The sequence below is a fragment of the Vigna radiata genome, chromosome 7, assembly GCF_000741045.1.
Source record: "Vigna radiata var. radiata cultivar VC1973A chromosome 7, Vradiata_ver6, whole genome shotgun sequence".
NCBI classification, from domain to species: Eukaryota; Viridiplantae; Streptophyta; class Magnoliopsida; order Fabales; family Fabaceae; genus Vigna; species Vigna radiata.
In genome coordinates, this window is record NC_028357.1 from 41,496,438 (window position 1) to 41,551,630 (window position 55,193).

The window sequence follows — 55,193 nt, forward strand, 5'->3', positions numbered from 1 at the left end:
GAATGAAATAAAAAATGAAAGAAAAAGAGAAGAAAGAAAATTTGGATAATGGTGACGTGGAAGGGTGGTGTCGGGGGAGAAGGGAGCAAGTTTGTTAGGATCTTGGGAAGAAAGAAAAAAGTTAAGAAAAAAAAAGAAAAAAAAAAGAAAAGGAAAACGGTTGACGGGGTTTTGAAAGGGAGGGGAGACTGGGCAAAGGGGAGATCATCAGAGGAACACATAGAGAGGGTCATCGGAAGGAACCAATCGACAGCAGAGGTAAACTCATTTTATTCAATATTCATATGATGCATGATAGATAGAGTTGTGGTATTTGGCAATGTATATTATGCTTGCTATTAATCTGTATTATTATGTGAGACTCTGTTGCATTGTTCATTTTTCCAATCCTTATTATCGCCGGTCCACATGATCAAACTCCATCATCCTGTTCCTTCACCTTTTATTCATCCTCTCTCAACCATGATCATCACTATATCTTGAAATAGATATATCTCACTAGAAGATCAACCCAGATTATTCCATAACTAAATCATCCTTCCCTCCCCAAATTCGAAATCTCAATTCCCGTAATGGTGGCTCTCGGTACCCTCGACAACAGTAGTGAGGACACGAGTCGCGGAAGGGGAGCGTTTCCCTCTTGCGTGGGAAGTTGGGTTTGAAAAACGGACTTCGCTATGGCTGGCTTTGGTTCATACGACCGTTTGTGATTTTGGCGATGTTTCTTGCCACCGGCGGTGAGATGATTATTGACGTTGAGTTGAAATCAAAACACAGGGAAAAGTGGAGTGGTGAGGAGGCGATGTTGCCGTCTTTGCCGACGATGGAAAGGGATCTAGTGCAGTGATGCCGATGGTGTTTCTGGTTGCCGACGATGCTAGGCGGAGAATGGTGGCGCTGTGGTCGATCCCAGTTGAGGCAGTGGCACACTCCTGGAAAGTGATGCATCTGCTGTTTGCTCTGCTCAGAGGAAACTCTAGGTTTCCAAGGGTTTAGTGTAGGAATGATGAGAAGGTGGGTAACCCCTAAAGGGTTTCGGGCTGAAGGGAAAAGGGTTTGGGCTTGATCCGTTTTTATTTTATTGTATTTACTTTTCTTTTCTTTTTTTGTTGCTTCTTTTAGTTAATTTTGGTTGGTCCTTCTGCACCCCATTTTTTTTACATTTGTCCACAATTTCAGTAGTAATTTTGATCCGTTTTGGGCCAAGCATTTTTTTCTCTGGTGCAGCCCCTGTTTTTCCCTTTCGCCACCCCTTTGTCATTTGGGCTTAGGCCCACTCTAGTTTTAAAAATAAAATTTATTTAGATACTTTATAGTTTTGTTATTATTATACTTTTTAAATATATTTACCCATTTTAAAATATTTTAATAATACAAAAAAAATAATAATAATAATAAATTGTATAATTAAAATTTAAAAAAAAATTATTCTTTTTAAAGGGTTCTAGCACATGTGTGATCGCTCGCATCGTCCTTGTGTTAGAAAAACCCTTTCCTTTTATTTTATCAAAAAATTCAAAAACAAATAAAAATATTTTGAAAAGGTTTAAGCACACGTGCGACCGTTCGCGTAGGTCTTGGTGTTGAAAATCTTTTCCTTTTATTTTATCAAAAATTCAAAAAACAAATAAAAATATTTTGAAAAGATTTAAGCACACGTTCGACCGTTCGCGTAGGCCTTGTGCTAAAAATCTTTTCCTTTTCTTTTACAAAAATTAAAAATCAATAAAAGAATATTTTGAAAAGATTTAAGCACACGTGCGACCGTTCACGTAGGCCTTGTGCTAAAAATCTTTTCATTTTCTTTTAAAAAAATTAAAAATCAATAAAAAATATTTTGAAAAGATTTAAGCACACGTGCAACCGTTCGCGTAGGCCTTGTGCTAAAAATCTTTTCATTTTCTTTTACAAAAATTAAAAATCAATAAAAAAATATTTTGAAAAGATTTAAGCACACGTGCGACCGTTCGCGTAGGTCTTGGTGCTGAAAATCTTTTCCTTTTATTTTATCAAAAATTCAAAAAACAAATAAAAATATTTTGAAAAGATTTAAACACACGTTTGACCGTTCGCGTAGGCCTTGTGCTAAAAATCTTTTCCTTTTCTTTTACAAAAATTAAAAATCAATAAAAAAATATTTTGAAAAGATTTAAGCACGTGCGACCGTTCACGTAGGTCTTGTGCTAAAAATCTTTTCATTTTCTTTTAAAAAAATTAAATATCAATAAAAAATATTTTGAAAAGATTTAAGCACACGTGCGACCGTTCGCATAGGCCTTGTGCTAAAAATCTTTTCATTTTCTTTTACAAAAATTAAAAATCAATAAAAAAATATTTTGAAATGACCGTTCACGTAGGCCTTGTGCNCATTTTCTTTTACAAAAATTAAAAATCAATAAAAAAATATTTTGAAATGACCGTTCACGTAGGCCTTGTGCTAAAAATCTTTTCATTTTCTTTTAAAAAAATTAAAAATCAATAAAAAATATATTGAAAAGATTTAAGCACACGTGCGACCGTTCGCGTAGGCCTTGTGCTAAAAATCTTTTCATTTTCTTTTACAAAAATTAAAAATCAATAAAAAAATATTTTGAAAAGATTTAAGGACACGTGCGACCGTTCGCGTGGGCCTTATGCTAAAAATCTTTTCCTTTTCTTTTACAAAAATTAAAAATCAATAAAAAAATATTTTGAAAAGATTTAAGCACACGTACGACCGTTCGCGTAGGCCTTGGGCTAAAAATCTTTTCCTTTTCTTTTACAAAAATTAAAAATCGAATAAAAATATTTTGAAAAGGTTTAAGCACACGTGTGACCGCTCGCGTAGGCCTTGTGCTAAAATCCTTTTCTCTTTTATATAAAAATACCAAAAAGATATAAAATCTTCAAAAACTAAAAACATCTTCAAACAACAATCTTTCTAAAAGAACTACGTAACCCTGATTGACTGAGAATACGTAGGAGCAAGGTCAATCCTGGCTCAAAAAAACTAAAAAATATTTTTGTTTCTTTATTTTGTTGTTCTTGGGATAGTTAAATATTTCGCTAACCATATCTTTATTCGCGCATTTAATTAAAGGTACTACCTTCGGGCAGACGTTGTAGGGTGCTAACACCTTCCCTACGCGTAACCGACTCCCGAACCCAATCTTTGGTTTTCGTGACACGGTTATAATAAGAAGTATTAATTGTGCCCGTATTAGCTTAAACCTAAGGAAAAAAATAATAATAAATTAAGAAACCCCTTTCTAGAAGTCAGACACCCATAAAATGCACAAACCACCACAACATTTTCTTTTTGCTGAAATAATATGCAAATATTATTATTTATCTATTACTTCATGCATTTTTTTTTCACGTTTCAAATAAAAATAGTAAAATTAATTTCTATTCACCTTCTTAACACTTTCTTCAAATCAATACACACCATCATTAATTATTTCATACCATAGAATATAATAATAAAGAAAATAAAAGATATTATCGTTTCATACCGGTCTTTCAGGAGGTTTTCTTGTTGGGCGAGCCAATCTCTAATTACACAAGTTTGTATTTCCTACTCTGAGTCATTCAAAAAAAATTTGGATTCTTATTTTGTTAACTGTTGGATTAAGTTAAAATTTTGACAGCTAATCCTAGACATATGAATTGTATGAATGAAAAGGGAAGAACTCATCCTAAATTCTACTAGATTTACAAACTCACACAGAGTATTATAATCGATGTGGTGAGAGATGAAAGGGATTCTTATGACGGGATTTATGGCGGGATCCCCTTTTTGGTCCATAAGTTAAACTTACTCGGGTTATGCGAGGTTAAGACATATAGTTTGGTATGATCGGTCTTGATACTTTGTTTCATTATTTCATGACATGTGCACGATTTCTAGTGTCCAAGTGAATGCGTAAATCCAAAATTGGGTCTAGAAGTAGTATATTGTAAATCCTGGTATATGGTATATAATCAAGAATATCTGAATGAATATCTTATTAAAGATATTGATAAACAGAAGATAAAATAATAAAAGGATAATCAAGAGTATCTATTTAAAGATATTTAGCAACTAATCAGATTTTTAGGTAAGTCTGTTTATCTTATATTCTACTTATATTTATTGGGCTTATGTCAGTTTAAGGTCCATGAGACAACTTATAAATAAAAAGCCAGGACCAAAAGCCAGGTACGTTCTATTCACGTTGAACTCACGTTCTACTCACATTCGACTCACACTCTCAAATACTCAAATAGTGATAACAATTCACTAAATATTCAATCAAGAGTTGAGGCTCTTCAATACACGCCTAACTTAGGCGTCAAAGTGTCTTTTGCAGGTACCTCCCCCTCTCCACCAAGAAGGCGATCGAGCTGTCAAAGCCTGAAGATCACCGAACGACCAAGATTGCAAACAATCGAGCGACTCTGGCGAAAAGAAGATAATCGGAGAACCCAGTTCCAGTGTCGGAAACCGGTAAAGCCACGTTAGAAAAGGTTAGTCTCTTGGTCCTATAAATCTACACCGAAACACCTGGTAATATGATATGTGTTTTATGAATACATGATAGTGATTTTTGTGTATTTTGAACTTATAAGTATTGTGGATGTACAAAAATTATCATTAATTTACTTTTTCTTTTCTGTGTATTATGGTTTATACACTTGCAATTATCGTATGTTATATGTGAACAAATAATAGTGTCGATAATGGTCTTCATCAGTAACATAGCTTATGAATGGTATAGATAGAAATGAGTCACATATGTATACTTTCTTTTTTGTTTTACAAATTTTTTCTAGATTTAAAATAGATTAATATATGAAAATGTTATAATGTAACTTATGAAAAATATTGGAATACACAGAAATATTATGATGTTTTGAAATATTTATAATTAGTAGAACGATTTTCCTTGGTATTATACAATTAGAACTAAAGAGAATCATAAAAAAAAAGAAAAAAAAATTATATTTGGAAAAACTTTTTCTATAAATAAAAACTAGCTTACAAATAAGTTACTTGGTAGATAATCTTTTATGTTTCTTGAAATTTTTGTTTGGTAACTTTTAATTAAACTAATTTTAATTTATTTAAAATTGAAATATAATTTTTCTTCATATTTTCTATCATAAAAATATTAATAAAGAAACTCATTAAAACTAACCTTATATATGTATGTTTGAATTTGATTCAAATATTCTCATGATCGATTCCTACTTCACATTAAAAGTTGAACAAACAATTGTTCTGTTTTCTAAATTTTTCTAATTTGAAGAACCAAGAACAATTATACTATAGTCATCCAAATACACAAATTTGTTTTGTTATGTGCAATTAACAGCGCAGTTGAAAAATATATAAATTAAAATTTGAAAAAAATAAACACTTGCAATCCTTATACAATATAAACATATTTTAATCAGTTTAATTTTAAAAGTCAAATAAGATTATTCAATCATTTACTACATAAATATTTATATTAACAATTATATCGATCAAAATTATTATACAATAATTCGATGGATGTTAATTATATTCAACAATGAAATTGATAAAAAGAAAATCTTGTACTTGGTCTTCTTTTTCCATGTGAGTTTGTGTGTAATGCAAAAGTAAAGACCAAATATTCAAAGATGCAATCATGGCTTTTATTCAGTATCTTAAGTTTAACTTTCAGTTTTATGATATAAAGTCCAGGACTTTAAAAAAAACATATAAATAAGTCATTTTTCAAGTTCTACCACGTTAAAAAAAACAAAATAAAAAATAGTAAAATGTATATTTCATAAAATATAATAGTAAAGTAAAAGTTGCTCAAATGTTTTTAAAATATTAGAGTATAATACAAAAAGTCACATAATAAAACAAAATTTCATAATATAATCCTTGTATTAGAAATGAGGTTTACACAAAAAGAGTTAAGTTTTACAAGCCAGCCTAACAATCTAGTAAAAAAAGGGTCAAATAAACTCTTTAATTCGGTATTCCGACACAATGTTCAGTTCATTAGTTGAGTTCGACAATTTAAATGTATAAACATGTTTTATATAAGATAATGATACTTTGACAATATTTTTTTAACAACATTTTAATATCACTTACGTGTCATTTTGTGATTGGTCCATGTTAGTATTTATGATTATTATTATTAATTGTGGAGTAATTTTAGACCAATCATAAAATGATACGTAAATGATGTTAAAATGTAAAAAATAAAAGTTGTCAAAATATCATTATCCTTTGATGTATTATAAAAAATTCAAATATAAACAAAGATATAATATTTATATAAAAATAAATTATTTAATACAGTTCGACAACTCGCTTGATAATTCAGTTTCAACACGTAAGATAAACTTATTTTAACTTGTCAATTTGAAATTTCGACAACTTGATAAATCAAATTATGAAAATTAACCTATTATTAATTGGTGACTAGTCTGACTTGACCTGTTTTTAGTAAAACAAGTCAATTCACCATAAACGAATCAATTATGTTTATTATTTCTAATTTGAAATGATAAAGTAAAATAAAACTTTATAATGTAACTCTTGAATTAGGGATGATGCATGCATAAATTTTGTTGTGATTGATTATACTACACATGGAAAGGTATAATTAAAGGTAGCATGCATTTTCTAAATGATGATGATGTCTACTTGTTTTTGTGTGCATGGAAGGATATATATGCTTTGTGTAGGTTGGTTCATTGAAATTGATGATGTTGCTTTTTAACCAACTAACTCATTTTCTCATCTCTAACCTTCAACTCCTTCCTTTGCTTTCGTAGGCTTTGAACAATGGTTATGCAAAGAATTTTGGTTGGTGAAGACATATTGTGTCATTCATTCTCTCACTTTATTTTACTATAACTATTCTTATAAAATATGTTTAAGATAAATTACACTATGAAGGCATTGTAGACTATTTTATTATATATATATATATATATATATTACAAGAAACAAGAAAACAAAACATGATATTAAAATAAATATTCCATTAAGTGTTCAAAATATTTTTTATTTTTATTTAATTATTCTGGTCATTGTTTTTGTCTTTCAGTCCCCATCTTGCCGATTAAAAAACGAATTAAATATAAGAACATAGAAATAACATTTACATAATTTTCTTAGACATAAAATCAAATAAGAAAAAAATTGAATGAAAATTAAAAAAAAATAAACACTTTTTTAATAAAAATGATTAAAAATACTCAAACTTGTAAGTTATTTGAAATTTAATTGACTGAAAAGCAATATATTTTTGTTTAATTTTGTTTGCACCAATATATTTTGTTAGCACAAGAACTTGGTAGGTTATTGGGAAATGGATTGTGTTCAACTTTTGCATCATTTTGTTCTTTTAGTTAAGGAAAAGAAAAAACAGAGTAGAAAGTGGGCCCTCTACCCAATTGAACATGTTTCACTCTTTCAAAAATATAGTTTTAATTATTAACTATTTTAAAAATAAATTATAATAATCATTTCATAATAATTAATAAAAATATAGTAACTAAATAACTTTTTTTGTAAGTAGTCTCAGAAATCATCAATCTGGTTCCTGTAAAGTGAAAATTTTGAGTAACTAATTAAAAAGGTAAGACTTGAAAGTGTAATTAAATATTATGTGCTTGTAAAATACACATATTGCTATATAAACCTTAAAATTAATATTTCAATCACCCAAAATACTTTTTCATTTGAATTTTCTAAAAGGAAGGCAACATTGCTTCTTATGCCTTTTTAGAACAAAAAGAAAAATAAAACTAATATGTGGTTGTAACATACATTTTTATTTATTGAAATTCATTTAAAATTAAAAAATTAAAAGAGAAAATTATTTTAGTAAATTAAATGCTCTATAAATGAAAAAATAATTAATGATTAACGATAATACAAAAAATAAGTTTTTTATATTACAAAGAGTTTCAGAAATATTCTCATATATAAAAATAAATAATAAATAAAAACATTTAACAAAATAAAAATATTTAAATGTGAATTATAAAATTTATTTAATTTATTATAATTGATAATTCACAATTTTAATACAACAATTGTGATGAGAATAAAAGTATGTGAAGATGTAAGTTGATTTTCTAGATATATAACAAGACAGACCATGAGAAAATTACTCAAATCTAATTCAAAATGCTTAATTTGATTTCAATGTCTTGCATTGTTATTTAATTATTTTTAATGATTAATAAGGTTGAATCCAATCAATCGAGTTGATATTTTATACTAACTATTTCATGTCTCAATTTCTTAAAGTAATAAATTCCATAGTTCCTACTAGTCATCATCTTCAAAGTACAAAAAATGTATTGTTATTTAAATCATTAAAATAGAACTTTTAAATGGAATTATACAATGTAAAACTTTGTACCTTTTACATTAAACAAAAACTATATATTACATTAATTTCTTTCTCTTCTCATCCCAAAGTAATAGATGAATTATTTATTGTGCAAAGTGATAGGGATCATGAAGATGAATCCATGATGAAAAATCAATAAAAGTGTAAGTGAAGAACCAAGAGGAATAAAGCCCTAGACACACCTTTTATAGATGAGGCATATAATCTACGAAAAAAATAGTACTAACTACACTCAAACAAAAGTTGTTCAAACAGGAGTGTGTCTTTTTTTTTGGAAAATGATATTTTAACACTTTTTTTTTATATTATTTTGACACTGTACACGTGTTAAAATGTGGTTGGACGATTTTAAATTAAAAAAATAAACTTTGATTTTTCTCTTCCAAATATATCCCTGTCTCAACTTTTTTAATTTGAAATCGTCCAATCACATTTTGACACGTGTGCAATGTCAAAATAGTGTCCAAAAATAGTGTTAAAATATCATTTTCCTTTTTTTTTTTACTTGTACATGGATTATGTCTTTTTTTTTTTCCTGTTACTTTCTCCTTTTGATTTTTTTGTTCTTTTATACTATTCCTAGTTTCTTGTTTCTACCACTTTTCTCCACAAAAGCAATTGTATGAGAGGAGTAAAACCCGCCATCATCTTCGGAATTTTCCTTTCCAATTTCTTCTCCCTCTCACTTCACCTTTACTCTTTTCCCCCTCTTTATATATTTATAATACTATCAACAAAAACCTATATACAACATGATACATGGATTACATATATAACCATATCATAATATACATAATATACATAATATACAGATTTCTCTCTCTCTCTCTCTCTCTCTCTCTCTCTCTCTCTCTCGTCTTTCTACGTATACATATGTTTGATATATCCGTGACAAAATTATTTATTCAATTATCTAATATATTGATATATTCATAAAATTATCATATACTTCAACTTTGAAAAGTTTTTTATACATGAATCTATACTTCTATTATGTTTAATAGTCTTACATTATTCAGAAGTGATGTTAAAATCAATGTAATGATTTCAAGTTTATTGAATGAGATTATTAAAATCAATCATCTTTCATTTAATACAGTTTTATTCTTTAAATATGTTTCAGAGAATGTAACTAAGACAAAATATTTAAATTATTTTAAATCTTGATTTTTAAACAATGTGAAACTATTAAATATGATAAACATATAATTTTTTTATATATATTTTTATAAAATTTTAAAACAATAAAGTCTCAATAGTCTTATACTCCACTTAATGACACATTACAATTTGGATAAAAAATATAAAAGTGAAATAAAAATTTTAGATTATAAGTTAATTTTATGAGATAAAGTTTGGTATAAATCCGGATATTAAGTTAAGCAATACTACTATACTAGTTTGGTGAAGATTAAGTTGAAATTTCTTCAAACTTTAGGGAAAAAAAAAAAAGGATTTTAAAATGTTAGTGAGCGACTCGAGGACTTGTGTGTTAGAGAGATAAAGGAAAACGTTGAAACGAAGGGTGAAGTTAAATGATTGTCTTTGGTTGGTTACAGTTGTTATTTAATAGAATTTTATTTTATAGTTAGCAAGAAATTACAATTTTCATCTCCCATTAAAATAAACCATATACCTTTTACTCCATGTGCAATTTCCATTTAGTTTTCTTATTTACTCAGAACAACAAAAAAAATGTCAAAATTTCAAATAAAAACATCACGAGAATACTTAAAGACAAAAGTGAAGAGTAGTAAAAAGACAAAGAAGATAGCGGCGAGAGCCAGCAGCAACCTTTACCTTTTCCTCCGACACATTGTAAACACAGACTTAAATTCTTCAAAATCTTCACTGTAAAGATTGAAAGAAAAAAATAATAATAAATCAATTACGCTTTTTTAATTTATAATTTTTTTCTTAATTTTTACTACTAGAAAAATTTAGGAAGAACACATGAAATTGTTTTTCAAGGCTCAGACACAAGATCCTCTATTCTTTGACTTTAATCATCATCCCTAAACGACATCGTATTCAACATCATGCTTCTTACTCTCACTATATATATGCTTCGTTCACTTCTTTGTCCCTCCAAAGTTACTTCAGCCATAATTCACTTGCCATGGCCGTTCCCTTCGCCCTGGTTTTCTTCGCCGGAGTTGTTCTCGCAGGAGCTTCCAGGGAGCTCCGTCCATCGGAACATGGCCTTACCTTCCAGACACTCTCACCGGCGGGGGCGCATTCCTCACCGGAGATGCGCTCCTTCTTCAACAGCGTCAATGCCTCGCCGGCCATGTCCTCCTCCTCCGACGTTGCATTGCCGCGGGCCATGGACTCCGGCGAAGCCTCCCCGCCTACGTGGTGGCATCCCGCCGGAGGCCATGGCGGAGATGGCATGGGGAAGGCGCTGACGGTGGCGAGCCTGGTCTGCGGCGTGGCCGGCGCGGTTCTGCTGGTGGCTTCGGCCTTGATCTATTTGTTCAAGCACCGAAACAAAAAGCAGAAGAAGCTAAACGCGGCGTTTGGCGTCGAGAATGGGAATGGAGGTGAAAATGATGAAATGGAGAACAACAAATTGCAATTGGTGGTACGCAACCCCTAGAATTGCGCTCTATTGTTCATATTTTGATTTTGATTTTTCATTGCTTCCTTCATTTTTCTCAGTAGTGTTGTATGATTAATTCCACGTTGCATGTAAAGCATAGAGTAACGGTGTTAGATTTATGACTTAATTATATAATAATATAATATATATACTTTTTATTTATTTATTTCGCGTTTTTCTAATCTTCTTTGTTAAATATTACTTTTATAAATATTATTAAGATAAAAAAATACAAAATAATAATTATAAAATGTGTGTACAAATCACAGGAACATATTCCAAAATTTCTTCTTCCTCTTTCTGACGCGCCGTACTGTTATTGATCAATTCAAAATTGTTTCCTTTCAATCCAAATCCAAGAATGCTTCGTTCAGTTCTAGATTAGCGTTTCCTGTAATGAAGAGGAAATGCACATAAAACATCAATTGATACAAAATATGTAAAATGAATTATCAACTTAAATTGTGTCCTCAAAATTTGAAGAAATAGTCACTTTCTTTAAGTTTTCTGACCAAAAAAAAAGTTTTTTAATATAAAAAATAAAAAAAATGCTTATCCGTTATAATGATTATTTTTTAATTAATCTGATAAACTGTTTTTTTATGGACACAATATGCATCTTACAACAATTGAACCTTTTGAGCATCTAAGATCTAATATTGACTAACTCATACAGTTAGTCAAATTTCAAATCAACAAAATCTTGGAAAATTAGGTTATTCTGGCAATTAATGCTGTTCAAACAATACTATTGGTCAAGTAATTATCCTTTTTTGTCATTCATTTTTCTATTTAACTCTACAGTATTATTGCACCAAGTAGAGAAAATGTTAATAAAATGAAAGTGTTGTCTAGTTAAATATTTATATATTTTCTTGAAATTATAGATATTCAAATATTTTCTTGATCATTTAAAAAAAAATCATAAATGACTACTATTGTAAAACATGAAGTTACTAAACAACACCGGGTTATGCAAAAAATGGGAATACTTGTCACATTTCGCTCAAAATGAAACATGGAATAAAAATTAACAAATAAATTTTTTCACACAAATTTTATAGTGATCATTCTTGTAAACTTAAAGGGTAGTAGTAGATATATCTAAGCTCAAATATATCATGGTCTTTTTAAGAATGCATTTTTGTATTGAAACAGAGACATGGAAACTGACATGCAGCTAAAATCCATTCTAGCTTTATTAGGTGTAGTTCAATAATTTAGTTGTAAAAACTAGAGAAATGAACACAAATTGTTTATTTATTTGTCATGGCCAAATGCAGCTCAAAATTAGAAAAGAAAAATCTTTGTAAGAAAAGGGAAAGTTTACTTAAAAGTAATTTACCCAATGATCAAGACTCTAATGGCATCCACTCAAGTGCTAACTCTAATTCTCCAGATTCAACGTTCTGGAGCTTGATTAATATCTCCTGTTTAACTTTTCCACCAACAATTTTGACTTCGCTATCATCTATAAGCGCATTGTCCTGAGATTTCATCCATATTCCTATCTGCATATCATCAAACATGCTAGGATCTCCATANGCCATTGCAGATGTAATCAGGGGATGAAGATCAATGTCTGCTTCCCCCATTATATCATCAGATGAAAATAAGTCATAATCAAATACCTTCTGCAATGCAATGTAACCAGCGGTTATGACAATTTCCCATGTTTTTATATCTTCATACCATAACACATACACACATAAAGACAGCTAGAAGCATCACACATTCAGATCCAAATAAGATAACCCAAACGGGTGGCTACTTACTCCAAACTATAGTCAGTCCCATTAGAGGATGGTTGGGGAATGTAGTATTTGATTTCCATTGTAGACAAAGGGTGTAAGAGAGAAGGAACCTTTGAGTAGGGTTTGGTTGAGGTAACATATGGATTTGGTTATACAACCAAAAAAGAATCATGCATTGTTGAGAATTTGGATTTTCTACTGGGTTTTTCTGTGCTTTGATTTCAAAATACACTACTAAACATTGATTTTGATATTTTAAAATATATTAAAAAGATTTTTAAAGTACCAACATCAGTGTATTTTGGATTTGTTGAGGAATTGGGAAGAAGGAAGCTCAAGTGATTTGGATGCATATGGAAGAAATGTAGAATAGACACAGAATTTGTTCCATTTTTTAACAAAGACAAGATGAAATTCAATCTTACCAAATTCAATAATCCAAATGGCCGAGTAACAGACAGCATAAGTTCTTCATTCCAGACTGGATTCAAATTACTCTTTATTACAGTTGTCTGAACAGTCTGAAGATGTAGCACCAAAAAGCCAATTCAGAAAGAAAGTTATCAATGTCTAGCAATCTTCAATTAAAAATTAAAAATAAAACAAAGAAAAGTTTCTCAAGCATATATGCCATTGAGAACTGAGAACAACCAACCTGTTGGCCAAGTGTGAAGATAACATATGGATCACTGGTCATCATATCTCTGATAGCTAAATCTGTGCCTTTGATCACTTTTACCTTCAAATTTCCAATAAATCCTTCCTTTCCTTCCTGTCATGACCATAAATATCAGTCAAACATCCAAGGAAAACCANTCCAATTAGAAAGCTTTCATCTGAGTATNACATCAATTTAAGTNAGTGGAAATGTAGTTTTTACATTGATATGCTAACACAAAATATGGTCAACAAACAAACAGAACTCCTCCAATCAAAGGAAATAAAATATGAAATATAATCACCTCACGCGAACCGCTAATACTTCGAAAATTATCCATAATCCCATCCATAATCCCTCTGGAAATATTTGATGGGGGATTCATTCTTCCCGACTTAATGCGCAAACTGGGTTTCAAAAATTCTTGACGTTCATACTTCGACCTGAAGTAAAAATAGCAACAGCTAAAATGCCATTCTTAACTTGAACAACGATGATTTTGGTATCATAGATTTTGAATAAAAAAATATTGGTATCGTTGATGATGCTACAATGAGCAATATCCCAACCCCAATATTGGTATCAACCTAGGACAATGAACTGCAACTAGAAATAGTAGCAGAAAATAACGTAATCTTGAAAATAAACGATTCAGCAAAAAAAAAAAAAAAAACCATGAGAAAGAGAGAGCACAGACGTTCATATCAATATCATCTAAAGTAGCCTAAAATATTTACCCACTTTGTGGTGACCATAAATATCATAAATTTATAAAACTAGCAAAATGATGCTAAGAATAATAAATACATGGTTTAAACCCTTTTTTGGAGTTCTGATGTTCAGTTTAGTCCCCGCTTTTAAAAATGTCAACCTTTAACCTTTAATCCCTATGATATGAAAAATGTATCAAATCAGTCTAAAGGTTGACAATTTTAAAAGCGGGAACTAAATTGAACATCAGAACTTAACTTAGAGACCAAAAAAGGATTTAAACCCAGATGTATAGTTTAAAGTGTAGATGAAAAACTATCTAACCGGATGAAATTTTTGCGCTGCTCATGACTGGCATCTGGTCCAGGTTTTACAGATCCTTTTGAAATATAAGCCTCATAAATTGAATTAGCAGCAGAGTTTCCTCCAACTTCAACCATTCCATTTATTTCCTCATCTGACCATTCATCCAATGTCACGGACAAAACCTGAAAGTAAAAACAAAATGTTCTGAGGCTTTGATGCATGGCCAGATAAATTAGTTCTTTACAGTATTAACTAGATAGACACAACTCATTGAAAGACAAGCAAGGCATGATAATGATTAAAAAAAAACCTTCTTGCACCTTGCCTCAGTGGCTTAGGCACGTCATCAAAATAGGAAGTTTACTTCTTAGTCAAGATTTACAGAGATTCATTTCTCACTTCTTATTATTACAGATAGAAATAGTTTACCTTTGATACATGAGCACCAAGACTTCTGTGCACACCACAGCATTTTAAGCATATAAAAACTCCAATATTCGCTGATCTGAAGAAGCAATTAGAAAAATGATTCACAATTAGGAGGTAATACGCATCCCACAATTTTCTATTTTAGCAAAATTAATGTAGTTAGTTTCTTATAACTTATAACTTGGTCACAAGGATCTTAATAAATCCTTCCAGAAAATAGTCAACATTCAGACTCCAGTTTTGAGTATTATAATCAGTGATCATGACCATAAACCACTAAAACTAAAAGAAAAAAAGTGCATAGGTGAATATACTTACGCCCATTGAGGATCTGGAGCATTACAATCAGCACAAAAACGATTATCTTTTTGAAGCAATAAATCCTTCAACCTTCTTTTACCTGTAAGAGACCTGCCAATCGTTCAACTTCTCAAGAAAATAACTTTACTTTCACAGTTAGACGTTGAAATAAGAATAACTGAGTTTGTTTTGTTCTCCTATACAGATTTGTTCATAATTCATTGGTATCAAATATTTATGATGTTTCTCTTCGAAGAAGCCATGTTTCAAACATAAAAGAAGCTTGAGTTCAATCTATTATAAGAAATAAGCCTGTTCGTTTTTCTTCTTTGTCCAACCTAAAAGGCTATTTATTTAAAGGCTTATTTTGCATCAAGGATTTGAAAAAAGAGGACAGGCATAAGCTTGGTATTCAAACTGCATTTAGATTATTTGTATTTGTAAAACTTTGTATCCGTTCCAGTTTTGTTTTTGCTTTTCTTAAATCAACAATCCTAGCTAAATATGCAACCAGATTACAACTTCATCTAACTCATCAATCATCCATTCATATTATTATTATTATTATTATTATTATTATTATTATTATTATAATGGATCAAAATATCTTTTTTCTGTTAGTTTTTCTTATGCTTATATAATACATATAAACTTAAGTTTATATGGACTTTAATAAAGATAAAACAGTTAAACACACGAGAGCATAAAATTAAGAATCATTGCATACTTGAGGCAGGCCTTCCAAGTTCTGACCGATTATCACTCATTGCCACCTTTAAAGCCAGCAATAGTTCAAACTGAAACTCCTGTAATAACAGCCAAGCTAATAAAGAACCTGAAAGAAAGAAAGAAAGAAAGATCTCGTTATAGACTCACAAAACAAAAGCCACACGAAATCCTATTATAACACGACTTTCTTCTAAAGTAATATTTAGTTCCCTAATTCCCCCCAAAATAATTTTAAATAAAAACCAGTATTTGAATAATTAACGTCATCAACAGAATTACCCCTCACATTAATCTTCAGGAGAAAGGAGGGGAAGATAGAAAGATCAAGCACCAAAAGCAAGAAGAATTAGAAAAGAAGCAAATTTTGGTATTATATGCAGACATCTTACATTATAATTAGATTTTTGCAAGCATTTACGTAAATCATTCATTCGCATGAAATAAACAAATAAATAAACGATAACAATGGGGGTAATCTGTTACCTCATTTTTCATTTTTCAAGTGAAGAAACCCCCAAAAGTTCAACAAAAAAATTAATAATAATGTTCATGAAAAAAGTACCGAAACCGGAGCCACAACAAAATTTTATCAGCAACCTTAAATTTGATATATCCTCCGTTACAACGATTGCAAATGGTCGTCAAAGGGTGAAAAAATGTCGGATTTCTGGGTGTTCAGATTTTTTTTGAAAGACTAATACGAACGTTTGCACTAAAGGAATTATGTTCTTGAGGTGACACGAGAGAAAGCGAGAAAATGAAAAGAAGAGAGAAAAACTAATAATTGAGAGTGCAAAGATAGATTACAGAGAAAAAAGAAGAAGAGAATAAAAATAGCTGTGAATGAATGAATCGAAAGAGGTGAATTTGAAATCCACAAGAGAGAATGAGATATAAGGAAGGTTTGTGATATGTTTTTTCATCATTTCATGTCAAAATTTGTTGGCATCCACCAACGTTCATACAATTGTTTTCTTATTGTAGTTAATTAACTGTCACTGCATGTTTAAAAAAGATTAATTTTGCTTAATCTCAATCATTTTTAATTAATCCACTCTGGATTGTATTAGTGAGTTGGAATGATGGAAAAAAATGAAAAAATAATTTAAGGAAATATAAAAATAAACAATGGAGGATAAAATAAGTTATACTGCCATCCAAACAGAAGAATATATTATTATTTCATTTCATACTTTTCACCAATAAATTATAGTCTTAATGTACGAATTAAGAAACTGATAAACAATTTTTATTTTATTTTTTTACCAAAGAACATGTAAGTATGTTAAATCTGCGTTTCTTTAGGATAAGATAGAAAATGTCAATTTCCATTGTTTTAAAGGAGAAGAAAAGTGAAGGGGGAAAGATTTAAGGTTAAGAAAACAAAATTTTAATTGCCATACATTAATGCAAAGATTTTTTGTATTATCATTTAATCATGAGCTTTAATAGAATTAAAATTAACCACTTTATAATAATTATTTCAAAACTTAAATCTAACTTAATAATATTTAATATGTTGATTTGATAGTATAAAATAATTTTATCAACATATCAAAGTCAAATTATAATAAATTTCCTTATGAAGAGGTGTTTTAACTTCTATTATACAAAGCATGACATAAACAAATCTTAAGATAAACATATGTAATCACATATTTAAATGATTTTAAATTTAATTCAATTTTATAAAGAGAAATTTATTCTATTTATATAATTTGACTTAATTTCTCGTGGAGAAGAAATGAACTCGTCCAACATGATATTTAAACTCGTTTTTTTTTTTTTAAGTATTTCCTTTAAACCAAAAAGAAGACTAAAACCATGAGGATGTCGCAAAAAGAGAAATTGAAAAATTATGCATGAAACTAAGCCTAAATCAACATGAAATGCATGCCGCCTAATAGTGAAAATCAAAGCAAACTATGGAAAGAAATGAAACAATAGCCACCTCGGATTGGGAATGATTTGCAAAATTTGAAGAGTTTTGCTCTCCCTATGTACTATTTAGATACTCAAAATTAGAGATTGGCTTGCTTTTAAGTTATAACAACAATAGATCCTAAAAGTTGTCTAATTTTTATTGACTGAAAGTGTTGCAATAGGTGGAACTCTATGATGACAAAATCAAGAAAAAGGCCATGAAAATCTGAGATTTCAGGTAAGGAATCTCAACATCCAAGCATCTTTGTCACGCTAATTATCTGTTTGCTTTTATGCATAGTTTGTTATTCAAGGGTAGAATCATATGGCACCAAAAATGACCAAAATTGTAAATGTTGATCTTGTTCATTTGATGGGAAGGTCCAGGAAGTTGTTTCATATTGGGATACTTTCAGTTAGACTAGCCATGGAGGTGGAAAAGGAAGATACACAAAAAGAGGATATGAAAACTATTTGCCATTATAGAAAAGCCATGAATATTTCAAAATAACTTAGAAAAAACTACTACAGCACCCTATGTAACGCTACCATAATATATATGCAAAGATTCACGTTATTGATCACTAAATATCACCATCACAGTGTACACTGTTCCAAGAGAAAATCAATTATAGAGATTCTTACAAAAGTCATGTGCAGCTCATATGAACACCTCTATAGTGATCGATATCGCATAAAGGGAAAAGGTAGACACTTCCCACGAAAAGACCTCGAACGGATGAAATCAATGTCAACTTTGTTCTAAAGTTAACTTTCACAAACTTGCAAGGTTGGGTGTTGTTCAAGGTCCTTCCTGGCACATGCTCCTAAAAGGCATAACTTAAAGGGACAAAGATGTTTTCTTTTATAAGTAAGGTGAATTCAGTATCACTTATTGTTATCAAAGATTTAGTTGAAGTCTTCTTTTTCAATTAAAAAAAACATATCAATATTTTCAGTCAAAGCTCATAGGACAACTTTTATTGTCCTTTACTTTCCCTTCATGATTGTGTGGACTTCAACTACGATACTCATTTCATTTGCTCACATTTTCTCTTCCCCCTTCGTTATCTTTACTAAGGATCTGTAGTGCAGAGCAAACAAATAATTTACTCACATTCATAGTTTTTCCTTCCCCGGTTTTTAAGAACTGTGATGCCGTGTGGTTAATAAATTAGACTCTTTTTAACGAACAATGTCCTACCAATAATCTCCACAAGAACATATGCCATTCTTAAAATGATGAAAGCGGCTAGAATCTCGTACTACAATCTCACGGTCAACAATGTGGGTCATAAGCTTTATTGCAGAATGACAATCGCCACACACACGTAGATTTTTCATGATTGTTATTGTACTTCCTTCCACAGTGCTAAGCAGCGCAAATGCAATCGCAAGCCTTTCACTATGGTAAGACAGCATTTCTTCTTTTTGCTCAGTTTCCACATCATGCAAAGCGAATTGTTGATCTGGAACATAACCTAATTCTTTTAACTTCACTCCTAACCACTCTAGCTTTTGATAAATTTTCTCAGTAAGAGGATGTGATCTATCTGCAGAGAGAAATTTGTGCTTTTTTCCTTTTAAGGTTAGCCAACTGGATCCTGGTTGTTTCACAACTCCATTATGTTTCATCTTTTTACGTATCAAAGCTACTTCAGCCCATCTGCTCGAAGAAGCATACAAGTTTGATAGCAATACATACGCAGCACTACAATCAGGTTCCATTTCAAATATCCGATTTGCAGCTCTTTCAGCTACATCTAAATTAGAGTGCTTCCTGCACGCACTCAGTAAAGCCAGCCATACCATTGAATTTGCTTTCATTGGCATGCTCATCACCAGTGCTTCTGCTTCCTCAAGCTCTCCACACCGGCCAAGCACATCCACCATGCTTGCATAGTGTTCAATCGTAAGTGTAACTGACCTTTCCTGGCCAAAGTATCTGAAGATGCACCTTGCTTTCTGTAACATACCAGAGCGACTACAGGCAGAAAGCAAACCGGTTAATGTGATTCCATCTGGGTCAACTCTTTGACGCAGCATTTGATTAAAGAATGCTAGAACCCACATGCCACATCCATGCTGTGCACAACCAACAATGACCGTGTTCCATGAGACAACACTCTTCTCATTAATCTCCTTAAACACAGAAACTGCATCACTGACACAACCACATTTACTATACATAACAACAAGAGAACCTCCCACATATCCACCACTTTCCAAACCCATCTTAACCACCTCAGCGTGGATCACTTGACCCCTCTCAAGATCCTCCAATCCACAACAAGAATTCAAAGCACTGGTGAAGGAAGACTCATTGGGAATCACACCAATTCTCATCATTTCTCTAAACACCTCCAACGCCTCTAGATGCTTATCATTGAAACCATACCCCGTCAATAGAGCTGTCCAAACCACCACATTCTTACAAAGTGCCTCACAAAAAACCCAGCACGCAGATTCTATCTGTTTGCAACAGCTATAAAACGTAACCAGTGAAGCAGAAACAAATTCATCAAAACGGTAGTCACCCAGCTTGAGCGCAGAGCAATGAATTTGAATCCCCACGTGAAAAGCCAGTATCTTAGCAGCAGCAGACAGCCCACAAACCAAGGTAACAGAAGATGGACACACACCCGACGCCACCATGTCGCGAAAAACAACCAATGCTTGTTCACTCTCCCCATTGTGATCAAGCCCAGCAATGATACAACTCCAAGAAATCACATCCTTAGAAGGCATTTGGCGGAACAATCGCAAAGCTTCATCAACTCTACCATTACCACAATACCCATGAATCATTGCATTCCACGCAGCCACATCCCTGTCCACAGGGTCCATTGCCCAGAACAAGGCTTCAGCCTCCTCGACAACTCCCAAGCGCAGTAACCCATCGACGAGGGTGGTCCACGACACAACAGTTCTGTGCGGCATTTCGTCGAACAACTTCCTTGCGGTGACAATATCGCCGCAATGTAGACACCCCTTAATCATGGAGTTCCAGGAAACGACGTCCTTGAAGGGAATCTGACGAAAAAGGTCAATAGCTTCGTAGAGTCTGTGGTTGCTAGCGTAAGCATGGAGCATTATGGTGTAGAGGGAAACATGGGGGGAAGGGATTTGATCGAAAAAGGCACGAGCTTGGTCTAAAGTTCGATTATTGAGGTAGTGAAAGAGTATATGCTTGTGTGATTTGATGATGGTGAAAGGATTTGTGGAGATAGATGAAGTAGAAGGAAAACCATTGGTGGCTGTGGTGAATGAAAAGATTCTCGAGTTTCGAATTGCATTGCATGAAAACGTGGTGGTATGAAAAATGGACTTGGCTAGAGAACTGAAAAGAAGCATTGGAAGCAGGAATACTTCTGTGAATTAAACTACAGGACAATCTACTTCTACTTATACGACACAATAGAATGAAGTATTTGAAAGGAATAATCATACAATATTGAACATGATTTTTGTGAACAAAATCTATTCTAAAATGTTTTTGGCTAGAAGTTCTTAATGGGAGCATCCACGTATTGGATAAAAGTTCAACATTGACGTAGAAGAACATGACACCCGGACATGGAAGAAATGAAAACAAACGATCATATCTCACTTTTAATCCTAATAAAACTATTTTGAAAACCATCAAATTGGAAAATGATATTTAGACATCATTTTTTTTTAATATTGATTACGTGTCAATATGTGATTGGTTGTAAATTATTTCATAATAGTGTTATTTTACGACCAATCACAGATTGACACGTAATCAATGTTCAAATGTTGTCAAAAAAATGTTGATTAAATATCATTATCTAAATTTATATATTATAAAATGCATATTGCTTCCCAGAAACATTAAATCTCCATTCAAGGACATTCTTCCTCAAAGCTTTTCAATTAACAAAAAAGTAATTTAAATCATACAGTTATATAGTGTAGAAAAATAAAAATAATTTAAATTGAGATTAGAAACATGTTTACAACACTCTATCTAACGCTCTTTATATGCGAATTTATTGGCTAAGTGTAGTCTTATAATATCCTAAATTTTTAATAGCATTAACGTTATGATAAGAATATGACATATTTAAAAAACTAAAATAGTTAAAAAGTAATGTTTATATGAGACATTTAGAGTTATCTAAATATAACTATAATAATAAAATATATACATGATAGGAAAGTTCAACAAATTCTTTTATATTTAAGAATTAAAATACAACATGAAATTTGTCAAAAAGACATATACATATAAATATATACCGAACCAACTAAAAATAAAATCATAATCTAAGCTTATACTTCATCTCCATCTCCTATTACTTGATCCAAAAAAAAAAATTCATTTGCTAATATCATAAAGATCATAATTGCAAACAGAAAAACAAACAGACATAAAACATAGAAAAAAACGTAAGCTATTTTTACCAAAGAATCCAGATGTAATATTTATAAATATCAAATTATAATTATTAATCAAAAACTCACAATTCATAAACATCCAACTATTTACTTTAAATACATATATTAATATCAAACTTCTAGAAGTCCTGCACTGATGGTGAAACAACTCGCCTATATATACTACCATACACAAAGATTAATCCCTCAAACATCTATGGTCAATACATTACCATCAGACTAAAGAACTTATGTTACTCTTCACGACATAACCATCATTTTTTACTTTAGATTAGAAGTTATTAATAGTGTCAGAATAATTTCTAATACAGAACCCCTATATCAATGCATACACAATACATAACCATCTTAAGAAGAAGAATTATAAAGAGAATGAAGATAATTGTAGAGAAAAGGAGGAGAAAAGAACTTCAGAAATTTGAAAAGAGTAAATACATACAGAAAGAAACTTCATTTATATACTACTGTCAAAACCAAATCGGTCTATTCAAATACACATATGTCTCTTCCTAGACAAAAAATACATATTAAATTAATTTTCTAAAAGTTGAATCTTAATAAAATAGAATGAAGAAAAAAAGAGAATGAAAAATAAAGTTCTTTAGATTGAAAAATAAGACAGAGAAATGAATAAAATGTTTGTAATTGACTTTATTTATGTAATAAAATAATGAAATCTGTAAAATAATTTAAAATGAAAAGTAATTATAAAAATAAAATTGAAAATAAAAGTAAAGCATTTTTAAAAAATAATATAAAGTGTTAAAAAATCATATATAGAATAATAATTTTTTTTACAAAATATAAATGCACACATTAGTTAAATATTAATAATTAATAAAAAAATTATAAATAGTATATAATGTATTTTAGATGTTATGCAAAAATAAAAATATAATTGATTATATTTAAAATATAATAAATTATGTGTAACTTTCATCAACATCACATATTTTCTTTTTAAAAAGGTAAATACAGTTAAAATGAGTTAGAATTAGTGGGCCAAGATGGTATCATAAGTTCGAGTTGAGTTGGATTTATAAAAAATGCAAATTTTTTATATGGGTATATTTTCAATCCGACCTACTTATAGTCCAACTCATCGAGGTTGAACCTGTGGTGAGTCGGGTTGGTATTTAATTTAATTATTTATTATTTTGTGTTTCAATATCCTTATGTAATACTTTCTTTACTGTATTATAGACGAGAATAAAGAAGAAGATGTTTTAAAAGTCCAAAATATTATGAATTTATCAATTCAATATTTTACTTTTATAAATGGATAAGTGACAGGAAAATGATCAATATTAGAAACTTATTTATTTGTCTTTGTGCTTGCTTTTGGATTACATTTGATTTGTATGGTACATTTTTTAACATCATTTTGAAGTGAAATTTATTTAGATTTGAATTACAATTTGTAATTTTTTTTTTTGGATTTAAAAAAATAATTAAATGAGTCAGTGTGTCAATCCTTTCACCACCAATCAGTGGTAGGTCAAACCGAATTCGAATGTTTTCATTTCGCTAATAAATGAACCGAGTTATGTTAACTTAACAAGTGACCAATCTGTAATGAATCACTTGAGCCAGACTAAGTTACTCATTTTGACCGCTCTAAATTCATATAAAGAACTTGTCTTTTTCTAAATGAATTAATTTTTGGTTTCTCTATTTTTATTTTCTAAAGTAGATCAAATTAAGGGAGTGTTTGTGCAGATTTGTTGAGTGGATGAATTTATCGAAGTAGATTTGCGAAATTATTTGAGAATCTTCACCTGAAAAGATTTGTGAAAAAAAAAAATGAATTGCAGGATACTATTTAACCAAAATGAAGAGATTGTAAGGATAAAATGATATTTTTTCATAATATCCCTAATATTTCCACATATATTCAATTATACCCTTCCTATAATCAGTTTCTCTCCTTAATCAGTCTCCCATTTCTTACTCCTATGCATATGTCATATAATATAATAATATTAATAATAATATATAATAATATTAAATACTAATAGTAATATATATAATAATATTTAATAATAATAATGTTAAATAATAATAGTAATATATTAATTTTAATTACAAGATAAAACAATAATTTTATATTTTAACTTAATTTTTTTAAAAATATTTATGAAAAAGTCTATCCAAAAAATTTATATTTTTCTATTTTATTATAATTTATATGTCTCTTCTCTATTTTAATTACTTATTATTTTTTATTTAATTTTATTAGTTCAAATAATTTTATCAAAAAATATTTCCTTATTGGAAAATGATAGGAAAATGATATTTTCCAAATGGATCAGCATTTTCTCTTTTCGATGCTGCATTCTTAATTCTATAATAAGAAGGTCACGTCTACATCATTCGCAAGCACAATCTGCGGACTCCATCAATCAAGGTAGGCAGCTTCTTCAGGACTGACTGACTTTGACTTTGCAGGTCTTTTATCTTTCTCTTGGGTCTCTCTCATTTTGCTTTCTGTCGAAATACTGAAGTCTACTTTTTCAATTGTAATGGCTTCCTCGGCGTTTGTGAGCTTCCACGATGAAGACATCCACTTCATCACAGATTTTGTTCTTGATCCTCTCAGAAGCAGAGGCTTCCACGTCTTCGTTAAAGGTGGATCCACAACATTCGACCTGTTTCAAGCGATTGAACGCTCTCGCTTTCATATCGTGGTCTTTTCCAAGAACTACCCTTCCTCAATCTGCTGTTTACGTGAACTAATGGCGATCATAAATGCCGTTGAGTCTTCTCCATGGTCTACCAACTTTCTGCCTATTTATCATGGTGTCCAACAATCTGAGGTACTATTTCAGACGGGATGTTATGGGCAAGTCTTTTCGAAATACGAAGAAAGATTTAGGGAACACAAGCAGAGGATGGAAGAAATGCAGAGATGGAGAGAAGCTCTCACACGAGTGGCTGGTTTCCCGGGTTTGAATATGGAAAATGTGTAAGTATTCCGCTCTTGCGTCGTCATGGATCTCGATTTACTTTCTATATGTTTCACCATTTCTTAGTCAATCATGTTTATAATTTTTTGACGGAGTTAATTCTTAAAAATTGAAATCTACTTTTTATTAACTTCTACTGTACAAGTACATTCTGCTTTGCTTTTCTTGGGTGATAATTTGATATTCTTCATTTTTTTTATATATATTTTCAGGACACGACATGGAGGTTTTGATTTTGTTCAATATGCAGCACGTATTTTGGGTCGTGAGTTTTTAACTTCTCAAAATGAAACAATATCCAGTAGATATGGAAAATTTGACGATATTGTTCAATATAAAGATGGAGATGAAGTTTCATACAAGGAGCTGCGAGGTTTGATAAGGTTAAGGGATTTTATCAGCCTCGTGTTGACTTATCCAGTGAAGTTAGAAGAGGACGGTGTATTAAGATCCTGGATTAGTGCATTTCCTGAATGGAAAAATCAGTTATTTTCCAGTGATGGTTTTCCTGTGATTTGCAAACCATGTCGTCTACTAACCGAGAAGGCACTGGGATGCATGAAAGGATTGATGCCAGTGGAAATAATGGCTGAAATAGAAACTGGTGAGAGATCCCTCTTCAACCGCCATAATGATGTAATACCAGAAGGCCTACTCCCCCTAATTGTTGATCTTGCTGTTAACCAACTAATTCAAACTTTGTTTTCTGGAGATTACTGTGTGCGCTATATAAGATTGTTGACCAGAAACTCGTCTGAAAAAGAATCTGTAGTGAACAAAATACTTACAGCCTTGGAAGATAAGCACGACATGTTTGGAATTGACAAAGATTTTCTGATGGCCGTATGGATCAATGCTTTGACATGTGAGACTGATGCAGAGGTTCAAGTTCAAGAAGAAATCAATATGATCATGGGAAGTATTTCTACGACAGAGGGTGATGACTTGTTAACTACAGTAGACACTGACAAAAAGAAGAGGATCAATAGGCTGTTGGTGATTGTAGTGGATGCAGATAGCAACAAAAGGCTGGACCTCCAAAAAGTTCAATTTCCAACTGGGATGGTGGTGTTGATAACAACTGAATCTTCAACACAGGCGGTGAAGGATGATGACTTTGGAATTGCATGCACAATGGATTTGAATATTTGGACCCAGGATCATATGTTGCCATGGAAACTCTTCTATACCTATGTGGGAAGTTGCATCAACTGTTCATCAATGACAATTCAGAAAATAGCAGTGGAAATTGTCAAGAAAAGCCATGGCCATCTTCTTGCCATTGTCCTTGTGGCAAAACACCTTAGGTATGTGAAAGATGATAAATACTGGGATTTTGTACTTGACAAATTAAGCAATCCGAATCCTTTCTATGATTATCAAGATTGTGACCGAATTGGCTTTAGCAGAGTCATGGTCAATGCATTTGTAAATATTATTTGGGAAGGCATCGATGATGAACTAAAGCTTTGCCTCCAACTCAGTTTACCTGTTCACAACATTAAAAATGGGGTGAGAGATGATATCTTGGTTTGTTATTGGGCTAATATATTACGATACACACAAGAGCTTGGTGAATACAAGAGACAGTTACAATATTACCTTGAGGAGCTTCTAGACTGTTTTGTCTTGTTGAAATTTGAAAGTGGAGACATCTATTTGCCAATAGAAACCTATGAGATAATTAAATCATTACACATCTCAAAACCTTCCATCATAAGGCATGGTGCATTAGGATTGACGGAGATTGGACAATGGCATAGTCTTATTCAGATAGAATTGGTTAACAGTAATATATGTGAACTACCAGAATCACCAGACTGCCCCAAACTCAAAGTGTTGTTGTTACAGGGTAATGCTGATTTATTGGATATCCCTGATTCATTTTTCGACCAGATGCCTCTACTTCAACACTTGGACTTATCCTACACTAGTATAAGGGATTTGCCCCCTTCTCTCACCAAATTGATGCAACTTAAGAAATTATATCTTAAAAGCTGTGATCTCATCATGGAAATATCCCCGCAAATTTTTCAACTGAAGAATCTTGAAGAGCTTGATCTTGACGGGACTTTGATAACCCATTTGCCAAGAGACATTGGAAAATTGATCAACCTGCAACGTTTAGCCCTATGCTTTGATGCATACCATCATGTACTTAGTCGTGGTAAAAAAGGCAAGCAAATTTCTAACACAATGGCAATTCCTCTTGGAGTGATATCAAATCTTACTCAGTTGAATTATCTAAGCCTTGACGTCGACCCTGAAGATGAGCAATGGAGCGAGAACGTTAATAGTGTCTTGGTAGAAATTTTGGGACTAGAGAAGTTGAAAACGGTGAGCATATATGTTCCAAAGGCTGATCTCTTGGAACTCATACCGGCCGAAAAATCTCTCGATTTCCGGTTGGTTGTTGGTCATCACATGCGGCGTCTAATATCCCGTGTAACACCTGAAATAGAGACAAAATTCAAAGATTTTGACTATAGCATGAAGTTTGTTAATGGTGTAAATGTTCCCAATGGAGTAAAGATGAATCTTGGTCGCTTCAAGGCTTTGTACCTTGACAGACATATGAGCATCAAGAGTCTCTCGGATTTCAATGTGAAAGACGTACGGAGGTTGAAAGTTGACAACTACTGTTTTGCACTGCAGAGAATATTACCGCTGCCCACATAAGAGCACACAAGTGTGCCCAGCATTAAAACGTGTTCAAAGGTTAGATGGCGACCCAACAACATTTGAGGTAACTTACAAGGGAACTCATAGTTGCACCCAAAAACAGGATTTAATAACAGAAAGTGGAGATGCCGAAGTATTAGAAGATTTTTGGGGAAAAGCAAATTCTGCATCATCTAGCAACAAAAGTTCTATTACTGTTTGGGAGGGAATATCAGCTGAACCAGAAGAACTTCAAATGAGTCTACCTTTAGAAGATGATTTAGATTTCAGAGTATGATGATTTAAATTTATTATTAGAGGTTGGATTTTTAAATATTATCAGTGTATTTTTTATTTTATATTAAGATTTGGTATAATTTTACTTAAACACTGAGTTAATCTTAATTTGAGTTAATCTTAATTTCTATTTTTGTATAAAATGATTATGTTAACATATGATCATCTTAGAAACTTTTTATTTTGAAGTTTAACGAAATAAAGTCTATAAAATTATTATTTAGAATAATGAGTTAAACGTTATATATGTTTAAAGTAATATTTTAAACACAATGTATATCCTAAATATTAAAGAAAAGAGTCTAACATAATCCCAATAGATTACTCTGAACATAAATGATTTCATAAACAGACTACCATGAACGTTCTATTACATGAACCATGTTAAAAGCTATGATTAACTTCTAATGTTTTAAATCCTAATGTATGAATAATATTTTGTTGTTGTATTGTTTCTCTTGTAAAGGTTATAAATGTTTCCTCAATACCTTCGGTCTCTCAAGCCATGCAATTAACATCTATAAAAATTATCATCTAGAATAATTGTAACAAATTTGAAAAATATCTCCTAAATTAATTAACTAAACAATGCATAAAATCCTCCTAAGAAATAGGATAAGAATATATTTTTATTTAATTAATTTGACTTCTTTAACCATATATTGTTTGAGTCACAAAATTTCAATAGTTTCTTCCTTGACTCAAAGACAACATACACTAAGCTTTTCCTTCCTTAACCGTGTCATCTAAAAGTCTCGATCACAATTTTTTGTTTAGTCTTCATGTCCTTACAATCTTTTGCAACTTCCTCATCTACTTGTAGTTGTTTTCTTGGCTTTTACTCCACTTTAGTTGAGAGAGGTTCTGGTTTCTCTATCTTTTCACCTTGTTTGTTGCGTGTCCCCTCCAACATCCGTATATACTAACTGCAACTTGTTTGTTGCTCTCCAAGATTTGTCTTTTGGAAAAGGATACCTTGTTTGTTTTCATATTGCAAAGCAGCGCATATAGGTGATTTCTTTCCAATTTAGGTAACCCTTGTACCAACATGTTGTCTTCAACCTTATGCACAACAAATTGCTTTTCATCAATCAAATTCAAGGCAAAGCTCTTGCCTTTCATTTGAACTTTGAATAATTCTTTATAATTTGAATCTTTAATCATGCAGCTTTTATCTTCAAATAAAACTATATAGCCTTTCTCTAGAAGTTGGCCAACACTCAACAAATTTTGGTCAATTTCAAGAACGTATAAAACATTACAAATTAATTTCAAACCTATGCAACCTTCGATTGTGATGGTTCCTTTGTCCTTCACTGCTTTTTTTGCTTTATTTCCAATTATGACTTTTGTTTTGTAGGTTGCATCAAGATCTTTGAATAATTCTTGGTCGTAAGTCATGTGGTCCGTGTAACCACTATCAATTATCCAACTTTATGTTGATCTTGCAATAGCAAAGCAAGAAGCAACAAAAGGTTCTTCTTCTTCTTCACCCTTTTCAACAACAACTTGTACATTCTCTTTTTTTTATGACTTGCATATTTTCTCCACATGCCCTAATAGTCCATATTTATGACATTTCACATTTGGCCTGCCCCAACACTTCTTCTATGTGGATGATTTTTTTCTTACAAAAAAAACATTATGGGAAAAACGAGAGGATTTGCTATCATTTTTGTGGTTGAAACTTCTTGCCCTTCTTTTTCAACAATTTAGTTGTCAAAGCCCCTTCAATATGACCTTCTTGTCTCATGAGTCTTCTTTGTTCCAGAACCTGGAATGGGGTCAAAAGTTCTGTCAAGGTAATAGTAGAAAGATCTTTTGAGTTCTCCTAGGAAGTCAATGTGGATTTCATATCTTTTCGGAATTTTTAGAAGTTTTTCAAGAATCAGGAATCTCAATCCCAATAATACATATTTTGTTTGCAATGCCGAGAAGCTTGTTCGCATAATTTTTTATTATCTCTAGATCTTTCATCCTTTACATCTTAAGTTCTCAAACTAGATTCAAAGCTTGCATTCCTTTTATTCTCTCACTACCTTCATACTCTACCTTCAAAATTTCCAGATTTCATGTGTCGTTTTCATCGTCATTATTCGGTTGAAAATGACTAGAGACACAACTGTGAACAAAATTGATTTGGCTTTGGACTTTCGAAGCCTCCTTTCTTTATGACTTTTCATTTGAGCAACCGTAGGATTATTTGGCAAGGGAGACACTTCGTAGTCCATTTCTATTGCTTCCCATACATTGTTAGCATCAATGTATGCTTCCATTTTGACAGTCCATGTTTGATAGTTTAGTCCATCAAATACAGGCACATAAATGGTAGCAAAGGATGTTTCAAATTCCATCTTATGTGTGGTGGCTATTTCGTGGTTGTAAGTGTTTGTAGGTTATATCACAGATCCTGTAAGATATTTTTTGCTCTTGCTACCAATTGTAGGATTTTAAAGTATAAGAAACAAAAGAATGAAAGAAAAACTGATATCTTTTATTAAGTATAAACAGTAAATATTCATACTACAAAATAAAAATAGAATTTGTAACAAATTTGAGAATAACTCATAAACTAGTTAACTAAACATGCATAAAATTCTCCTAAGAAATAGAATAAGAATATATTTTTATTTAACTAAGTTGACTCCTTCAACTACATGTTGTTTGAATAAAAAAATTCCAATAAAGAGTTACATGTTAGAGTCAGTTGGACTATTTTTTTTATACCAAGAGTGGTTATACTCATTATAAACAAGGAGTGGTTAAACTCTACATCTTTCCAAAGATAATGGAACCCTTTAAGAGTGTTTAAAGAAGAACTAGACATAGCTTAGTTGGAGTGAACCTGTATAAAGACAAGTCTTATCTTTTTACTGGCTTTCTAAACACTTTATTAAAATCCTTAAGAGTTTAACACTATGTGCAGACCGTCTAACTCCTATAAACAGTGTCTAACACTAAATTGCGAAATTCTTTCAAACTTTATTCAACACCTACCTGTGATTTTAGTTGGAATCAGAGCAAACTTCTTGGGGTTAGTTCATAGCTGGACTTGAGGACGAATCTAATTTGTAGTGAAGAACGAAGGATTTGTCATCAATCACCCTCCTTTAATCTAAGAGGAAAATTCGATTATTGAAAACAAAGAATAATTGCATTCTTTGAATCCTACCACATTGATATGTGAGATGTTGTGAAAAATGGGAACTACATACCATTAGGTGGAGAAGAGGAACAAAGAATAATTACATTCGATTACTGGACACTTCAAGTCAAAGTGCCTAAACCAAGAGAAGTCCAAGAAGAAAGTGGTCCTCCCAAACGGGATAAGAAAAAAGTACTTGTGAGTACTTGGAAAAACCTAGACTCATTTGAGTCTAATGAAGAAGAAGGAGAAGAAGCCAACTTATGTTTGATGGCTTACTTAATTAAATATTTGTTAGACGACTTTAACGAAGAGCTAGATTTCTCTAACCGCTTTGTCGTTCAAGCATACAATGAACTATAGTGAAATTCCTTCAAATTGTTAGAAGCTTTCAAAGTTAAAAAAAAATAACAAATTGAAAAAGCTCAAAGGAAAAAGAAAGCTATTTAAATCTAAATAACAAACAGAGAAATTAATTTCTAAAAATTAAGGATTTGAGAAATATTCAAATATTGTTGAACAAGTCAAACATGTTGATCTCCGCAAAAACGAAACCTTGCTCAAGGTGCTAAATAGAAATTTTAAAGGAAACAAATGCTTAGGCCTTTTGATAAAAGTCTATAAACATCCTTCTAACAATACTGGTCTAGGATATTCAAAGGCAAACCAATTCATTATATGTTTACATATGTTGATAGGGGGAGCACATGTGATAACTGAACCAATCCCTATTATGTTGGTTTTTGATGATGACAACACAATGATAATAACAACACACGAATGTTGTCAAGTCACAACAAAAAGGAGTTTCTGAGTGTTATATCAATGCATATGCTGATTTGAGATTGCATAAAATATGTGATAAATGCATATGTTGAACATATTAATGTGACTGCATACTATCGTGTTTATGATGTGATTATATCTATGTATGCACAATGTATGATTCTGTGTTATGAATACCACATGCACAAAAAGCATATCTGAGTGACAAAATCGATTACAGAGTTGTAGTAATCAATTAAGGTCATCAGACAACTTATGGTTTTGAACTGTAGCAAAACAACTAGTTTCAATCGATTGCATTAGTTGTTGAATCAATTAAAGTTTGTGTGTTTGCATATATCTTTTTCAAATGTGCTGTGATGAGTATTTGGAAAGAAAAATTTTCAAAAATTCTGTTAGTGTTAAAGCTTATTATATGCTTTGTGTATTCAATTAAGTTTGTTATGTTTGAAAACTAATTTCTTGCTAGTCATAACTACTATAATGGTCATATTTTTAAATGTGTTTTACCAGCATTTAATGAAAATCGATTACATTAATTGCTTATTCAATTAAGAGCTAAGTTTGTAGTAATTTTGTTACATTTGTTTAATGTAACCAATTACATAAGTTTAGTAATCGGTTACTTTGCGTCAGGACTGATATAAACTATATATTGACACATTGTTTGAAAATTTGTAACACGAAAAAACGATTGATCATATTTACATTTTCATATCTGATTAAATTCATTTTGAGAGGTTTTACAGAAAAATCAAAAGCTCCAAGAATCAAGAACAAGAAGAATTGGATCATCTTGAAGCATTCTTGTGAAGCAGAATACTAGACTATATTGACCGATCATTTTCGCACAACTGAAGGTGCATCTTGTTAGATCAGGAGAGAAGACTTGCAATCTTAGATTTGTTGTTTCCCTATACATGAGGGTCACGAAGAAGAGTGATGTACTCTTGACTTTGAGAGAGGATATCTTAAAGGGTTTGCTGCAACAAGGATGAGTTGTTCTGTGTTGGTGGGTGTTGTTGTTCTATATTTGATTGAGAGTTTGTGAGGTGTTTACATTTGAGAGTTGTTCTGTAAAGCCTTGGGTGTAATACTCTGATCATTATAGTGAATTAATCTCCAATCTAAGGTTGATTGGGAGGGTGACTAAATGTAGACCTTGAGGCTGATCCAATATAAAAACTGAGTTTGATTTTCTCTCCTCTATCTCTTTACAGTTTCATTATAATTGCATATACACATATTGTTTCATTGCACACACATTTGTGTACTGCACAAGAAACTTATAGTTTGCGAAAAAAATTTAAAAAATACAAGTTTTTATAAAACACCAACTCACTCTCTTCTTGGTATTGACAAACAAAGTCTATCAATTCTAACAACATATAAATCTATTAAATTTGTTAAATCTTGAGAGAAATTCTCTAATGATGCTTTTATTTCTAAAAAAAAAAAAAAATAGATGCATAAAAACTAACAAGGTAGGACCCAGATAGGTACCTAAAGACAAAATCATTACTCTTGTATATATGCTTGATGATGGAAAGAAAACCGTAATCACAATACCTAGAGAGTGGGTGCTTACATCAAATGACAGACGAAAGGTCTATGTTCCAAGACCTGAAGAAGGAGGAGGGAGAAACACTAACATTCAGTAGAAACCAAAAAAGAAGAATAATCCGCATTGAAAAGAATGGTATAAACACTTCCTCATCTATTGAAAATGTTATACTAGTAGAAAGTCTTAAACATAATATGCTGAACATAAATCAATTATGTGACAGTAGATATAATGTTATTTTTTTAAAATTTCAATGTAAAGCCTCACATAACAAAAGTCAAAAAATATTTACCGTTGAGAGATAAGAAAATTTATACAAAATTGATCTACACGAACTGTTCAACGTGTTTCATGTCTTATATCAATAAAAGATGGGGCTAAAGGCATAACAAATGTGACATAAAATTATATTATAACTTTTACTGTATAAAATAAAATTGTGAATATGATAATAATGATAAAAAAGCACTAAATTTTTTATTTGAATTTTTTTATAATAAAGTGTTCATTAGTATAAGATTAAATATAAATAAATTTTATGATTTTATTGTAAATAAATTTTATTTATTTTGTAAGTAATTTTTTTATCAAAAAGTAGTTAAATTTAAAAGATAATAAAAACGAAAAAACAGTTAAAAGTGAAAGAAATGATAATTTAAATGATAAAATTAGTAAAACTATTTTGATTTAAAAAAATTATTTAAAAAGTAAAATTGAAAAACAAAAGAATAAGTTATAGCTAGGAGAAATCTATACAAGAATTAATAAATATTAATTTAATTTTCTAAAAGTTAAATCAGAATAACATACAATGTTTAGTTGCTTAAACTTTGTGTGATGTAAGATTAGATTTGAGTTAATGAATAATAATTAAATTAAATATTTTTTCAAAATGTAAAAGCACGCATTAATTAGATATAATAATTAATAAATAAGTTATAAATGTTATATAATATTTATATTTTTGGATCTTATGCAAAATAAAAATATAATTGATTATATTTAAATATAATAAATTATGTGTAACTTTCATCACAAATCACATATTTTTTTTATTCGAAAAAAGGTAAATACAAATAAAGTGCTTGTTTATCTGTGAATGGGTTAATTTTTCATTTTTCTATTTTTGTTTTATATCCGCTGAATATAGTAGAACCCTTCTCACCGTTGGATTCTTGATTTTACAATAAGAAAATCACAACTACACCCTAAGCACAATCAACGGACTCCAGCAGTCCAGGCACGCAGCTCCTTCGGGACTGGACTGACTTTCAAGTTCTTTTATTTTTCTCTTTTTATAAAAACTGTTATAAATATATTGTAAAATATATAATTTCTCCTTCTAATTTGCTAGTCGAACTTGTCCTAGAGTCAATCGAATCTTGGTTTATTGTCTAACTATTTTTACATTTATTTGACACATAATATATAGATAAAAAAAATATTTCTTTAACAATTCCTTTTAAATATTTTTATAAAAACAAAATTCAAACAGATCAATAAAACAGTAACACATGTTATAAAAAAGTTAAAATAATGATAAAAATATAAATATTTGAAGTTTTTTTTAAGAAAGAATAAAGTAAAATGCTCCATGATAACCCTCCTCCACCTCCCTCTATAAATACATGCCATGTTCTTCTCTCTTGTTTTTCCCATGTTCTTTTAAGGAATGATTCTTTGACCACCTAAATTTTTTACATTCATTTGACACTACCCTTACTTTTTACTCTCTTCTTTCTTGAAAAATTACATAACTTTACACCTTTTAGACAATTTTATCCTTATATTATGTGTCAAATGAATGTAAAAGTGTGTCATGATATTATTACTTTCTTTTTTTCTCATTTTATTATTCTTGGTTTAGTAATTTATTATTTCTAGAGTTTCTTATTAATTTTAATATTTTTAAAAGATTCAAAAAAGTTCCTCTCTCTTGTATATCTTAGAAGACTACGCTCCAAAAATCAAGTTTTGATCGTGTTTTGTCAGTATTTAAGACATCTCTTTGGTCTCTCATCTTGCTTTCTGTCCACAAATACCGAAATCTACTTTTGCAATCGCAATGGCTTCCGCAGTGTTTGTGAGTTTCAACGATGAAGACACACGCGACACAACAGTTTTTGTTCTTGATCCTCTCAGAAGTAGAGGCATCCAAGTCTTCGTTAAAGGTGAATCCACAACTTTTGACCTGTTTCAAGTGATTGAGCGCTCCCGCCTTTTCATCGTGGTCCTTTCCAAGAACTACGCTTCCTCAATTTGCTGTTTGCGTGAACTAGTGGCGATCATCAATGCTGTTGAATCTTCTCCAAGGTTCCTTCTGCCTATTTTTTATGGTGTCCATCAATCTAACGTGCTGTCTCAGAATGGATGCTATGTTCAAGCCTTTTCGAAACACGAAGAAAGATTCAGGGAACATAAAGAGAGGATGGAAGAAGTGCAGAGATGGAAAGAAGCTCTCACACGAGTGGCCGCTTTCCCGGGTTGGCATATGGAAAATGCGTAAGTATTCCGTTCTTGTGTCGTTAAAGATCTTAATTTATTTTGTATATGTTTAATCATTTCTTAGTCAATCATGTTTATATTTCTTGTATGCAGTTACTACTTATAATTCTTGTTTGCTTCTCTTGGGTGTCAATTTGACATTCTTCATCTTTTTTTATATATTTTCAGGAAAGGAGTTGAAGGTCGTCGTTTTGTTCAACATGCAGTCGATATTTTGAGTCGTGAATTTTCAACTCCTCAAAATGAAACAATATTCAATAGATATGGAAAATTTGAAGATATTGTTCAATATAAAGATGGAGATGAAGTTTCATACAAGGAGCTGCGAGGTTTGATTAGGTTAAGGGATTTTATCAGCCTCGTGCTGACATATCCAGTGAAATTAGAAGAGGACGGTGTATTAAGATCCTGGATTAGTGCATTTCCTGAATGGAAAGCTCAGTTATTTTCCACATATGGTTTTCCTGGGATTTGCAAACCATGGAGTCTACTAACCGAGAAGGCACTGGGATGCATGAAAGGATTCATGCCAGTGGAAATGATGGCTGAAATAGAAAGTGGCCAGAGATCCCTATTCAACCGCAACAATGATGTAATACCAGAAGGCCTTCTCCCCCTAACTGTTGATCTCGCAGTTGACCAACTAATTCAAACTTTGTTTTCTGGAGATTACCGTGCGCGCTATATCAGATTGTTGACCAGAAACTCATCTGAAAAAGAATCTGTAGTAAACAAAATACATACAGCCTTGAAAGATAAACACAACATGTTTGGAATTGACAAAGATTTTCTGACGGACGTTTGGATCAATGCCTTGACATGTGAGACTGATGCGGAAGTTTACATTCAAGAAGAAATCAATAAGGTCATGGTGAGTATTTCTATGACAGAAGGTGATGACATGTTAGTAGACACTGACAAAAAGAAGAGGAGCAATAGGCTGTTGGTGATTGTAGTTGATGCAGATAGCAACAGGAAGCTGGACCTCCAAAAAGTGCAATTTCCTAGTGGGATAGTGGTGTTGATAGCAACTGAGTCTTCAACACAAGCGGTGAAGGATGATGACTTTGGAATTGCATGCACAATGGATTTGAATATTTGGACCCAGGATCATATGTTGCCTTGGAAGCTCTTCTATACGTATGTGCGAAGTTGTATTAGTTGTAGCACATTGGGTTCGTCAACGACCATTCAGGAAATAGCGGTGGAAATAGTCAAGAAAAGCCGTGGCCATCTTCTTGCCATTGTCCTTGTGGCAAAACATCTTAGGTATGTGAAAGATGATAAATACTGGGAGTTTGTACTTGACAAATTAAGCAACCCGAGTCCTTTCTATGATTATCAAGATTGTGACCGAATTGGCATTAGCAGAGTCATGGTCAATGCATTTGTAAATATTATTTGGGAAGACATCGATGACGAACTAAAGCTTTGCCTCCAACTCAGTTTACCTGTTGACAACATTAAAAATGGGGTGAGAGATGATATCTTGGTTTCTTATTGGGCTAATACATTACGATACACACAAGAGCTTGGTGAATACAAGAGACAGTTACCATATTACCTCGAGGAGCTTCTAGACTGTTTTGTCTTGTTGAAGTTTGAAAGTAGAGTTGTCTATTTGCCAATAGAAACCTATGATATAATTAAATCATTACACATCTCAAAACCTTCCATCATATGGCATGGTGCATTAGGATTGACGGATATTGGACAATGGCATAGTCTTATTCAGATAGAATTGGTTAACAAAAATATATGTGAACTACCAGAATCACCAGACTGCCCCAAACTCGAAGTGTTGTTGTTGCAGGGCAATGCTGATTTATTGGATATCCCTGATTTATTTTTCGACCACATGCCTCTACTTCAACACTTGGACTTATCCTACACTAGTATAGGGGATTTGCCCCCTTCTCTCACCAAATTGATGCAACTTAAGAAATTATATCTTAAAGGTTGTGATCTCATCATGGAAATATCCCCGCAAATTTTTCAGCTGAAGAATCTTGAAGAGCTTGATCTTGACGGGACTTTGATAACCCATTTGTCAAAAGACATTCGAGAATTGATCAACCTGCAACGCTTAGTCCTATGCTTTGAGGCATACCATCATGTACGTAGTCGTGGTAAAAAAGGCAACCAGATTTCTAACACAATGATAATTCCTCCTGGAGTGATATCAAATCTTACTCAGTTGAATTATCTAAGCCTTGACGTCGACCCTGAAGATGAGCAATGGAGCGAGAACGTTAATAGTGTCTTGTTGGAAATTTTGGGACTAGAGAAGTTGAAGACGGTGAGCATATATGTTCCAAAGGCTGATCTCTTGGAACTCATACCAGCCGAAAAATCTCTCAATTTCCGATTGGTTGTTGGTCGTCACATGCGGCGTCTAATATCCCGTGTAACACCTGAACTAGAGACAAAATTCAAAGATTTTGACTATAGCATGAAGTTTGTTAATGGTGTAAATGTTCCCAATGGAGTAAAGATGAATCTTGGTCGCTTCGAGGCTTTGTACCTTGACCGACATATGACCATTAAGAGTCTCTCGGATTTCAATTTGAACAACGTACGGAGGTTGAAAGTTTGCATATTGGCGGAATGTAATGAAATGGAAACAATTGTCGATGGTGATAATTCACCTCAACTTTTTTGTCTGGAGTTGTTGAGTGTATTTTATATGAAGAATTTAAGAAGCATTTGCCAACGATGTGACCCCTTTTCCTACTTAAAGTATATGGCATTACACACTTGCCCCATGTTAACTACTATCTTCACCTTACATACTTTTTTCATACTTCCCTTTTTGGAAGAGATTAGTGTTGAAGACTGTCCAAAAGTAACCACCCTAATAAGTCACAACTCACCAAAACTTGAACTAACGTTTTTCCTGCCCAAGTTAAGAGTGATATCGCTTCTTTATCTTCCCAACTTGGTGAATATTTTTAATGGCCTACGTGTTGAACATGTTTTAGAAGAAATGATTTGTTATTGTTGCCCAAAACTCCAAAGTCTTTCCAGATCGGAGTTATCATCGAGTTATTTGAAGTTCATCAAAGGAGAAAGGATGTGGTGGGAAGCATTGGAATGGAGAGTATCAGAGTGGGGTTTTGGTGGTCGACCCAAATTCTTTGACCAATTTTTTAAACCAATTAAGGTGGAGGCCGACATGATGAACCCACCAGCTGCACATCAAGACACTCAAGTAAATGAATATCACGGTACAATGTATCAGGTAATTTTTACTTATCCTCCTTTTCAAATTTCATCATGTTGTAGATATGTTGGGATCTTCCAACCACTGATAACATCTCCATTGCATATTCATACGTCATTGATATCTGATCGTAAAAATATAGTGTCATTGAGATAAAACTTGAATCTTATAAAATCTTATTGGAGTATACTGACGTGTATAAAAAATAAGATCCAGATCTTAAATGAGACCCAACACATTAACTTAACATTTTTAATATATGTACTTTGTGAATAGTAAATTAAAATATTAATTAGAATGTGATTTTTAGAAGAATTTTGTGTTAGAGTAAAAATGGAAAAATAAATTTAAGAGTGTCTTATTTTTAAGAGTCTGCCATGCTGATTTTTTTTTTATATATTCCTTGATTTATTTTTACTATTTAAGTGTCTGAACAAATTAGCAAATGGTGATTATCTTTCTCATCTTACTAAAATAAATTAAAGATTAATAAATTTCAATTTATTAGAATACCAAATTGTTTAATATAGTTGAAAATCCTCAGAATTGAGATTTTGTTAATTTTGACATTATGTAGCTATCTAATTATTACAGACTGGTTTTTTACATTTTAAAAAAAGTGAATATGATAAAAAAAATAGTTGTTTAATATTTTAAAATATAGTGTTATGTTTTTATTCTTACAAGGATAACTTTATAAAACCATTAACAGTATTGATTGCTGTAGCTTGGTTTTGGATTTCTTGGTTCTGGATCTCTGTTTTTGCTATATGGGTATCTTCTCACTAGGCAATTTCTTTCTGTAACTCCACAATTTCAATTTGTATTTCCATAAGTTTTTGTATTTTAAAAGTGCGGGTTAAAATTATGAAAACTCGGTAAAAAAAATGACCTGATTATTGTTATGCCTTGTCTTGTCAAAAGGAGCAAATCAGAAAACAAAGCCATGACCCAATCAAAGCTATTACTTCCTTCACCCCTTAAACATTAAAGTCAAAATTCTAAAAAATAATAAAAATTGTTTTAGTCTAACAAATAAAGGTTATATAGTTGAATTAAAAATTAAGAATAAAGGAAAATCAAGAATATACGTTTTTCATTTTATCTATTAAATTAAAGATTTACAAACATTTTCACATGAAAAATAAAAATAAATAAAAAATTGTAATCTAAAGCTATTTGGTTTAGTGAAATTAAGAATATATTCTTTAAATATAATTACACAAAAGAAGAAAAAAAGTATAAACAAGATTATAATAAGAAGAAAAATAATTTGAAGATCTGAATTAACTTTTTAGAAATAGAACAAACCAAAGAAGAAAAAAAAATGTCTAAAAAAAATTATAAAACAAATACCAAAAGAATATATACTTCTCCCGTTTCAATTATGGTATATCTCTACAATAATTAATTTTGTTACTGTGATCATACACTCTGAACTTCATATTTTGTATTTAATTACTTAAATATCTTCCTTTCAGGGAGTTTCAAGTTCTACCGAGTTGATGTCGAAGTTACATTTAGAAACGCCTCTTTTGTTGCCTTCAACCCCATTTCCGTTGTCGGATAGCAAAGAAGGTGAAGCCCAAAAGCGGAAAGCCGTTATTGAGCCAATAGTAGTACCACCGTTGTTAAGAAGGAAACCAAACCAGGTTTGAGATGCCTTTGTTATTCGTGATTGATTGTTTTTTGTTTTCGTTCTGTATGCATGAGTTGGTTTTCTCGCATTACAAAAGTCATGTTTGATAAACCTGTAAAATTATAAATTTGGAGAAAGCAAGAAAGGAAATGTAAAATATAGTACCATTAGAAGCAGCAACAGGGGAGGGTCCCCATATGTCAACAAAAACAAGTCCAAGGGGTTTAGTGTAGACAATAGTGATAAAGTGTAATTGTTGAGACTTAGTAATAGCACACGTGATCATAAAACATGTTTGTAAGAAATATTACACAAACTCCTAACAATATTAATAGTTTTGGCAGAAGCATGGCCAAGCTGGGAATGCCGTAATTGAAACAATGATATTCTCTCCAAAACGTGAAAGATCCCTACATTTCTTCCAAAAGCCAAATAGGCAATTCTGTTAGTAACAGAATCAATGTGTGTGTGCCTGTGGTTCCCATGCAATGGCTTTCCACTTCTTCCTCTCATAAACATGTTGTACCTTCCTAATATGCCCTCCTAATTCTTTGATTGTGTCACATTGACCTATCATCTTGGTTAGCATCGGGGTAGTCATTGAAGCTAACAGTCAGGCAACAAGAAGCTGATCTTGTTGCTCATGATTAAGAAATTCAACACTAATATTGTTGTTGACGACATTTGCAAGGGTGTTGAACTTACGAAGGAAAGAAAAATCTTCTTATTGGAGACTCCAAATATTCTATATCAACTAGAGATAAAACCAAGTTATAATATATAGGCTTAACATCTATTTTAATTTTGTTCAAAGTGATCTTAATTTTTGTAATTTTTGTTCAATTTACACATTTTCTTTGATGGTGTCTAAATCGTTAACGACACAATATTCACATTAGTCATTATTGAATGAGGTGTAAGTCTTTTGATATACGTGGCAGTTTCTTAATAAGACTGTGACGTGATAGTTTCATCTTTCATCCAAAATTAGGATTTATTATGGTGGAGGCTGTTGTTTGAAGATGGAGGTGTGAGAAATCATGGGATTTTCTGGTCTGGTCTTTTTTTGATTCGCAGGTTTCTCGCGATGGAGAAGATGACAGACAACGTTGTGCATGGTGATGGCAACTAGGTTTCGTTGCGGGTTAAAAGGAGATTTGTGGTGGTGCGAACTGCCATTGTGATTTGGGATTGCAGGTTCGGAATGAGATTCACGATTTTGGGTGCTCGTGATTTTGGGGTTTTGATTCATTTTTCGATTTGGGGCTTTCTAATTTGCAGGTTCGAACAAGTGATGATGGTTTTGTGATGATTGTTGACGGCGTAAATGGAGGTTGATTGTGGTGGTTACGTTTTTTTGTGGATGTAGTGGTTCACGGTGGTTGAAGGAGTGACGTTGTGATTTTTGCTACAAGTTGCTCGCGAGATGGTTATGGTGGCTCGCGGTGGTACTCACGATGATGAGGATGGAGATGCAAGTGGTTGTTGTGGTGGTCAAACAATTGTGCTTGTGACGCTACCCCAGCATGGTTCATTGTTGGTGGGTGGTGGCATGATTCTAGGTGGTGTTATGGTTCATGATGTTTGATGAAAAAGAACAGACTTGCGGTGGCTAGGGCGTTTGGTCTTTGGTGGCATGATGATGAACAATAGTGGCTCGTGGTGCTCTGTGTTGTTGTGTGGTGGTTGACAAAGATGGAAGGTGTAAGGATGGAAAATTGTCAACGACTGTGGAAGGAAACCATGGTGATTTGGTGGTGGATAAGGTTTTGGGTGGTGAGGGATTGAAGATAATGAGATGGATAGAGATATTGGGTAACCACTTCAGAAAAAAAAAAGGGTCATGTTATTCACTGATGGCTCACGTGAACATTGTGTCATTAACGATATAGATGTCATTAGGAAAAAAAAATCAAATTGAACAAAGATTATAAAAATTAGGACTACTTAAAACGCTGAAAAAAGTCGAGTGCCAACAAAACTGACGAAAATAAGGACAAAAATAGGTATTAAGCCTAATATAGTGAGGTTGGGTTAGACCTTCACTTCTTAACATGGTATCAAAGTCATGTATTATATATATCCTAACAATATTTGATTTTGTCACCCACTATCAGAAAATTTATTATTTGTTGCATCTATCATGCCACCTATTATCGGGCCAATATTGTCCACCCATTAATGTCCAGTCCTACATTTGAGATGTATATGTCTTAGCGTGAACGAGTGTGTTGGGGATTTCCGATCTGTTAGCGTAGCTGTGGTAGTATATGCAGAGAAGCAGAAAGTGTATGACAGAGAGTGAGAGAGAAAGAGAGAAGAAGTCTGAAAACTGTAATGTATTATCTATCTTGTGAATAGTACAAAGTGGGGTATTTAACATGTGAAAGAATACACCAGCTGACATAAGAAAGTCAGTTAGTAGTTATGTTTATAACAACATACCCCCCTAAATATAACTAGCTAAAGCTTTAACACCTAGCAGGTCTCTTAGCTGATGAAACCTGGATGGTCTGAGTGCTTTGGTGAAAATGTCAGCCTTTTGAACTTCAGTTGAGCAGTGCAACAACTCAATCTTACATTGACTCACTAAATCTCTTAGAAAATGAAACTTAGTATCAATATGTTTACTCTTACCGTGAAACACAGGATTTTTAAACAAGCTTATTGCAGATTTGTTGTCTACCATCAATTGTATGGGTTTTCTGCAGTTAAGCTTCAAATCTCCAAGGAGTGACTCTAGCTAAATGCACTAACAAGTTGTCTCTGCGGATGCTATGTATTCAGCTTCACATGTTGATAGTGCCACCACACTTTGCTTCTTGGAGCACTATGAGATAGGTGCCCCAACATATTGAATGAAATAGTTGTATGTGCTGCTTCTATCCACTGTGTCTCCACTCAAATCCGAGTCACACCAAACCTCTAATATTCCTTCTGATTTGTTAGTAGCTCTGGGAAATGAAAGACCAAAATTTACAGTTCCCTTCAAGTACCTTAATACGTGTTTTGCTGTTGTCAAGTGTGACACCCTTGGTTCATGCATGAATTTGCTTAGCAAGCCAACACCATAACTAATGTCAGGTCTACTATTACAGATATACCTCGAGGAACCCACTATTTGTTTATAAAGAGAGGCATCTACACGTTCTTCTTCATGTTGTTTCGTAAGTTTGAGATTAGCGATTACAGGAGTGGGAGTATAGTTGTAGTTACTCATGTTGAAGCGTTTCAATACCTCGCTGATGTACTTTGCTTGGTGTAAAATAATTCCATTTGCAGTTTTATCAAATTTAAGCCCGAGAAAATAACCCAGATCGCCTAGGTCGAACATTTCATATTCTTCTTTCATTTTCCTTTTAAACAAATCGATTTCCTCTTCAGAGTCTCTAGTAACAAGGAGATCATCCACGTACAAACATACTAGAAGCTTGTTCTGTGATCCAACACTTCTCACGTACACACCAAATTCAACAGAACTCTTTTGAAATCCCAGTTTGATCAATAAAGCATTGATGTGATCATTCTAAGCTCGTGGTGCTTGTTTGAGTTTGTATAATGCCTTATTTAGCCTATACACCTTGTGCTTTTTACCTTGTATCTCGGATCCGGGTGGCTGCATCACGTAAACTTCCTCTTTCAAAGGACCATTGAGAAAAGCATATTTCACATCTAACTGTTGAATTCTCCAGTTATTCCAGCTAGCCACTGCTATCACGAGCCTTACAGTCTCAATCCTTGCAGCAGTTGCATAAACCTCTGTGTAGTCAACTCCTTGTTGTTGCAGGAAACTCTTCATTCATGGCTTTTTCCCTTCCTTTATGTCAATAGCTTGCCTCCAAGTGATGGGCTCTACATCTGCCAGAAACGCAAAGTGAACCAAGTCCCCAGAGTCTGTTATGTCACTATCTGCGAACAACTCGTGGTTTGCCAGTCTGGTGGAAGGAAACCTTACTCTTTGAGATCTCCTACTGTTGCCTTCATCATTAACAACATTTTGTCTTGAATCATCTTCTTCAAGCCAACCAGAACCTAATTCTGGTTTGTCATCTGCCTTCTGTCAATCATAAACAACCCCTTCATCCACTGTTATGTCTCTGTTGATGATCACCTGTTCCTTTTCTGAGTTGAACAACCTATATGCTCCTGTTGAGTGATAGCCCACAAGAATCAATGTTTGACTTCTGTCATCAAGCTTTCTCCTCTTCTCCTTTGGGACATGTTTGTAACAAACAGATCCAAAAACCCACAGATGATTAACAGATGGTTTGTCACCTGACCAAGCTTCTTCAGGGGTGTAATTAGGCAAGGATCTTGTTGGACATCTATTCAGTAGATAGGCTGTTGTAGACACGGCTTCTCCCCACAAAAAATGTGGCATCTTCTTCGATTTGAGCATGCACTGGTCATGTCAAGCAACATTCGGTTTCTTCTCTCTACAAGACCATTGTATTGGGGGTGTGTATGGTGCCACTACTTCGTGTACGGTTCCTCTCTTGGTGCAAAATTCATTCATCTCAAGTGAATTGAATTCTCCTCCACCGTCTGTTCTGAGAATTCTCACTTGCAAGCCAGATTCTCTCTCTACCATAGCACAAAATTTAACAAATCGTAAGTATACATTCTTTTTCTCCTTAATCAAATAAACCCACAACTTTCTGGTCCATTCATCTACGAAGAGTAAGAAGTATTTATTACCTCCTATTGTTTCCACATTAAATGGGCCACAGACATCCGAGTAAACGACAACGAGTGGTTGTTTTGCCCTCTTGTGCATAATTTGTTTGAACTTAGTTCTGCTCTGCTTCCCGACAGCGCATCCTTCACACACTTTGTCAGGGATCTATATCTTTGGAACTCCTTTTACAAGATCTTTGCTCTTCAACGACTTTAGGCTTTTAAAGTTCAAGTGCCTTGCGTGCCACAAACAAGCTTCGTTCCTGATATCAACAGCAGTCAAACATTGTACATTAATCGTATTGAGATTTACCTTGAAGGTTTTATTCCTTGAAAGGGGGGCTCTAAGAACGAGTCGCTGCTTCTGATCAAATATCTTTATGTGTTTTTGGTGCATGGTCATCACGTAGCCTTTTTCAAGCAGTTGTCCCAAACTCAACAGGTTGCTCTTCATCGAAGGAACACACAAGACGTTGTTCATGTACGCGAGTCGTCCGTCTTTGCATCTGATCAAAACCCTGTCGGTGCCTTCAACCATTATCACGTTGTTGTCTGCAAATCTTACACAGCTTCTGACTTTTGGATCAAGATCAATCAGCCACTCCTTCTTGCCCGTCATATGGTTGGAGCAGCTCGTGTCTAAATACCAAGAATCATCTTCTTCAGCATGGCCAGGATTATATGACATCAACACGTGTTCATCCCCTTTCTGACACCGGTTTACACTGTGCACTTCATTTATTTCCTCCTTTTGACATTTTCCTTCACTGCATGTTTCCATTTTGCATTCACTAGAACATTTATCTTGTTCTAATTTCCTCCGTTGTGCTTTCTTGGGCAAATCAATAATGCTCATCAACATCACGTGATCTGAGTCAGAGTTATCAGCTTCTTGCGCTAGGTTAGCCTCCTCATTTCCTTGGTTTTTCTTCACAGCAGCGTCATTATGCCAACATTCGGATGAATAATGTCCGAACTTACTGCATGTATAACATTGTATATTTCTTTTGTCTATTTTACCTCTTCCTCGTCCTTTCGGAGGTTTTCCGCCTCTCTTGCTTTCGTTCTTGTTTTCACCATATTCATCTTCATCGTTGTGGTCTGAAACACTTGAGTTTCTTCCTCCTGTTCGACCTCCCTAAGCGCAGCCTTTGCCTCTTCCATTACCGCGTCCTCTAGATTTGTAACTGCTCTTGGCCTATAGGGCTTGGTTTGTACCTAGACCCACTTCTTTCTCTACATTTCTCCTTTCAATTAATCTTTGTTCATGTGCCTCTAGTGAATTTTGTAGCTCTTCTACCTTCATTTCCTCAAGATTCTTGCTTTCTTCTATCGCAACAACGATATAATCAAATTGGGGTGTCAAGGTTCTGAGAATCTTCTAAATTAATTTCTTGTCTTTCACAACTTTGTCGCAGGATCTCATCACATTTACAACAACTTGAATCCTTCCAATGTAGTCAACAATGGTCTCTTGGTCGTTCATGCAAAGAAGTTTGTATTGACGCTGCAAGGATTGTAAATGAACCTTTTTTACCTTGCCAGAATTATCGTATCCCTCCTACAAGATGTTCCACGCTTCTTTTGTTGTTTATGCTTTCGAAATCTTCTGGAAAATGGTTGCCGAAACACACTGATGTAGAAGCATCCATGCCTTGCAGTCTAAACGTTTATTTTCTTTGTATCGCTTTGTTTCTTCAGAGTCACCTTTCGCTGATTCAACCTTTGCTGACTCTTTGAAACCCTTTTTGACAATCTCATCAACTTCTTGATAGCCAAGAATGGCTTCCATTTTGACGCATCAGTCGTCAAACCTTTTTCCGTCAAACACGGGAAGATTGTTATGCACTACGCCGACCATTTTCTTTGAAAGTCGCGATCTAATCTCCCAGTTTCGAACCGAGCTCCTGATACCACTGTTAGCGCAGTTGTGGTAGTATATGCAGAGAAGCAGAAAGTGTATGACAGAGAGTGAGAGAGAAAGAGAGAAGAAGTCTGAAAACTGTAATGTATTATTTATCTTGTGAATAGTACAAAGTGGGGTATTTAACATGTGAAAGAATACACCAACTGACATAAGAAAGTCAGTTAGTAGTTATGTTTATAACAACACAATCAACTAAAGATAAGATCAAATTATATTATATAAGTGGGTTAAGATCACCCTATAAATCAATTTTATGAAATTGAGATTAATTTAAAGTTTACCTCTTGACACCTTTAAAAACTTTTAAAAACTGCACGAGTTTAAGGCCACGAACAATTGTTGTAACTTGCCATTGTGAGACCAAGAAATCGTCTTCATACGAGTGGAGGTAGATGGGAACGTTGAAGGTATGAGGTGTGGAGAGAAGAGAAGAATATTCTTAATGGAAGGCAGAGGAGGAGGAAGACATTTTTATAGAGAGAAAAAAGAAGGTTCTTGATACATGTAAGAAGGATATTAGATAATAGAAAGCATAGAAGACCAGAAAGAAAAGAGAAGCGCAATTGTCATTCATGGAGTGATAGCCATGAGTAATATATAGAACAAAGAGAAAGAAGATATATGTAAATAACATAAGAGCTTAAATATATGATCCATCAGAGGTTACCTACTTTTATAGTTAGGAATGACAAAAAAAAGTTACAGGTACAATTTTATCCGGTGATCGAATTGAGAGTAGACACTGTTCATATTCGATCCGATCGGATGTCATTCTTAATACTAGTCAATATTTAGAATTTGTTCATTAATAATATATAATAACAACCCTTGCTAAGCAAGGTTCGTGATTCATCAACTACACTTTCTAGAAGTTTCGCTTTTAGTCTCGAAATAAATATAAAGTAGAATTGGCTAGTCTTTAATTACAAGGAATCCAAAACTCATTAAACGATAAAAGAGAGAAATATGAGATTTACATAGATTGTTGTTTAAGTTTAATAAATAAGACATTTATGTGGATTGTTTCTTCCTTTTTATTTCCTTCCTTAGAAGCATGCATAAATTTTATGGCCATAGCCACGTTCAATGTTTAAAGTATAATTTAGTCTTAAATACTAATTTAATTTTTATTTTTTGTTGAATTTATTTAATAAGTTTAATTAGGCTTAAATATTAATTTAGTCTTTATTTTTATTGAGCTTGTTTAATATGGGTATTTTTTTTATAGTTAATAAGATTTCAATTTTCGTTATATTTTTTTTATCTAATCTTTCTATTAACATGTTTAAATACCAATAATATGTGAACAAATTATGTTATTTGTTAGTTTTACGATTTTTTAAATCTTTTATTAATTTAAAAGAAAATTGTTTATGTATCAAGTTAGTATTGTGTTAGTTTCATTCAGAATTAATGTTTTATATTTAATTTAGTCTTTATATTTGTTATTTTGATCCAATTCAGTCTTTTTATTTTCTAAAACGAAACAATTTTGTCTTTCTATAAATTGATACCAAATTTTATTTTTATGTAAATGTTATACTGATATTTTTATTAAAATTTACATTTTCATTAAATATTTGTGGAATTACTTTTAAATAAATTCTAACTATATTATTAGAATATATTTATTAGATTTATGTTTAATTTTTACTACATAATAATAAGATTAAAGTTGGTTTAAACATAATAAATAATTTTGCTTCTACTTTTAAACTAACTCTAACTCTATTTTTTTTAACATAAGCAAGAATTATGTAAATCTAATAATTATATTATAATAATATAATGCATTTTAATAAAAGGTATTAGTATAACATTTTAATAAAAAATAAATTTGGTTATTGAAGAGACAAAATTGTTTCATTTTAGTAAAATATTAATATAACATTTATAAAAAAATTAAATTTAATCTCAATTAAGTAATATTATTCTTTTTTTTTTTAAATTGAGACTGAATTAAATATATGACATCAATACATGATAATGACATCATTATTAATACGTGATACTATAGCTAACACATGAATAATTTTTTTAAAATTAAGAAGAAAAAAAACAAAAAAAAAATCATGAATGTGACATACTTTGTTTACATGTTATTAATTATTTAAATACATCAGAAAAAAAAATACTAAATTAACAAAAATTAACTAAAATTTGAACCTTATTAACTATGAAAAAAAAATCAAATAGAATAAATTCAATGAAAATAGAGATTAAAATAATATTTAACTCTTTAATTTAATATAATTTGTCAAATATAAGTTTATATATCTTTACTTTTTAGAAAATATTATTTTATATTTTATGGATTACATAATTGTTAATCAAAATTTTGTTATTAAGTTTTATAAAATTTTACTTTTAATAATTAAACAAATAAATCATTCAAATTATTTTTGTAACACATTTAATATGTAGTAATTTTAATTTTAAAGATCCACTTTCAACTGTATCAATAGTATAAATTACAAGTATTATGAATAATAATTTATCGATAATGCATATATATGAAGGAAAATGCAATCTTTTAAATATTTGACATATTTACTGAAATTTTAACTCCTTTTGTGTATTCTTATTCCAATATCTTTAGTTTAGAAATAAATCAATATTTTGAATATTATAGTAGTAAGTACTATGTAGGACTTAAGTCTTTCAACTTTAATGAAATATTCTTTTCAGCCAATCTTCGTCTAAACCATCAACCAATACATTGTTTTATTTTTCTTTGAAAATATATTAAGTCTTAAATCAGAGCAGATATGTGATTTACACACCTAGCTTGATTCATGTAGACATCAAATATTGTTGAGTGAATAGTCTGATGAGTATTCTGGTTTTTATTTTTTGGAATGACAATTAATAGGGTGGTTATAAAAGAAGACTTCTCCCCCAAGCTGTCAAAGAGATACGTACTGATCAGACTTTAGATGATGGATTTAGCTGGAGAAAATATGGGCAGAAGGACGTTCTTGGAGCTAAGTATCCCAGGTTAGTTAAAAGCTCTCTATTCATTTTGGCTTTCTCTTGTTATCAAACACGTCTAATTAATATTTCAAATTTGTTATTTAAATTCTCATCTGGAACATTAACTCCAATGAAACTTCATTAACATTAAGAAGAAATATAATTCAACTATAATATATAAATATATAAATGGAAATTTCATTTCATAAATTAGTTTTGTGAGTTTCAACATATTGTTTACTATAATATAGTTCCAATGCATAAAACAAAACGGCTTCTATTAATACATTTATTTGCTATACTTTGCCTGTCTAATGTTTATATTAAGAACATATAAAGAAGATATAGTTTTACCCAAAAGTTGACAACTACTGCTTTGCACTGCAGAGAATATTACCGCTGCCCACATAAAAGCACACAAGGGTGCCCAGCATTAAAAGGTGTTCAAAGGTTAGATGGCGACCCAACAACATTTGAGGTAGCTTACAGGGGAACTCATAGTTGCACCCAAAAACAGGATTTAATAGCAGAAAGTGGAGATGCCGAAGTATTAGAAGATTTTGGGGGAAAAGCAAATTCTGCATCATCTAGCAACAAAAGTTCTATTACTGTTTTGGAGGAAATATCAGCTGAACCGGAAGAACTTCAGATGAGTCTACCTTAAGAAGATGATTTAGATTTGAGAGTATGATGATTCAAATAATTTACATGTGACATTTTTAGACGACCTATTTTTAAACAAATAGAGTAAAAATATTTATCAAAATCTTAGATTTGAATCTATCTTATTGTTCCAAATATTTTATATGTCATTTTTAGATGATTATATTTTTAAACAGATAGGATTAGAGATGACAAGAAGGTATCTACAGATAAAATATGTAGCTAATAGTTACTATCGACCTACGATTAACGAATAGCTGTTATTTAATATCTCTTTTTAAACAAGTTGGGTATTAAATTATCTCTTCCGTGATTATCCATTATCCACAAAAGCAATAAAAAAATATTAATTTTTATTTTTTAAATTAAATTTAATAAAAAATAAAATTAATTTATATTTTATTAGGTTAAATTTAATTAAAATTAAATTTTAATTTATCTTATATTAATATATATATATATATTATAATTTTATTTAAAAAATATAAAAATATATTTTTTTTAATTTTTTCAGATACTCGTAAATATTTTTTAAGTTTAAATCATTTTTTAGTCCTTAAGTTAAGTTCTTATGTTCAATTTAGTCCTTGTTTTTAAAAATGTCAACCTTTAGTCCTTATGATATGAAAAATGTATCAATATTTTGTACCTAGGTATTCAATATTTTGTCCCTGTGTTTTTTATACATAGGTATTCAATATTTTGTGATTTGTTAACGGATAGGACTGATTTGATACATTTTTTATATCATAGGGACTAAAGATTGATATTTTAAAAAACGGGGACTAAACTGAACATTAGAACTTAACTTAACTTAGAGATAATAAAGGATTTAAACCTATTTTTTAAGTCGAAACCCATTCAGACAGATTGCGGGTCAGGTGAAATAGAAAAACCCATACCCAATCCGTTGCGAGTCAAGTGAAATAAAGAAACTCATACCCGATCCGATGCCTTGTGATTCTTATGTAAAATAAAGGTTTAATGGTTCAATAAGTCTTTATTTTCGTCCAAAATTTTAAATAGGTCTCTTTGTTTTTCCGCGTCTCAATTAGGTCTTTATTTTTGTTTATTTTATGCAAATAAATCATTTCCGTCAATTTCATCAAAAGACGTTAATTATTGTGTGAAGTGGCCTTGATGACATTGCATTTTTAAAACACGTGTCAAAAAGATGTGTAAAATGAATTTTTTAAAATTTAAAATTAAAGATTTAAGTAAATATATTATAATATTTACTTAGATGAAATAAAGAAAGGGCAAAGGTTATAAATTTGATTGTTCTTTTGTTGAAACATCTCTCCATTGCTGAAACATAAAATCTCTAATTTGATTTTGCCCCTTTTTTCCTAATAAGCTTTTTCTTCCTCCGTCTAGAACTCAAAGAGGGCCTAGAGTCTTCTTCGTCGTTGCCACATCTTCACGCATCTAGACCAGCGTCGCCGCACATCTCCTTGAGCGGCCAAGCGTCATCGTCAGTGGCGACAGTGGAGGGAGATCGACACAGATGCAGAGAAATCCCCAGCGGCGACAATGGAGGGTGCAACAACTGCTGTGTTGCGCGGATTGGGTGCACCTGTAGTAACTACGAGAGTACTCACTGCCTTTCACTTGTTTTTGGCCATATTTTCTCCGGTAAAATAAATCAGCGTAATGCTTCCAAATGAAAACGAAATCAGCGAGTGTGCCTCCCTAACAGCGCGCTGCTTCCACAATAAACCAACGCCTCTTTTCTCTTAAAGCACCCAATGAAATGTCGCGTCTCTTAAATGAAAATGAATCAACTTGTGTGCTAAAAGAAAATCATTGTGTAATTACCTCCCTTAATGAAAAAATACATATTCTTCATAAACTTCCATCACCGAATGAATGTCCGCATTACCATATTTGGGTTCTAAGTTGTGGCAACGACGAAGAAGACCCTAAGCCCTCTTTGGGTTCTAAGCGGAGGAAGAAAAAGCTTAGGAAAATGATAGTTTCAGACCCTCTCCATGACAAATTTTTGACACCAACAACGTGTCACGCTCTGATTGGTTAGCCTTAAATAAAATAAAAAAAAATTTAAATGACGTGGATTAGTGTCTGACAGAGAGGGCAATGTAACATTTTGAATTCACATTTCATTTTTCAGATTTCAGATTTTGAACCAAACCCTAGAGAGAGAAAGTCTCCCTCCCTCCCAACCATCAAAGCTCCGTGATGTTGCCACACCGTAGTTCGTTGCCGTTTAACCGACACCGGAGGTAATACCGTTCACCGCAACCGTTCCACCGTTAGTTGCTTATGAAGCCAGAAAACGCCATTGGAGGTCGGTTTTCGAAGCTTTTTTTCATTTATTTCGTTATTGGTTAGCTTTTGTTCGGTGGGTTTAATTTTTCTAAAACTTTTTTAGGCATTTAGGTTTTGTCTTGATAAAGTTGAATGTTTTTCCGAAGTTTTTGTTGAACATTTGGTCCAAAATGTCCTTCATTGGTGGAAAGTTCGAATTCTTTTTGTTAAATTCTTTACTAGGCATTTAGGATTTTTTTGTTGAATATATCTTTTAAAGTTAATAGTGACAATGAAAGTCATTCTTTCTCCTCTAAATAAGCTTGTGATTAACTTATTTTTTGAGCACCCGTTTGTTACTGTCTTTTTTTTTTTCTAATTTTTCTTTTCATTCTTTCTTCAAAAGAGTTAAAATGTTGATGTTGAGGATTATGATCGAGTGAAGAAACTTGCTATAGAAATTCAGGTTGTTTTATTAGCATAAATTGCTCATTTAAATGAGTATTGGGGCCTTTTTCAACCTTGCAGTTGTATAACACAATTGATTTTTTGATACATGTTTCATGCCTTATACATGAACTTTGGCTGATTCAAATGTAGATGTCCTAGTTCAAATTAGAAGATATGAAGATGCTAGTGGTGGTGTTGCTCAAGCTATGGATGATTTGGAGGTTCCTTCAATTGATGATAAATATTGAAGATCATGGAGGAGATGATGACTTTAATGAATATGAAGATCATGTGGAGGAAGATAACTATCATGTATTTAATATGAATTATTTTATTGGATAGTTTGTTTCAAACATTTGTGAATGTATAAGTTGTTTTTCAAATAAGAAGTCTATCAGAGAAGCAGGATTTTCACGTCTAGAAAAAGATCTTGCAAGCCACTGATTGCAGCTTATGAAGGGAGAAAAGAGAATTCAAGACATTCTGCATGATGAGGTCACTGGGATATTCTTTATATTTGATGTTTGGTGATATATTTTCTCTATTAACATTAATTGTGTTATGATTTAACAAGGCTAACCTAAAACTTGATTTGGAGAAGAATAGGAAATAATTGGCTCATTATAAGGTGCGTGGAAGTTCTTATTTTGAAAAATGGATAGTGTTCAATTTGGATAACTGTATTCTCCAATTGTTAAATTATTTTCACATTACTTTTCTTTTCCATCCTTTTCGAGAAGAGGATTGATGTTTTGTTAAGGTAGAAGGAAGACGTGGGTAAAGAGAACCAACAACTATCTAGGCAATTAGATGAGATTAAACAAGGTGATAAAATTATTTTTCCAATCTCTATTACGTTGTTGTCCATGTTTATATTTGTTTCTAAATTGCTATTGTTGTTGGAATTACTTGTTAAAATTTCATGGTGTATATTAGAGAAAAGTTCAACACCTGATACAACTAATGAACAAGTGATGAAGGAAGAAAAGGACACAAATACAGAATCATTTGAAACTGTAGTTTTGTTTTAATTCACTTTCATAATTTTACCTATTTTGTTATGAACAACTCTATTTTTCTTAATTTTACTTGTTATTTTTTATTGCTAGATTATGGAGACACATCTAGAGAGACTTAGAGATGAATTAAAGAAGGAGAAGAAAGAAAGTCGCCTTGAGAGAGGGAGACGACTAAAGAGTGAAAAGGCCATAAAGGACTCTTACAACAATGTTGAGCA

At 32.1% G+C, this 55,193-nt stretch overlaps 5 protein-coding genes across 5 annotated transcripts; 3 read left to right on the forward strand and 2 right to left on the reverse strand.

The window, feature by feature from the left end:
- Window positions 1–10,456: 10,456 nt before the first annotated feature.
- On the forward strand, window positions 10,457–11,107 carry LOC106767868. The gene has a single exon (XM_014652824.2). The coding sequence runs from the start codon at window positions 10,498–10,500 to the stop codon at window positions 10,975–10,977; it is 480 nt and encodes a 159-aa protein (XP_014508310.1). The 5' UTR covers window positions 10,457–10,497; the 3' UTR covers window positions 10,978–11,107.
- Window positions 11,108–11,276: 169 nt separating this feature from the next.
- Window positions 11,277–16,265, reverse strand: LOC106767909 (ADP-ribosylation factor GTPase-activating protein AGD12-like). Its single transcript, XM_014652873.2, has 9 exons — window positions 15,866–16,265; window positions 15,157–15,238; window positions 14,839–14,914; window positions 14,428–14,591; window positions 13,697–13,835; window positions 13,390–13,506; window positions 13,160–13,255; window positions 12,326–12,614; window positions 11,277–11,371 (listed from the first exon to the last, which is right to left on the reverse strand). Exons 1-8 carry the CDS (start codon window positions 15,903–15,905, stop codon window positions 12,333–12,335), a joined length of 996 nt encoding a protein of 331 aa, XP_014508359.1. The 5' UTR covers window positions 15,906–16,265; the 3' UTR covers window positions 11,277–11,371; window positions 12,326–12,332.
- A 2,065-nt stretch (window positions 16,266–18,330) lies between these two features.
- Window positions 18,331–21,350, reverse strand: LOC106766454 (pentatricopeptide repeat-containing protein At5g46460, mitochondrial). Its single transcript, XM_014651182.2, has one exon. The coding sequence runs from the start codon at window positions 21,142–21,144 to the stop codon at window positions 18,991–18,993; it is 2,154 nt and encodes a 717-aa protein (XP_014506668.1). The 5' UTR covers window positions 21,145–21,350; the 3' UTR covers window positions 18,331–18,990.
- Window positions 21,351–24,614: 3,264 nt separating this feature from the next.
- Window positions 24,615–28,229, forward strand: LOC106766455. Its single transcript, XM_014651183.2, has 2 exons — window positions 24,615–25,177; window positions 25,391–28,229. The coding sequence occupies exons 1-2, from the start codon at window positions 24,735–24,737 to the stop codon at window positions 27,855–27,857; spliced, it is 2,910 nt and encodes a 969-aa protein (XP_014506669.1). The 5' UTR covers window positions 24,615–24,734; the 3' UTR covers window positions 27,858–28,229.
- Window positions 28,230–35,651: 7,422 nt separating this feature from the next.
- Window positions 35,652–51,253, forward strand: LOC106769367. Its single transcript, XM_014654963.2, has 5 exons — window positions 35,652–36,133; window positions 36,305–39,377; window positions 40,841–41,011; window positions 50,475–50,599; window positions 50,963–51,253. Exons 1-5 carry the CDS (start codon window positions 35,697–35,699, stop codon window positions 51,237–51,239), a joined length of 4,083 nt encoding a protein of 1,360 aa, XP_014510449.1. The 5' UTR covers window positions 35,652–35,696; the 3' UTR covers window positions 51,240–51,253.
- The last annotated feature ends 3,940 nt before the right edge of the window (window positions 51,254–55,193 follow it).

Bases quoted from the DNA above. Each gene is read 5' to 3' on its own strand.
- LOC106769367 (XM_014654963.2), top strand. From the start codon at position 35,697: ATGGCTTCCGCAGTGTTTGTGAGTTTCAACGATGAAGACACACGCGAC. The intron at 39,378-40,840 runs GTAATTTTTACT...TCTTCCTTTCAG, and splicing joins ATCACGGTACAATGTATCAG to GGAGTTTCAAGTTCTACCGA. The intron at 41,012-50,474 runs GTTTGAGATGCC...GACAATTAATAG, and splicing joins TAAGAAGGAAACCAAACCAG to GGTGGTTATAAAAGAAGACT.
- LOC106766455 (XM_014651183.2), top strand. From the start codon at position 24,735: ATGGCTTCCTCGGCGTTTGTGAGCTTCCACGATGAAGACATCCACTTC. The intron at 25,178-25,390 runs GTAAGTATTCCG...ATATATTTTCAG, and splicing joins GGTTTGAATATGGAAAATGT to GACACGACATGGAGGTTTTG.
- LOC106767868 (XM_014652824.2), top strand. From the start codon at position 10,498: ATGGCCGTTCCCTTCGCCCTGGTTTTCTTCGCCGGAGTTGTTCTCGCA.
- LOC106766454 (XM_014651182.2), bottom strand. From the start codon at position 21,144: ATGCTTCTTTTCAGTTCTCTAGCCAAGTCCATTTTTCATACCACCACG.